General features: G+C 40.5%; 3 protein-coding genes across 5 annotated transcripts in view; all 3 read left to right on the forward strand.

Annotated features, from left to right (window-relative positions):
- Positions 1–730, forward strand: part of LOC132124640 (asc-type amino acid transporter 1-like) — a 13,742-nt gene extending 13,012 nt beyond the window's left edge. The window contains exon 11 of the mRNA XM_059535756.1: positions 465–730. Within this exon, the coding sequence (XP_059391739.1) occupies positions 465–586 (122 nt within the window). The 3' untranslated portion in view covers positions 587–730. The remainder of the gene's footprint in view (positions 1–464) is intronic.
- Positions 731–21,723: 20,993 nt separating this feature from the next.
- On the forward strand, positions 21,724–36,987 carry LOC132124629 (nuclear factor of activated T-cells, cytoplasmic 3-like). The gene is made up of 11 exons (XM_059535736.1): positions 21,724–22,141; positions 24,105–25,245; positions 25,629–25,791; positions 26,722–26,921; positions 28,486–28,658; positions 28,842–28,982; positions 29,138–29,193; positions 29,341–29,467; positions 32,362–33,183; positions 36,412–36,528; positions 36,563–36,987. The coding sequence occupies exons 1-10, from the start codon at positions 22,060–22,062 to the stop codon at positions 36,477–36,479; spliced, it is 2,973 nt and encodes a 990-aa protein (XP_059391719.1). The 5' UTR covers positions 21,724–22,059; the 3' UTR covers positions 36,480–36,528; positions 36,563–36,987.
- Positions 36,988–37,482: 495 nt separating this feature from the next.
- On the forward strand, positions 37,483–47,072 carry LOC132124636 (E3 ubiquitin-protein ligase AMFR-like). Of its 3 annotated transcripts, XM_059535749.1 has the most exons (14): positions 37,483–37,530; positions 38,008–38,332; positions 38,417–38,509; positions 39,046–39,210; positions 40,413–40,565; positions 40,671–40,711; positions 40,800–40,932; positions 41,394–41,527; positions 41,931–42,041; positions 42,122–42,312; positions 43,871–43,974; positions 44,073–44,207; positions 44,314–44,495; positions 45,074–47,072. In XM_059535749.1, exons 2-14 carry the CDS (start codon positions 38,111–38,113, stop codon positions 45,249–45,251), a joined length of 1,842 nt encoding a protein of 613 aa, XP_059391732.1. In that variant the 5' UTR covers positions 37,483–37,530; positions 38,008–38,110; the 3' UTR covers positions 45,252–47,072. The 3 variants fall into 3 exon arrangements, with proteins under 3 accessions (XP_059391732.1, XP_059391730.1, XP_059391733.1); XM_059535747.1 differs by having other exon boundaries at positions 37,501–38,332; XM_059535750.1 differs by having other exon boundaries at positions 37,501–38,332; positions 44,329–44,495.
- Positions 47,073–55,190: the final 8,118 nt, after the last annotated feature.

Raw genomic sequence — 55,190 nt, forward strand, 5'->3', positions numbered from 1 at the left:
AAACAATCATTTAAAATCTATTTTTATTTTGACATTATTACAAAATGAACCTTATGTTTACTTAAGTGTCATGAAAGTGTATCTTTAGGTACAGTTACTAAATGGCTTTTAACTTCAGTAATATAATATCTAAATATGTGTATAATATAATATCTATAAGTAGAGTTAATATATCAAATGTATAATATACACTAGCACTTAATGTACACATTCAATGAAGTGCATTCATTTTTTCACAACTGTGGAAGCAAAGGTTTTAACTGAATTGAAGCTTCATTTTACGTCTGTTTCTCATACAAAGCTATCATATTCAGAATACTTGGAATACACTTTGCATGAGTCGTGTGGTTTGGAAGGGCAATATGGATGAGTAAATGATGACAGGATTTTTTAACATTTTATAACTATGAAATTATATCATTTGTTTGTGAAGTAAACATACGTGTGTGTCCTCTTTGTTACAGAGTGGGCTACGTATCTGGGACAAAGAGTGTTTTTTGTCGTTTTCCCACAAATCGATCCTATTGAAGTGGCAGAATGGACTGACAGATCTTCCTTCACAAGCAAAGCTTCTGGACCTCTCTGAATTTTGTACTACTTTAATTTGGCAGCTCTTCACTTAAAATCCACACTTTCCAGGCTTGTAGTATAGTAGTAAAATACATGAAACAATAACCGCCTCATTTGTTTAAATGGGGACTATATTTGTATGCTTCAGTGGGTTTAAATGGTACTGCTTCAGCTGTCATGGATTGTACGTCGCACTGGGTACTGCTCACTTTTTTGGTTAGGTGTGTTTGTGTTATTCTACTGTTTTCAGACCCTGTAGTTTGCTACTGGGGTTCAGTTGTTGATACATGTACAGAATCTCTTTTGTATGATACTTCCCCTGCGATGTCTTTCCAACCAGATAACAGTTTTTACAGGCACTGCATGCCTTACTGATGTAAATACATTTAAGTTCTTCTAACAATGCTCACGCTTCACAGTTTTGGTCTTTAGTCTCAAATTATATTGTTGTGCAAGCCTAATTTCTTATATGGTGTTAAAATGAATTGCTTAAAATTATTTACAAGGGATTGGAAGGAATTTCCATTATTTATATTTATAGATTATTCGCTGTTATTAACAAAATAAAATCAACGTTCAGTAGCACAGTGATTTGTTATATTTAGGAGATCCCTTCAAGACTTCTAATGATTCATTGGCAGGTAAAAGACTACTGCAAACACACTGAAAGAGAACTTGTCATAACTCTTTTTTTTATTAATTGTAGAAAAAAAATACAAGTATACAACTGCCATTCCGGTGACGTTCTCTTAACCTAAAAGTAACGTTCTATTTACGTTCCGAGAACGATCATCCAGCACTCGCGCATGCGAGAGTCAGCGGCGTGCAGGAAGACGTGCTTCAATAATCAGAACTAAACCTTGTCTTGTTTTAAACTATTGTTAAATCATTAAAGATAATCAGAAAACATTTAACCATCATACGAAACATTAAATGAGATTGCATTATCCGTTTAACTACCGTGTACCATATAATAACACAGATTTTACGCTTCTTAAACACCAAATAACAATTACTTCAAACAAAATATTGAATGTATTTTTTTTCAGACATTTAAAAATGAATGACATTTATTTGACTTTAAGTAGAATAACATTTCATTCGTTTCTTACCACTGAATTAATGATGATGTGCTTCTCTCTTTTGGTCAGAAAAAAAAAAAAAAACCTAAACGTTCTGGTTAACGTTCTCTTCTATAAGATGTATCAAATTGACCTGAAATCACATATGTACTATAGTATATATTAATTATAAGTATTTCTTCAATAAAGAGTTAAATAAACGAATGCTAGTCAGTCAATAAAACGAAATGACCATTAATTATTAAATGATGTGCGCCGTTTTATGTGTAGAGCGCGTCCTTGAGAAGCGCGTGTAGATCAGAGGCGCGCAGTAAAGAAAGACAAACAAACCCAGTTAATGATATGCTTTTCAGACTACGCTTAACCTTGGCTTATTTTCAGCTATAAAGTTCCGGGGAACGTTCCCTTTAGGTTATAAAAATAAAGACTAAAAATAACCTGCACAGAACGTCCAGGGAAGGTTCTCTGGTTATAAAATTAAACCTAAAAATAACCCTTTTAATTATAAAAAAAAAAAAAAACGTTCTTAGAACGTTCTTATTCGCCCCCCCCCCCAAAAAAAAATAAATAAAAAATAAATAAATAAATACCCAAATGGGAACCTAATGGGAACGTTAGAGGAACGTTCTGTGTTTGTTGGGTATTTACTCAGAATACTGAACATAGCTGGTTATATTACCCTTACGAAACTTTTTTATTGTAGTAAAAATGTAATGCCAGTGACGTATTGATTACCATTTGTATAACGTACTCGGTTACTAAATGTAACCTCGGTTCTCTCTAGAAGAGCGAACGAGTACTGCGTCTTAGCTAAGACGCTACGGGAAAAGTCTCTTTTCACGAAATACTGAAGCAAATAATTATCCTTAATTTAGTATTTTTGTAAAGCGCATTTGCAGCAGTACACAGCCATAAACGAGACGGCTCGTTCGCTCATTGGCTTGTTCTGCGGCAACTGCAGAGCCTATCGAGCGCGGGCTGATGCAACATCAGACCAATAAGGGCGCTTCGCGCCCTTCTTGCCACTTCCCGCCGAAACGGTTGTGGTCCAACCAATAAAAGGAGCTCGAAAAGGCTGACTCACCTGATTTATTTCATCGCCGAAGCGAACCAGAGTGAATTGTGCGCACGGCAGAGAACGCAGTACTCGTTCGCTCTTCTAGAGAGAACCGAGGTTACATTAGTAACCCAGTACGTTCTCTTACGAGAGCTCTCTCGTACTGCGTCTTAGCTAAGGTGCTACGGGAACCCAATGCAAAACGCCGTGCGCGCAGGGATCACACACCAATAAACCTGAAGCAACGCCCAGGATTTACAGTGCACAGTCACCTGAGGGACTCACAGAGAGTCCAGGACAGAAAAGGGGGAAAGCCCTCCGTCCCATATCTAGCAGCATCCGTAGATGCGGCAATATGACATCACACAGCTGAGGCAAGGCCTGACCAATGTGGCAATGCGGGTCTTACGCAAAACAGTCGGCAGCGCATAGCGCCCATGAACTCAGAATCCCCCTCAGGGCCCTGATTCGACTATACCGACAGCATCCTTGCTTGCAAGGCGGGAACCTCCAGGTTATAGAACCTGAAAAATGTAGACGGCGAGGCCCAACCTGCCGCCATACATATATCCTGCAAGGAGATCCCAGTAGACCACGCCCACGATGAGGCGACGCCTCTTGTGGAGTGTGCTCTGACGCCCAACGGGCACTGAAGGCCCCTGGAAGCGTAAGCTAACGCTATGGCGTCAACTATCCATCTGGATAGAGTCTGTCTCAAAACAGCCATTCCCTTGGAAAGTCCACCGAACGAGACAAACAGCTGCTCCGTCTGCCGAAAGGCAGCAGAGCGAGACACATAAGCTCTTAAAACCCTGACAGGGCAAAGAAGACTCGAGTCTCTATCCTCTCCTGACACCGGCAGGGCAGACAGGGCAATAACCTGAACCTGAAACGGCGTGTTGAGGGATTTCGGCACATAACCATGCCTAGGTTTGAGTATGACCCTTGAGTCATTAGGCCCAAACTCCAAGCACGACTGGCTCACTGAGAGCAGGTGCAAATCACCCACACGCTTCACCGAAGAGAGAGCCAACAAGAATACTGTCTTGAACGACAGATGCTGAAGGCTAACCGATTGGATAGGCTCAAAAGGGGGACCCTTCATGGCCTCCAAAACCGCCGCGAGGTCCCACATAGGTACTGATGGAGGTCTGGGAGGATTCAGCCTCCTAGCTCCTCTGAGGAACTGGATGACCAAATCATTCCTTCCTATTGACTGACCGAGCGCTGTTTCAGAAAACGCTGCAATGGCCGCCACATAAACTTTGAGCGTGGATGGGGCTCTGCCCTTATCCAACAGCTCCTGTAGGAAGGAGAGAACCTCCGTCACCTCACAACTAAGGGGTGAATAACCTTGAGCTGTGCACCAGCTGGAGAACACCGACCACTTCAAGGCATACAGACGTCGTGTCGACGGAGCTCTAGCCTGAGTGATGGTATTCAGCACTCCCACTGCGAGATCAGCGGGTAACCGTTGAGCGCCCACACATGGAGGGACCACAACTCCGGTTGAGGGTGCCAAATCGAGCCCCTGGCCTGCGAGAGGAGGTCCCTCCTCAACGGTACTGGCCACGGGGCGACATCTGCTAACTGCATCAAATCTGGGAACCATGGTTGGTTCTTCCAAAGAGGTGCTACAAGCGGTATTGAACATCTCATTTCTCTCACCCGTTCTATCACCTGCGGAAGGAGGAAGACGGGAGGGAAAGCATAAAGCGGGCAGCACGGCCATTCCCGTGACAGCGCGCTTTCGTTCTTGGAAAAGAACGCAGGGCAGTGAGTGTTATAGTGGGACGCGAAGAGGTCCACCTCCGCCCTGCCAAATCTCTTCCACAACAGCCGGACTGTTTGCGGATGTAGAGACCATTCGCCCGTAGTAACATTGCCTCTGGACAGCCTGTCTGGACCCAGATTCTGTAGCCCAGGCACATGCACTGCCCTCAGCGAACGCACGTTGCGCTGAGCCCAAACCAGGAGGCGTTCCGCTAGCCTGTACAGGTTTCAGGACCCAAGACCGCCCTGGCGATTTATGTAGGACACCACAGACATGTTGGCCGAACGGACTAAGACGTGGTGATCCTTGATTTGGGGACAAAAGCGCATCAGCGCGTTCTCCACTGCCAGCATTTCCAGACAGTTGATATGATGGATCTTTTCCCGTTCTGACCATAGGCCAAAGGACGGTCTGCACTCGAGCAGCGCTCCCCATCCCGAAGCGGAGGCGTCCGTCGACACCATCTTCACATTCGGGGAAGTCCCCAGGCTTACACCTGATCGGTACCAGCTGTTCGCTGTCCAAGGTGCCAGAGCTGTGACACAGCTCTGATTGACCTTGAGATGAAGCCGGCCAGACGCCCACACTCTGCGCGGCACCCGCGTCTTCAGCCAGAACTGCAGGGGGCGCATGCGGAATGTTTGAGCGACACGGTCGCGCCGCAGCGGAAAGAACTCGCTGCGCGCTGAATGCCCATCATGCGCTGTGGCGACAGCCGCGCCGTCATGGAACTCCCTCAGATCTATTGACATGAACCAGTCCCCTCTGCAAATCTGCGCGAGGAGTTTCCTGGTTGTAAGCATTTGGAAACTGCGTTTCATCAATGCCTTGTTCAGCTGTCTTAGATCCAGTATGGGCCTGAGACCCCCGTCTCTCTTGGGCACCAGAAAGTATCTGCTGTACAGCCCCCCCTCGCTTTGAGCTTGAGACACAGGCTCTACAGCCCCTTTGCTCAACAGTTTTGATATTTCGGCCCGAAGTATGTGTGCTACTTCTGTTTTGACCGTAGTTTCGACGCGCGCTGAAAAGCGCGGAGGGCGTCGAAAAAAAATGTAGCGAGTAGCCTCTCTTTATAATGCCTAGCACCCAATCCGAAACCCCTGGAAGCGCTGACCATGCATCTGCATAAATGGCTAAGGGCTGGATGCGAAGCGCGCTCTGTTGACCGGGCAACGGCGGCGCTCGGGTGTGCTGTGCATTTGAGGCGGGGAGCGCGCTGATCACAGCGGGCAGATCGCTCCTCCTCGACCTGTGGGCACTGAGGAGTGGGCACGTCTACTATGTAGTGCTCGTGATCGACTTGAGTCGCTTTTATGGGCGCGAGCCCTGTGTGAAGGGCTGTGCTTATATGTGGAGATGGGCACTGAGCAGTGGGCATCGTCACTACATTTATAGCACCATCGGCCGTGGCCGGGACACCAGAAATTACACCTTTTTCGGGAAATATCTGGGTAGCCGTGATAACGGTTTTTGTGTTCAGGCAAGCGGGCAACCTTGCAGGCTTGCGCATTGCAAAAGACGCTGAAACAGTCACAATCTCTGGAACTGAAAACAGCGGCGCGCTTAGGTGAGAGCCCGGCCACAGCGGAACTCGTACACCGGCGCTTCGATGAAGCAGCCATCGCGAGTAGTGCAGACGCAGCATCATGCAGCATGCTTTAGATGGCAACACCGCTTTTGCCGCCGTCCAGCAGAGGGCAGACAAAGGTGCGTCGCTATCGCCTGTTCCACCGGCGGAAGTGACTGGTAGTTCCTGTTTTTAGCATCATCAGTGTGGAGAATGCTAGTGAGTCAGACGAACGAGTTCGCGCTGAATATGGAGCGTTCCAAGCCTTCGCCACCTCTTCGTGAAGCTCAGGAAGAAATGAGGCGGGCTTTGAGAAGTACGCTCATCCGAAGGAACATACCATCCAGCCGGGAACGAGAGGGGGGGCGCTGGTGCAGACCACGCGCGGCCGAGACTCGTCGCGGTCAACGCGAGCATTCGCCCCGGCTCCTTCTCGATGTGAGCTCGTCTGCTGGGCTTCTGAGCAGAAGGCGCGAGATCCTCGGAGCTCGCCCAGCCCTCACCGCCCGAAGCTAGCAGAGAGCGCGTGTCCTCTTCCCCCGACGCGGCCCTGAGATCGACTTCCTCGGACGACGCCCCGGCAAACAGCGGGCGCTGCCCACCGGGAAGCAATGCAGGGGGGGCCGGTGTAGCAGGGTGAACCGGTGAGCTCGGTTGAGCTGAAGACGGTTCCGGAATCCGCTGGAATCGATGATTTTACCGCGCCTCAGCGCAGCGGAGAATGCAGGCTCAGAGAAAAAGGCCAGGCGAGTCCTCAGAGTCACCATGGCAACAGCTCGCAGTGGGGGCATCCGCCGTCAGCGAGCGCGAGCGCTGCATGATCTTCACCCAGGCAGGAGACACAGATGACGTACCGGTCTCCCTTGCTGAGTGGGGCTCTGACGAGCCGCAGGAAGGCATCTTAAAAAAGACGCAAGCTCTTTTACGAGTGTGTGTCGCAGGGCGAACTCACACACACATAAAGAACAGCTGGATATAACAGAATTGAAAGGATATAGGCGCCGGATAGCGCAGCAGGAACGGCAGTGGAAGGCGGCGATGCCAGCAGCTTCAGAATGGCTCGTCCTGCTGATATGCTTTCTCAGACGGCGCTTGCTTCCTCCGTGGTCCAGCGATGCGTGAGCTTCGCTGAAGAGATGAAAAATCAGGTGAGTCAGCCTTTTCGAGCTCCTTTTATAGGTTGGGCCACACCCGTTTCGGCGGGAAGTGGCAAGAAGGGCGCGAAGCGCCTTTATTGGTCTGATGTTGCATCAGCCCGCACTCGATAGGCTGTGCAGTTGCCGCAGAACAAGCCAATGAGCAGTGGTGGACGAAGTACACAAATCAAGTACTTGAGTAAAAGTACAGATACATATAATAAAATATTACTCCAGTAAGAGTAAAAGTACTCCTTTTTCAATTTTACTCAAGTGAAAGTACAAAAGTACTCAATTTTTTATGTACTTAAGTAAAAAAGTACTGAAATTTTATATAGGCTACTTAATTAAATTTTATATTCGAACATATTTTTAATAATCCTACTGCTCAAAATACCTGGGATTTTTTCCAAAATAACCACTATATGGAGTCAAGATATATTTGTGTTGTTGATATGGACTACGCTGATGAGAGTGATGTTCACTGTGAAAGCTTACACTGTGATGTACATGAGAGAAAACAGAGATGACCAGAGATGAGAGATGAAGTTTGTTGTTTTACACAGTGCCGATCCTGACCTCCCTGGGGCCCTAAGCAAAATTCTGCTAAGGGGCCCTCTAACTGACCCGTGACGCCGTGAGCTATGTAAACCATTTGCCATTGCCACACAGTGACACCTGACACTTCAGTGATCCCAATACAATCCTCCCTCCTTTAAACAAAACAGTCGACAATATAGAACAACAATATAGAACAGAATGAGGTTCAAACAAACAATATTTATTGAATAGAGTATTTCCTATAGAATATTAAGATAACAAGTGAATATTATTAAGTAAGTGAATATTAACGTAAACATAAATAAGAAAACTAAATTGGAAAAATCATATATCTATATCTATATAACTATATATCTATATATATATATATATATATATATATATATATATATATATATATATATAAATTTATATAATTAATATTACTATTGTGGTTGTTGATGATAATAATAACTATATAATAATAAAATACTCAAAATATATAAAGTCATTTATTATAAATTACATAATCTTACAGAAACAGGAGAGATAAAACTCAGTCCTCATAAAGTCTGTTAAGACGGGGGGCCAATCTGCTGGGTCATTTGGTGGAGCGGCAACTGTTCTATTTGGGTCTGAGCTGCTTGTATCTGCTGCTGGCTGTACACCTCTGGTTGTGCTAGTACTGACTGAGGCTGCCTGTACTTCACCTGGGTCTGTCACTGTGTTCGTACTTTCTGAAGACGGCTGTACTGTATTTGATGAAGCTGGCTGTTCTGAGTCTGTGCTAGTACTGGCTGAGGCTGGATGTGTATCAACTGAGTCTGTGCTTGTACTGGCTGATGGTCCAGTATCTCCTCTACTGACAAATAGCACCTGCAAATTATAGATAACTCGTTTTATAAGCTGCATCAGACCCATTCAAACTGGCTCCCAATTTTCTTTTATACATTTTCAAATATAAAATACTATTTATACTATGGCTTGGCTCTTGTAATATTTAACTAGTGAACTAGTTATGCAGATATCAATAATCCCTGTGAGTGATGACATCATTGATATCAAGAATGAACTTTTGTACAAGTTAACATGTAATTCCTGATATCAAAAATAGACATTGGTAGACTATTAGTAATACTATAAGTAATACTATAAGTATTACTATTAGCTATTAGTATTAATATTATTAGTATTAGCTATTATTGACTAACTATTAGTAAAAATAATCAAGAATTCACATTGCAAATAGTAAAAAAATGTAATGCTTGATATCAAAAATGCATAAGCTGTGAATGAATAAAAGCTAAAATGGCTTGCCATAGCATGTTAAAGGTTTTTTTATTTTTGTAATATATATGGTGAAGCAATTCTTGATTTATGGTTATTATTAACTGAGGGATGTGCATTCACACATTGACCAGTATGTCCAGCTAATCAACATTTTAAATTCAATATAGCCTATAAATCAAGTCAATCACTGTCAAATTATCAATACATTGCTTTCCATCTTGCATAATTAGTGTAGTGCAGTTGTATAGAGTTTTTAACTACACATTGACTGAGACTAGATAATCAGTGTCTTGTTTTAAAAGTATGTATGTATAATGTGCACTTTTGATGAGGAGTGAAATCATTCTCGCCCATATATTGTACAGTCTGTCTGGTCTCCACATATATTTCTGCTTGAAAAATGCGCATTTCATTTCGTGCATGCGCATATGAACGCATGATAACACGCGACGCGGTTATCTTTTCCGAGCTGCAGTAAACAAACACCGTTGCACTTTGTCGTTTATCAAAAACAAACGTAATAAATAATTGTATTTTATTCTCACTTTTGTCAGACACAAAGTGATGCAAGAGATGCACTGCCTGCCTGCCCAGCTAGGTTAGGAAGACCGAAAAAACACAACAGAAATGCACATAAACCCAAGTATAAACTTTACTTTGCTGACCTCAAACTTAGAGAGGAGAGAAGACAAGTTTACCTGATTGTTGTTCCCGCAGTTCACTTTCAAGGTTTTTTTTTCCCTCTTTTCGTGACCAGAGGATAGTTTCGCTTCATTTTGTCATGGATGTTGTAAACATTAATTGACGGTGACGTGACGCGCTATGACACGAGGAGGAGGCGGGGCCTTGAGTAATTTGCGGGGCCCTACGCAGCTTGCGTAGTGAGCGTATAGGGCTGATCGGCTCTGGTTTTACAGAACATCACAGTTAGGACTATATATGACATGATAATAAGGCCTGAAGTTAGGAAGAACATTTTAAAGGAAAATATAATTATATTTTCATAATGATTTTTTCATTTTTTATAATTTTTTGTATCACGGAAATTCGTCCCCCACACTTTTTCGGTCAAGTGTGTTCGCATTGAGGTTTTCAGGAGCTGGTGTGAATAAATATAGATTTAAGCTCAAAGCGAAGGGATAGTCTGCACATGATTTGATATTTTATTCGGACCCAGAATACAGCGAGATGAACATCACAGAGCGCTAAACTCTCCTGCAGTGTGTGTTTCATTCATACTCGAAGCCGGAGGGCGCTCTCGCGCAGAAAGTCATATCAGGAAATTCCTAATATGGGCAAAAGCGTCCAGCTATCCTGTATGAAAGCAGTTTTTACACAGAAAAAAAAGGCCAGAAACTTTTGGAAACACGAAGACATTAAACATACGATTGCAACAATATATGGTTTTTCAAGTCATCTTCAGCAGGTGATAAATAAAGTATGAACAATGCAGTGCTAATTGACAAAAACATTTTGTAGTATATAAACAAATCATTATTATTTGTTATTGTCCAGCAGTTATAGATTTCTAAGCCAATTAAAAGTTAGAAATTTGAGAAAAATTTAAGTTGCCTATTGTATCCACTACCAGTCAACAGTTTTTGAACAGTAAGCTTGTTAATATTTTTTAAAGAAGTCTCTTCTGTTCACCAAGTCTGCATTTATTTGATCCAAAGTACAGCAAAACAGAAAAAATGTGAAATATTTTTACTAACCTATTTATATTAACTGTTTTTTTATTTGGATATATTTCAAAATGTAATTTGTTGAAATTTCAAAGTGGAATTTTAAGCATCAATACTCCAGTCAGACAATCCTTCAGAAATAATAAAAAAATAAGGTTTCTTTGATGAATAGAAAGTTCAGAAGAACAGCATTTATTTTGAAATAGAAATCTGGAATAATCTGAAATAGAAAATTATGTCTTTATCATCACTTTTGATCAATTTAAAGTGACGTGACGTGACATACAGCCAAGTATGGTGACCCATACTCAGAATTCGTGCACTGTATTTAACCCATCCGAAGTGCACACACACAGCAGTGAACACACACACACCGAGAACACACACCCGGAGCAGTGGGCATCATTTATGCTGCGGCGCCTGGGGAGCAGTTGGGGGTTCGGTGTCTTGCTCAAGAGAACCTTAGTCATGGTGTTGCCGGCCTGAGACTCGAACCCACAAAAGAGTCCTTGCTAAGTAGAAGTGTTCATTTCTATAATTTATTTTCCAAAAAACAAAAATTATATTGACTGTAAGCTTTTGAATGATATATAGTGTACAGTGTTGCAAAAGCTTTTTATTTCACATAAATGCTAATTTTTGGATCCTTATATTCATCAAAGAATACTGAAAAAAAAATACTCATGTTTTAAATATTGATAATCAGCAAATCAGCATATTAGAATGATTTCTGAAGGATGTGACACTAAAGACTGGAGTAATGATGCTGAAAATACAGCTTTGATCACAGGAATAAATTACAATTTAAAATACATTCAAATAGGGAAAAAAGTTATTTTAACCCTCTGGGCTTCTTCGTAAATGGGTCACACTTAGCTTCCTCCCGCCCGAAAACGGGCGAAGCCTTAAAATTGTACTTTACTTTTTCCCAGGATAACCAATCAAATATATTTTTGTTCTATAATTTTTTCTGATTATTATTTAGATTTTTTTGATTTTTTTTATGATACTTTGCATTAATTATATAATTTTTATGAGCTATTTTTCCATCAGAATTAATATATCATTTTTTATTTTATATTTATTTTAAAAAAAAATTCAATAAATGCAGCATTTCACATCAAAATAGAGTGCCAGCCTAAAAAAAAATGTTCCAGGAGAAGAACTTCATCTAGTGGCTTTAAAAAATAGCCACTTTTGTGTAATGTCCTGTACCAGCCTGTAGGCTGTCTATAGCTTCCTATATATCCTATATAGAAAGGCTTTTTGATTCCTTTTGTTGTTTTAGACATGATTTCTCTATCTTATTCGTTTTTTTTATTTAGATATACATTTAGATATTCTAAAAGATGATTACTTTATTTTCTTAACAAAAATGTTTAGATAAGTATCAGGTTTTGCATTATGATTACAATCAAACTATAGCATTTGGTTAGAAAGGGAACACAATGTGTGTGTGTGTGTGTGTGTGTGTGTGTGTGTGTATGTGTGAGTGAATGTGTGTGTGTGTGTGTGTGTGTGTGTTGCATTTGAGCGAGAGTCTCTTTTTGTATTTTTTATTTATTTATTTTTGCATATTCTCAAAATTTGCTGTTGCAGTCTTACCAGTCTCTCTCTTTCTCTCTCTCTCTCTCTCTCTCTCTCTCTCTCTCTCTCTCTCTCTCTCTCTGTGTGTGTGTGTGTGTGTGTGTGTGTGTGTGTGTGTGTGTGTGCATTTGAGCAAGTTTTTTTTTTTCATTTATTGATTTTTATGTGGAATATTCTACAAATTTGCTGTTGCAGTCGCCAGTTTATCTGTGTATGTGTGTGTGTGTTTGTGTGCGTGGGTGTGTGTGTGTGGGGGGGGGGGGATCTTATTTGCACTCTTGATGTTCTAGAGTGTCACCCCTTCATTGCTGTACACTTTTTTTCAGCACAGTTGCTGATCTGTAGCTTGTACCACCAAAAGTTTCTCTGAGTTTTCCTATTTTTTCGTATTTCCCATTCATTTCCTATGTCGCCCGTTTTCGGGCGGGAGGAAGCTAAGTGTGACTTTTTTTTTTACGACCCTTTAACATATCAGAATCATCTCCTTGATTTTTTTGTGTGTTCATATAGGTAATACAACAAAAGTCACCAAGTTTCATCCCCATCCGATGAAGCAAAAAAATTAAACATTTCAAAACGTTCAAGTTTTCGCCCGTTTTCGGGCAAAGAAAAATATTTTACAATATTACTGTTTTTTGCTGTACTTTGGATGAAATAAATGCAGGCTTGGTGAGCAGAAGATACTTCTTTAAAAACATAAAAAATATTACTGTTCAAAAATTGTTGATTGGTAAGCTATATAGATTAAAGAAATGTCATATAGCCTATATAATTTCTGTCCCCCTCACTTCTGAAAAGATGGTTACGCCCCTGGATTTTTTCCTTCTCAAACCTTGTCTGTGGTGTAAAAACACCCCTGGCCAAACAGGGTGCATCTCTTCCCACTTTGATAATTACTGTAGTTACCATGTTCTGAACATCACATCCTTTCTTTTCTCCCCAGATGTAATCTATATATATAGCACCAGCAAGCTTGTTAGCTAGACAGTTAGCATCAGCTAACAATATTTACTTATTTTCAGTACGGTTATAAATAAACATTCATGTCTGTCTACTCGTCTAGTAATCCAAACAATATAACGTTACTGTTGATAAACAATATAAAAACAGACGTCACATAGGGATGGTAGCATTTTAATAAAACTGTTAACATTACGGCAGCGGGGAATTTGAACGTGCATGAGTTATTGTATTTAATCTGTGTAATTTTAATGTTTGTTTTTTTATTTTTATTTTTTTTTTACCTAAAATTGATGTGTCTGCATCGTCTGCACTCGAGCATTTCAGTGGACTTAAATAGAACAGTCTTCACAACGGATTTAGTTCCCAAACAACTGACAATTTTGACCTAAATATGATTTTCAGTTACAATAATTAATCCAAAATTTCGACATTAGTAACTTACTTTTAGCAACATCAGACGCACGCGCGCTCACAAGATGTCCCGGTTCTTTTCTGTAGACTCGCACTAAACGGTTCATTTGAATCAGTGAGTGGTCGACTCCAGAACAGCTGCAATCCATAGACAGCAGGCTGCAATCGGATCATTCTAATTCGTAAACGAATCGTTTGGTGCGATTTGCGATCCGATTTAAGTTTACTTTGAAAAGACTCAGTTCGTTCATGATGAATCAAACACCTCTTCTGCGTGTCGGAGCACGTGATATATTATAGGCACATTGGGCAGTAACGATATGTTTTATGGAATGTAGTGAAGTAAAAAGTACGATTTTATGCTTTGGAATGTAGTGAAGTAAAAGTAAAAGTTACTCAAAATAAAACTACTCCAGTAAAGTACAGATACTTGAAAAATGTACTTAAGTACAGTAGTAAAGCTACTTCGTTACTGTCCACCACTGCCAATGAGCGAACGAGCCGTCTCGCCTATGGCTGTGTACTGCTGCAAATGCGCTTTACAAAAATACAAAATTAAGGATAATATTTTGCTTCAGTAATTCGTGAAAAGAGACTTTTCCCGTAGCGTCTTAGCTAAGACGCAGTGCGAGAGAGCTCTCGTAAGAGAACCACAGTTTTACTTCATAAACCCTGGTTAAACTATGGTTAGGGTAGCAAAACCATGGTTAATTTGTGGTTACCATTATTTAATTACAGAAGCCATGTTTATTGGTTTTATTTGTAGTAGAACCAAGGTTAATTTCCGTAAAGGTATTGTTAGTAATATATTTCTGAAAATAAGTGTGAAGGTGTCATTTAAATGCTTGCTGTGTATGATAGTAATGATTATAAGATCCTGAGAGTTGCTGTTGATGTGTGATCTCAGGCTTGGCATTGGCCCTCATAAATAGCTGTTGGTGGATGGGTGGTGAAGATGATGATGGTGGGCAGGTTGTGTTTTGCTCAACACTGTTCTGGTTGGGCTCTCTGCCTCTGGACTACAGAGTAGATATTGTGTACTGTGAGGTGAGGATCAACATTTACACCTTTCACTCCATCCGGAGCTAATGCACTTGCTTTAAAATCTGCTAAATGTGCACGACTCATGGCCCTTGTGTATTTCAGGAGCTGATTGACATCAAATGGCTCAGTGTGAGAGAGCTGAGAATGGTATATTATTAGTGACGTGACATTCAGCCAAGTATGGTGGCCCATACTCAGAATTCGTGCTCTGCATTTAACTCATCCGAAGTGCACACACACAGAGCAGTGAACACACACACACACACACACACACACTGTGAGCACACACCCGGAGCAGTGGGCAGCCATTTATGCTGTGGCCCCCGGGGAGCAGTTGGGGGTTCAGTGCCTTGCTCAAGGGCACCTAAGTCGTGGTATTGAAGTTGAGAGAGAACTGTACATGCACTCCCCCCAAATATATTTTATATTATACAGTGTGTGACTCGGGCACATTTAACATGTTACAGCTGGTCTAACTGATGAGAAATCAGACCAACTTATGGATTAACCCTATAAAGCTTACTGTCTCATTTTTATGATGGGCACTTTTCTAAATGATCAACATGATGAAATATTGGTGAAAAACCCCTTGTGCATAATCTACTGTCTGCCTTCTGTCATCTGGTTGATAAAGTTTGTACTCTTTAAGCGTGAATGTATGAATGTCCACCTTTTCTTTACAGTCTTTTTTTTTCTGTAAACATAAGAATAAATGTTTAATTGTTAATAATATCTCCAAATAAACGCTTATTGCACTGAAGCAGCTCAGCTTTCCTTGATTATCCTTTCATTTATTTCCCGTTTAAAGACGAGTATCAAATGTGATCACCAGGCTTGTGATAAGTGTTTATTTATTTCGTCTCTCAATCATCATTGTATAGTATCTGCTGTATCTGCTCTCACTAATCACAAGCCACCAGAATTTCATCTTACCATATGAATGACAGCAAAACAACAAACAAACAAACAAACAAAATACTCTCAGGCTTAGTGACACTAAATATGCTGCTCTGACACTGATAGTGAACTGAATTGAAACAACACTGAACTGAATTATGTTGTCAGGATGAAAGAAGAGCGATACTGTGATTATATTAATGCAGGCCGTGGCTCGAGTGTGTCATTGTCAAACATTACATTCACACCACAGTTACTCAATATATTTGTGAAATAGAAACTGAATCGGCAACCTTTTGAATCTGTCAATCCATTTGTCATTTACATTGGTTTATAATATCTTTGTATTTGTATTATTTAAGCCTTTTTCTTCTCTGTTTGTTTTTAGTGGATGCTCTGTGAGGGTCATCCTCGGCCAGAAGGGGGCGCTGTCTGTGGAGGACTACATCAGATATGTGAGGGACACACTATGTGCATGTCTCACAAGGGCAGGCATTAGTACTTAATTTTTTATTCATGTATTTTTATTTTATTTATAATTTGTATTTATTTATTTAATCCATATCCAGGAAATCTTGATCAACTGGAAAAGTTTCATGGCAGGCTATTTAAACAGTTTGCTCACTTCTCAGGGACAATAAGAAGTATGCTGTGGTGGGTCTGGTCTGTGATTCAGTAACACACAGACTGTATGACTCCTCTGTCTCTGCTTTGCTCTCTTCAGGAAGAAATCAAAGACGTTTGCAGAGCAGGCCACCCTCGGGCTTCCAGAGACAACAGCGGACTAGTAAATACACATAAGAGAGATGACAAAAACTCTGCAGCGCTAGATGACAGTGAGTCAGCAGCATGAAAGAGACATAAATGAAGTCCCACAGGAAGAGGAAGAGGAAATGATATGCAGGACGAAAGTTGTGAATGGTGTCTGTGGTCAGACCAGACATTAACATTGGCCAAACACCATCTGAACTCACTATTAAAGACATTCATTACATTTTATTAAAGTGCAGAGTGCAGTTTTATCTGACAAACAATAATCTGACAAATAACGGTGCACTTTGTATTTGTTTTTAAGTTTGTTAAATTCAGTGCTTCAAGTGTCATCTCTGTCTTACTGCACACTAGTGCGCGTTAGTTATTTGCTTTATGCCACTATTTTTGCCTGGAAGAATAATACGATTTTTATTATAACACACTTTTAAAATTATTTTGACTGATTTCCACCCTTCGCCAGAAGGGTGCAGTGTATCTCAAAGTACTTTCAGTACAAGGAAGTACCAGAGGTACGTACATGGCATAAAACTTTTTTTATTTCACGTTTTTTTTTTTCACCATTATTGTTAAATAAACCATTTTAACCATGCATTTTATGTATATTTGTCCCCTATGTACTCTACAGTGACTCACAAATATCAAACCTTGTAAACTGCATAACTAGACAGCCTTTGAGGTATTATAATACACATATGACGTCAAATAAATACATACATTTTCCCAAATCATCCTATCCTTTGTTTAAAAAACAAATGATAAAAGTTTCAGTTCTTTAGTAACTGTATTGTAACTACAGTGATGATAATAATAATGGTTATACTTGATTTTAAGGTGTCCTTGTTACAGTGTAATTATACATGTAAGTACAGAGTAATATTAATTAACTACTGGACTTACTATATGGTTAGGATTAGGGTTACTTGCATGCAATTCTGCATAATTTATTGTTATTATAATAGTAAGTACATGTAATGTGTAACAAGTACACCTCAAAATAACGTGTTACCGAATACATTCTAGCCGTTTTCGTCTTTAATTAACTATACAGCTAGACATAGCCTGCGCACATTCATATCGAGTGTTACCGTTTGTGCGCGCGCTGCCTGTGTTTGTCGTGTGTCAGATGTCGTGACGTCACGCCTGAGTCGCAGTGTAACATGTAACTTTACATCTCGGTTACATATGTAACCACGGTTCCCTGAATAGGGAACGAGATGCTGCGGTAACGTCACCGTATGGGAACACCTCTCGGTGTGACGAATGTCTGAAGCCCTATACCATCCCGCCAATCCTATTGGCCAAAGAACGCTTGGGACCGCCCCACGCATGCGTACGCATCGTATACCTGGGTGCCGCGCGCTATTTCGCTCAGATTTCATGAACTGAAGAAGAATGCTATCAAAGTATGGAACGGCCGGGACCGCAGCATCTCGTTCCCTATTCAGGGAACCGTGGTTACATACATAACCGAGATGTTCCCTTTCATAGGTCATTTTGATGCTGCGGTGACGTCACCGTATGGGAACCCTATACCATAACGCCTGACGTACCTGTTAGCTGGGATCCAAGGAAGCATCTGCTCAAGCGGAGAGAACCCAGGAGCCGTCCTCACATCCAGACTGTAAAACTTAATATAAGTGCTCGGTGAGGACCATCCTGCCGCAGCACAGATATCATCCATAGAAGATCCACTGAGAAAAGCTCGAGAAGAAGCCACTGCTCTCGTGGAATGAGCTCTAACTCCTAAGGGCGAAGCGAGTCCGCGCGCCTCATAGGCTAAAGATATTGCCTCCACCAGCCAATGGGACATGCGTTGCTTTGTGACAGCATGGCCTTTATTCTTGTGTCCGAAACAGACAAACAGCTGGTCAGACTCACGCCATGGGGCTGTTCGATCAACATAAGTCTTTAGCACTCTGACAGGGCAAAGACTCAGATCTCCTGACCCCGCCTCTGCAGGGGGTAAAGCCTCCAAGACCACTTGTTGAAAGCAAAAAGGGTTAGAAGCGACCTTAGGGACATAATAAGGGCCTCGGTCACAGCAATACTTTCACAGAGCCTGGTGCAAATTCCATGCATGAGGGTGAAACAGAAAGAGCCTGTAAATCCCCAACTCTCTTGAGGGAGGATAAAGCCACAAGAACAACTGTCTTTAGAGTCAGGATTTTATCCGGTATAAGTTCCAAGGGCTCAAACGGATGCCCTGATAAACCTTGCAACACAATGGATAAATCCCATGAAGGAACTCGCACAGGGCGGAAAGGCCTCAGCCGTCATGCACCCTGTATAAAACGAGAAACCAGCGGATGACGGCCCACTGAAGCACCATCTATATATATGTGGTTAGCTGAAATGGCTGCCACGTAAACTTTCAGAGTGGCTGGCATTACTCCATCAGAGAAACGGTCCTGAAGGAACTTCAGCTTCCATAGATCTGGCCTTGGGTGCCAAATCATACCCTGTGCTTGCGATAGTAAATCCTGTCTGAGGGGAATCTCCCATGGAGAGCCCGCTAACAGACTGACCAGGTCTGCAAACCACGGCTGTGTGGGCCACCATGGAGCCACCAGCAGCAGCTGCTTCACTCTGTCCAGCCGTATCCTGGATAACACCGCTGGAATTAGACGAATCGAGGGAAAAACATACAAGCTGGTTCTGGGCCAATTGTGAGCTAATGCATCCAAGCCCAGGGGCGATGGAGGGCATAGGGAGAACCACAGCGGGCAATGCATAGTCATGTTCGACGCGAATAAGTCAACTCTTGCTTCTCCAAATATCTACCATAAGAGGCTCACCGTTTGGGGGTGCAACCTTCATTCCCCCTGCTCCAGAGTCTGTCTGGATAGCAAATCCGCTTCGAAGTTCAAACGTCCGGGGACATGAACCGCTCGGATCGATAGAAATCTGTTCTGAGACCAAAGAAGAATATTTCTCGCCAGCCTGCACAGGGGAGCATAATCCTCCTTGATGATTCAGATACGACACAACCGCTATGTTGTCTGACCTGAGCAGTACATGACGGCTGATCAGCAGATTCGAGAAGTACTGGAGAGCTAGAAAAACCGCCAGTAATTCCAACCTGTTTATATGCCAACTGCGTTGTGTCGCCGTCCATACTCCGTGAGCTGGGCGCCCTTGACAAACAGCTCCCCAACTAGTCAAATACGCAGGAATTCGGTTGACATCCACTGTCTTATTGACATAACACACCTCCGTCACCGAAATCGTCCGATGCGGAAGACAACGAGGTGAAATGTTCCGACTTGTCGCCCACCACTGAAAGGGTGCATATGAAGTTAGCCCAAACGGATTACAGGGGATGCCGCTGCCATTAGACCTAAAAGTCTGAGGCACAAGCTCACCGTCACTGTGCGACCCGCTTTGAAGCGACGCACGCATGACGCGAGAGACTGAGCACGCAGGAGAGACAGTCTTGCTGTCATCGCGCGAGAGTCCAAGTCTATTCCCGAAAAAAGGTTATCCGTTGAGAGGGAATTAAAACACTCTTCTGGAAATTCGTGAATAAGCCCAGGCTGTTTAGATGATTCAGCACAAGATCCCGGTGAGAGTGTGCTTGAGTCTGCGATTGTGCTAACACCAGCCAATCGTCTAAGTAATTCAACACGCGAACGCCCTGGAGCCGCAACGGAGCTAGAGCTGCGTCCATGCATTTTGAAAAAGTTCGGGGAACCAGAGCTAAGCCAAAGGTAAGAACGCGGTATTGATACGCTTTGCCCTCTAAAGCGAATCTGAGGAACTTCCTGTTTCTCTTGATGATCTGAAATATGAAAATATGCATCCTTCAGATCGATCGTGACAAATCAGTTGTTTGCTTGAATCTGAGACAAAATAGACTTTACCGTTAACATCTTGAATATGCTCGTCCTGAGTGCAAGATTCAAACGGCGTAAATCCAAAATGGGTCGCAACCCGCCATCTTTTTTTGGTACAACAAAATAGCGGCTGTAAAAACCTGACTCCATCTGAGAGGGGTGTACTTCCTCTATAGCCCCTTTGCTCAGCAGAGCTGACATCTCCTGTCGCAGCACCGCTATTTCCTTTGGCTTCACAACCGTGGGAAGAATTCCGCGGAAAGGAGGCGGGCCTTTTCGAAACTGAATGGTGTATCCGTGACGAATTGTGCGTAACACCCATTGTGAAATGCCGGGCAAGCGTTCCCACGCGGCCCGAAACAACATTAGCGGTTTCAAGATTTCCACCTTCTGCAACGTTTTCATACGCGTTAAAATGTCCGGGCACGAGAGGCTCGTGGTGTTCGTAAGCAGGGGAAGCACGCGTCAAAGTCATTGCGTCTCGTTGTGTATAATCCTGAAGCGTGTCCACGGCAGGAATTAATCCAACAAGATGAACATCGGGCTCTGCTGCTAGCGAAAAAGCGGCGGCTGTGTGAGCCGTCATAAACGGGCCGTCTTTGCCAGACCCTTGAACCGTCCCTCGGATTCTGAAGGCTGAATTGCGCAGAGTGTCTGAGGGAACGCTCGACATGATAACTCGATCCAATGCTGCTCGAAGCGCCCTTTGCGGCGAGACAGTCCTTAGAAACAGGGGTGTCCATAAGAAAAGATTTGACATTTTCCTTGATATCGGTGAGATTAAGCCAGAGGTGGCGCTCAACCGTAATCAATCCAGCCATAGAACGGCCCACTGCTCGAGCAGTATGTTTGGTAGCGCGTAGTGCCAAATCCGTTGCTCGCCGCAGCTCTTTCACAGCCTCGGGTGTGATACCCTCCCCCTCATCGAGTTCCTTTAAGAGCTCCGCTTGGTAGGCCTGAAGGACCGCCATAGAGTGGAGCGATGCGGCCGCCTGGCCAGCGGCCATGTAGGATTTCCCGACGAGGCTGGACGTGACTCGACAGGATGAAGGGGACGAGACTTCCATGCCGTGGCCGAATTAGGCGCGAGATGTTCAGCGAGAGTCTCTTCCACCGGAGGCATCGCTGCATAGCCATGGTTCAGAAGAAAGGCCGCTAAGTGCTGCCTGTGCGTGATGTAAGCCCAAGCACACTTACTCACCTTTCATGAGAGTCTCCCTTCGTGATGAACCTGGTACACGGTTCCTTACACTTCCGAAAATTCATCGCGTCCGCGAAGAGAAGTTAACACTGCTCCGAGAAAACCGCTGAGAACGCGAGATGATTCCTAGGGCACAGATGATTCGCTTCCCTGAAGGAAATGAAATCTGAGCTAAATAGCGCGCGGCACCCAGGTATACGATGCGTAAGCATGCGTGGGGCGGTGCCAAGCGCTATTTGGCCAATAGGATTGGCGGGATGGTATAGGGCTTCAGACATTCGTCACACCGAGAGGTGTTCCCATACGGTGACGTCACCGCAGCATCGAAGTGACCTATGAAAGGGAACTATAGCCATCTACATGTGCGGGAGACTCCAGATCAACACCAAACCCAGCATGGGATTATTAAACACGGCGGGAAGTCAACAAAGTCCGAGAAGAAACGACATCAAAGGCTCGGTCTGACCAACTTCTGAGGAAAAAGGGACATTTTGGACCGTGTGTTCCGGGTTTTGACACCATCTCTGTTTTGTCAACCAAAGTGACGCTCGCAGAAAGTTGTAGTGTTATAGTTGCGTTTGCGCACGCATGGACTTGTTTGTTTTTGTCATTTAATAGAAGAAAGTAGAGCTCCAGGTCGCTAATGCAATGACCACTAACTACAGAGAGGAGCTGGACTTCAGACTGATGTTTGGGGAGAGCATTTATCCGTCTCTGCTGGGCCACGCAGGTTTGTATGATACTTTCACCGAACGCGACGCGCGCGACGGTTATAATCAATGAAGCGCGTGCAGGCGTGCGAGGTTAACATGGGAGCGATAGTTGCGTGTTTCTTTACGTCAAGAATGTTTCACAGAAGTGGCCATGTTTGGATCTGTTTGTTATGAATAAATGAAACCGTGTGTTTCTAAATACTAAAAGTCACTTCCTTATCTTTCCGCATCAAATGTAGAAGTTCGTGTAGTTGACGCGCATAAAGAGGAAGGTCGAAGTCTAATCATGCGAAACATCTTTCAAAAACATGCATGTGTGCACGTATTTACTGTGTATTTGCGAATAATTTCGCTGTTTTCGTGTCAGTTTTCGTGTATACAGTACGTAGAACTACAACTGCTATTGTTGGCTTTGTACAGGCCTATATTTGTTATTGTTATTGGCACTGTAATCATATGATATTGTACTTCCCTACTGTATGCTGTTGTTATAATTAATGCAAGTTACTCTGTCCATTGTAATCCATCTTCTTCCATCTGTAGGTAAACTCAATTGATATGGTTGAACAGTAAATCACCTTTTTTATTGCTGGACTGTTGAAGCTTGAGTGCAATGAGGGTCTATAACATTATGTTAGACAGATAGCCTTATCAGTGTGACAGCATCCCTAGCTCGTGGATCTGTGTGAGTGTGTGATATTTATGGTTAGCTGCTGTTGCACTTCTGGCAGCTGTCAGTTTGCTCATGTGTCTGAATGAGCCATAAGAGCATCTCTCGAAATGCATGTGCTCAAGTGCCTACACTACAGTATGCCAAGTACGTAACCTATATGACCTTGCTTTGTTGGAGTACGTTGAAGATTTCTTCATGCTCTTGGGGACATCATTTCTTTGATTTTTGTTTGTCAGGGATTATAAAAAAAAAAAAAATGAAAATCAACAACTAAAAATATATAAGTACATTTTGCAGCAGGATATCGATAACTTTACAGCTTAATAAAGTTACTATATTGTTTTTGTCCTTCCTACTGAAATCAATCAACAGCACTGACCCTAAAAATTGTACACACTCCATCAGTGCACATTGTAATAAAGTTTGTTTCATAATCTTTCAATAAAAAGATAATAATTTTATCCACCACTTCATCTCTTAAGTAGTCATGTCATCAGAGTAGGCTTCAAAAAAATTTCATTGAGTAGGGGAGTCTGGATTTGGATAAATCAGTCTTCTCTCCTCTACATTAACTATGGCTCGTGTCCTAGTATAATAAGACATTTTAGAAATACAACCCAGCCCTCCTTTGTTAACTGTTGCTATGTCCGACAAGCAATGTGGCTCTCACACTACACATCATGTTCTAATGCAGTAAAAATACATCACAGAGCAAAGAGGAAACTGACAACACTCCAAGAGACAAGACAGAGAAGTTGCTTCTGGTATAAAGAATGGCCTCAGCTTCCAAATTTCGCCATTTACTAAGAAATTGAAATAATAAATACAGTTTTGTGGCTTTTTAATGTTTTGTGACAGGTCGCTGTATTACCTCAGTTCAAGCAGTGCACGTGAACCAACCTTTTCGTATTTACTTAAAGCGCAAAATTAACATGTATGTATTTTAAACTGCGGAAAGACGTCAATATGCATAATGTTTTCACGTTTAAGTATGTTTGTGTTTGCGTTATGAATGGCCAGATCACCTCTCAGTTAAGCTCTTTGTGAAGAATCTGTTCCCAATGGATAAAACAAGTCCTACTTCATTACAAAAAAATTAGGGGATATAAATCACTTTATGTAATCATAGTCTATGCCCATCATAGGCTACATTAAAAAAAAAAAAATCTGCAGACTGGCTCTGACTTTCGTCAGCTGTAAACAAGGCAAAATTCTGTGCAAAAGTCTGAAGTGTATTCCCACCTTAAACCAGGTGAGGCATATCAGGTTGTCTTGTGATAAAAATAACTTTTTCCCTGTTACTCTAGAATCCAGACCGGATGATGATCCCAACTGCTACCCTCTCTTTCCTCCTGGGCCTCACCATCCCCCAGAACAGCAGGACAGCTATGCAAACCAGTCTTATGGCACCCCTCACCCAGGTTCCCTCCAACCCATGGAGTCTCCCAGCAGGGTATTTGACTGTCCTAGCATCCAAATCACCTCTATACCAGCAAACTACCACCAGGACCTGGGCGCGCACCAGTTAGATGAGTTGGCAGGTGCTTGTGGGGAAGCCGGTGCTGGGTCTCTATCGAGGGACCAGCTCTTCCTGCCATTGGATGCTTCCTACAGGGACACATCTTCACTGTGTCCCAGCCCCTGCAGTAGTTTGTCCTCCCGCAGCTGGTTGTCTGACGCCTCGTCCTGCGAATCCTTCTCGCACATCTACGATGATGTGGAGGCAGAGCTGAATGAGGCAGCCGCTCAAGTTCGGCTGGCTTCTCCTCTAGTATCGCCGCTGCCGTCTCCTCTGCCGTCCCCACTTACTTCTCCCCAGGCGTCTCCTCAAGTGTCTCCGCTTGTCTCTCCCTTTGGTTCTCCTCTGGCTGCATATGGAGATGACCCTTGGTGCCGTTACCAACAACATCATCAGCAACCTCTACAATATCATTACGCCCAGTCGCTGTCGCCGTATCAGTCACCCCGCACCAGCATCAGTGAGGAAACGTGGCTCAGTCCCCGTCCACAATCCTCATCCTCGCGGCCTTCTTCTCGGCCAACATCTCCATGTGGAAAAAGGCGACATTCCAGTGCAGAGGTCATTCCCGGTTTGGCATCTCCGCACCTTTCCCCCAATGTAACACCATCTCACTCTCCTCGGGGGAGTGTCACTGAGGAGACATGGTTGGGAGGTGCCACATTTGCCCCCTACCAGTCCCCTCCACTGGAGGTAGACATCCCATCCAAAACAAGAAGAACGTATCAGACCGACCACAACCAGCATCAAGTGGCTCTGTTGCCAGAGGACTCAAGTCTTCAAGACTCAGGTCTTGCAAATCCATCGCTAAACTCAGGCATAGCTGTGTCCCTCCCCAGTTTAAAGAAAGAGGACATAGTGGAACATTTCTTAGCCGTCCCAACACACTCTTGGGTTAGACCCAAACAAGTCAGCACTCCTTTATACAGGTAAACTGCATGCACATATTGGACTCAGCTGTTCATCTGTTGGTTTTGAACAAGAGTCAGGGTTACTTCAGGGGTCTTCAAACTCTTTCCTGGAGGGCCAATGTCTTGGACAGTTTAGATCCAACCCTAATTACAAACAACTGAATCAGCTGAATAAGGCCTTACTAGGCATGCTAGATACTTCCAGGCAGGTGTGTTAAAGAAAGTTGGGGCTAAACTGTGCAGGAGTTTGAAGACCCCTGGATTACACGTTTTTGGCCTTGTTGTGTCATCATTTATGAACCTGTTGAGGCTATAGCAATGGGTGTTCTGTTTCATTGGCCAGTGCTCAAAAACAACAGCCACACTTGTTACAGCTGCTGCTGTTTCTTTTTCTTACCCAGGTCCACATCTTTACCTCCACTGGACTCTCCTCTGCCCAGTCAGTGTGGCCAGTGTGAGTTAAAAATGGAGATCCAACCTAAACCTCACCACAGAGCCCATTATGAGACGGAGGGCAGTCGAGGGGCCATTAAATCAGACTGCGGAAGACACCCTGTAGTTAAGGTCAGACTTTACACCAGTACTTACCCCCACAGTACTTACTAGTACTTACAATGGTTTATGTTTGGGCCCTGGCCACAGGTTTTTTTGTTATGTTTTGTTTTTGTTTTTTAAATGGGAGTGAAAACCTGTTTGGAAACAGTCATTTTTACTATTCCATTAGGCGTCACTTGTGAATTATTCATGGGATTTCATGTGATTTATTGATTATGGTTAATTATTGATGGAGTATTTCATCCATCATTGCCGACTTTTCTGTGTTGTTTTTGTTAGTCACACAGCATGCAGGCTGTATTGTGTGCATTTTGAACTTGCACAGCGGTTTTCATTGTTCTGATAAATTGAGAATGAGTTCCATACCTAAAGGTTTGTTGCTCATCTGACATCTGCTCTAGTACAAGAAAAAGTAACAGATTATTGTTTGGGTGTATTTAATTATTTATATTAATATTATAATATTAATTTGCATTGTTATACATTATATTTTTAAAGCTGTATTAGATAGTTTAGGTATTACTGGTTAATGATACTAGAATTTACCAATGAGAGAAGGAGAGATTCATGTGAGAAAAAGCAGCCAGTCTTATGGACAGTACTTTTGATCCAGTCAGCTTGTGGTATTTTTAACAGGGTGCAAGCTAATGTTACATGTGTTTGACTGTTTGTTTACCCTAGCTACCAATGATACGACCATTCCTGACATTAAAGGAACAGATGTTGCAAGCTTTTCAGGGATAATCACATGATCGCCAAGATCGTAAACAAACTTTGAATGTTGGTTTGAAATGTCAATCTTATATGGGTAACTCTGAATACTTTAAGAGCTATAAAGCATTAAAGTTTTGATGGATAATGGCTAGATGTATCTAGGAACGATTTATTTGGAATAACCGGTTACATGTTTACTCATATAGTTTCTTCTTGCGTCTGCAGCTAATAGGGTATAATGAAAAACCCGTCAGCCTGCAGATGTTCATCGGGACAGCGGATGAGCGTTACATCAGGCCACACCTATTCTATCAAGTGCACAGGATTACTGGGAAAACCGTCGCAACGCCGAGTCAAGAGACAGTGATATCCTGCACCAAAGTTCTCGAAATTCCTCTCCTGCCTGAAAACAATATGTGTGCCAGGTACCTGCCGAACAAACCTCTGATTTACATGCACCCTGCTCTGCATGCACTGTAGACAGTGCTTTTTTGCATAAATGATGTATTGACATGGCTGACAGTTCTGTCTTTATATCAAGAAAATGTTAGCATGGAATGGAAAGTATGTGAAATTCAGAACACTTTTTCCATTTGACTTTTCAAGAAACGAATAATACTTTTAATAAACATGTTTTTATTGATTTACACTCAATGTTATAAATGTAGTTATATCAGTACCCCAATTAATGTTGATTTATTTTTCATATTTACTTCATGGAAGCCGACATATTGAGATCACATAAAATAAATCTTTTTTTTTTTATCCTGGTACCCAACTTATTATCTGGCATTTTAGTTAAAGGGATCATCGGATGCCCATTTTCCACAAGTTGATATGATTCTTTAGGATCTTAATGAAAAGTCTGTATCATAATTTGGTTAAAAATTCTAAATGATAGTAAAAAACCAACAACACCCTTTTTACCCTGTCAAAAACAGCTCTGTTCACAGCCAGCCATTTCGACGCATCTCCCTTTAAATGCTAATGAGCTCTGCTGACCCCGCCCCTCTCTTCCGAGCAGCTCTCTATGGCTACGTCTACATTAATCCGAATACATTTGAAAACAGCATTTTCATTTTGAAACGCTCTCTCTTTCGTCTTTGCAGGACTGTGATATGAAGAGAGTACAAAATAACACATCTATAGCAATAGTGTAAAAGTGCATAGCACATTACGTGCACAATACCAGTATAAACACGGATATCTATTGATATAATATGCGTCACATGACTGAACTTGCGTCATTGTTTTCAAAATTCTCAGTTTTCACAGTCCACACTACAACACGAAAAATGTTTACAACACGTTTTCAAATTTATCCAATTTGGAGAGCGTTTTCAAAAGCTTAGTTTTCCTTGATAAAATGGCATCTCAGTGTGGACGGAAGGCCAAAATGGAGAGAAAAAGATGCATTTTTAAACTAAAACATATTAGTGTGGACATGGCCTATGAGACTGTAAACCTTAGGTGAGGTTTTGACCGTGAATTTTGACGTCACACAGCCAATAACCTGAGAATGGCTTGATTTTAAAAAGGGGATATTATTTATCTAGTTTTATCTAGATTTTTACCATTATGGGGTGGATGTGCACACACACTGCCAACACACATTTCAGTTCAAACATGTTTATTTAGTGAATTTTGCATCCGATGACCTATTTAAAAAACTAAAAACCGCTGATAACAGACTTTTCTTCAATTTCTTCAAAACTTCTGTTTTTGCATGATGATGGATTCACCCACATCCATACTGGCCAGGCTTTTAATAGAAACTTTTCTAAATTTCGATGATATTCAGTAAATGCATGTCTCATGAATATACAAAGTGAAATTCATTTGAAATGGGATTTATATCTTATAGTTAAAAGTTGCTCTAGGCCACTGGAAGCAAACAGCACCAATTATGTCACTCTGGCTTCATTTCCATAGATAACTGCAATTTTATGATATAAACACAATTGAACTGACTTTTACCATCCTTGAAAGCATTGACTGTGCTGGGATCCTGAAGCTACGGAATTCAGACATCGAGCTGCGGAAAGGCGAGACTGATATCGGGCGTAAAAACACCCGTGTGCGTGCTGTGTTCCGTGTCCATATCCCTCAACACAATGGGAAAGTGCTGTCACTGCAGGTGGCGTCCATACCTATAGAATGCTGTGAGTTCTCTCTGTGATTATATATCTTCTATGTAAACAATTTTGGTGGAGCATTTTTCTTTTGGATACAATGTTCATATGCACTTTGAACATGATGTCGCCATGATTTTGAAAATGTTGCCAAGCCATAATGATGAACATTTCATCTGCAATTTACAGCTATTTTCTTTCTCTGTTGACTAGCTCAACGATTAGCACAGGAACTTCCCCAAATCGAGAGCTTTAGTCCCGCCTGTGGATCTGTGAATGGAGGAGAAGAGATGCTTATAACAGGACAAAACATTAATCCAGAGTCAACAGTTGTCTTCCTAGAAAAGGGCTCTGGTACGTGAAATCATCTTTTACATTAACTACTTTCACAGCTAGTTCTGCTGTAATTAGGAACAGTTCTTAGATCAGTAGTCTCGCAATACATTTTGGATGACAGTTTATGTTATGTAAAAACAAAACAGCCTTTGTTGTCTTTTTTTCCATTCCAGATGGTAAAACACAATGGGAGGTCGATGTGAGGGCTTTACAAGAAAAGAGTCAAAATGTAAGCACAGAGTGTTTTTGATTTTGAAATAAAACCCTGAAATTCCTCAATTTATTGAACATCATATTATATGTTAAATACAATTTCCATTGAGATCTGTAATTACAGGTGTCTCTGAAGTTTTCTCGTGTTCCCATTCCTGTTTAGACAAGCATAGTAGTAAAGATTCCTCCGTACTACAAGAAAACCACGGCTTCCTCCACCCAGGTGCAGTTCTATGTTAGCAATGGCAAGAGGAAGAGAAGTGCCTCACAGTTCTTCACCTATCTTTCAGGTAATTGCCACACTATCAGCATGTCTGGTCCACTTTGGTGGCAAGAACTGCCAGTTAGACAGCAAGAGAAAGTCCAAGTAATATATCACAGACCAACTACAATTAAAAACATGTATTCTGAAGATGCAATAATATCCAACTTGTTCATCAAGGCAGTAGCTCATTCAGACTCTATGAAGGTTTGTACAGTTTGCCCAGAAGCAGTTAATATAAATCTGGTCCCACTATATATTTAAGTGGCGTTAACTACCATGTACTTACATCCAGAAATAAGTACAATGCACTTATTGTGTTCATACTGTATTGTAAAACACTTCTGCTGCTATTGAGATGGGATATGGGTAAGGTTAGGGACAGGTTTGGTGCTATGGGTAGGTTTAAGGGTGGGCTAAGCTGTAAGGGACTGGTCAACAGTGTAAATATAAATGTAATTACATAAATTAAAGCTGTAATTACATGCATTTGCAATATAAAAACATGCATGTACACAATATGTGCATTGTACCAAAATTTAAATGTAAGTAAAGAGCAGTTAAAATCACTTAATATACAGTGGGACCAAAAAATATATGTAGAAAATATATCTTAAAGGGGTCATATGACGTTGCTTAAAAAGAACATTATACGGTTTATAGGTTCAGGAAACCGTCCTGTTTAAATGTGCTGCACACACTCAAATATTTGGGTTGAACTGTTCTGGGACAGTGTTGTAAATACAACGTAACCACTGATTTCTAGTTGTGTCCTAGTTTGAAAGCCCAAACAAAGTATTTTCACTTTCACAATGAAGCACAGCGTCTCCACGACATGACGGTGGTGGTAACAATACTGCAGCAAAAAATAAAAGTTACACCTTCTTTCTTTACGTGAATATTTGGGCAATGTTATGCAAATCTTCCCACATCGTGACGTAGACATAGAGGTGGACTCGGCACTTTTCATTTGTTTCATCTGCATTTTGTAAAGCAGAATACAGTAATGTTTGAAGAACGACAGACGCTGTCTTCACTTTTAATCAGAGCACAGAACAGCTTTATCACAGGCGCATCTCAGCTCATTAACACTCGCTCATCTCTCCCACATTAACCATATAACAGTTTCACAATGATTATAAAGTCTGTGTGCTACACTACATTCTTTATTATTAAACAATGTAATTAGAGCAACTACAGTCTACATTAATTGACACATTCTTAGGAAATAGTGGGTTCATATCGAATTATCAGAACTACTTCAGTAAGACAGTAATATGCTTTAACTGGAAACCTAAACTCAAAACCTTGATATTTTGAGCACTCATTTGAAAATGTACACATAACGTGTCAATCATACTTACAGGTTGTGGTTCAGAGAGCTTGCTAGCCCAAATTAAGAAGATTAGAAGCCAACGAAGATAAAAGCCAAAATTTGAGAAGTAGTTGTTGATGAAATGACATGCACAAAACAAAAGGTTTGAATTGTATTTCTGTGGTATCCTTGAACACAGCGTTATCACAACATGATGTAAGTGTTTGTGGGCAGGTCAGACTCTGTTCGTATTTCGTGAGCAGGTGGGGATTATGCAAATGTGTTACCCAGAGACGTACACCGGTAACAGGCAAAAGATTAGAAATTATAATGACTCAAGGCAACTCGAAAAAAAGTTGAAATATCTTTATCATGCACTTTTTTTGATTAACAACTTTGCAGATTGTTTTCATTTAAGGATAGCTATACGTTATAAACTGCAAAACAGATATTTTTCAAAAACCCATATGACCTGCTTTTTCAAGTGTGTGTTCACTCTCTTTGAGAATTTGTGTTAAGCAGAACTAGCCAACTCTGCTTCTGGAAGGCTGCAACCCTGGAGAGTGTAGCTCTAATCAAACACACCTGAAGCAACTAATCAAGGTGTTCAGTATTTATAAATAACAGGCAGATGTGTTGAGACTGAAGATCTGCAGTAAGTTAGTGGCTACCAGTGTAGAGGCAAACCCAGGGCTGCCCAGACTTGTTCCTGGGGACCCAGTGTCCTGCAGAGTTTAGCTCCAACCCTAATTTAAATGGATAGTTCACCCAAAAATTACAATTCTGTCAGTGATACCCGCCACATGTCGTTCCAAACCCATAACACTTTTGTTCATCTTAAGAACTCAAATTAAGATATGTTTGATGAAATTCGAGAGCTCTCTGATCCTCCACAGTGTGCAAAGAAAACATTAATATTTTTTTTTTAACAATTCTCCTCCTCATCCCGTCTGCTGTGGTTCACAGCCATTTTGGAGAGAGTATCACGACGTATGCGCTTGCTTCTTCTTTGTATGTAAATGACACATGTCAAGTGTTGGCATGCACATCCATTGTTGACATGAAGAGGAAGCAAGCACATGCGTTGTGATACTCATAGTCATTATTTTTGTTTTCTATGTGAAAAAAAAAAAGTATTCTCATAGCTTCGTAAAATTACGATTGAACCCCTGGACTATTTTACTTATGTCATTGCTAGGTTTATGGGCCTGGGACGACATAAGGGTAAGTAATTAATGACAGTTAATTTTCATTTGTGGGTGAACTATCCCTTTACCACACCTTAAGCAGCTAAACAAGGTCTTTAGACTCACTGGAAACTTTCAGTCAAGTGTGTTTAAGCTGGTTGTAGCTAAACACTGCCGGACGTTGGCTCTCCAGGAGCAGGATTGGACACTCCTGGGCTAACCAATCTTTCATCTAGTAGTTTGGATGTGTGTGTGTGTGTGTAATACACCATGGCCATGTTGTCTGAGATTATTGTAGAGCTGGACTAATTTATTTCTCAGATGGTCAAGATAGTATATCTATTTTAAAATTATTTCAAAAAATGAAGAAATGTTCATAAAGCTAATCTGTAATGTGCTAAACGACCTTCTTCCAAGCAGCGCAGGTCAAGCAGGAGTTTGGCATAAGGATGGACCTTAACACCAATGACCTTGCAGGGCTGCATCCTACCTCCTCCCCAGCAGGTCTCACCACTATTGGAGAACCAGTTGCTTTGGACGAAGTCCAGCCTCTTGAGCAGTGGCTGCTGTCTGAAGGGACAGTCTGTGCTCCCTCTTCAAGCCATCTCAGTTACTCAGCTCAGGATCCTCTGTATCTGAGCCGCTCACTTCCACCAGACAGAAGCCTCAATGCTGGAGCAGATCTCCACCCTATGTTTCACCCCTCATTGGTGAATTTCAACAACTCTTTGTACCAAAAACCTCAACAAGATCTGTCTTACAAAGGACAGCCTAGTCTTCCGGTGCCTGGTGGTTCACTGCAAGGCTGCAAGTCACTCCAAATCTTAGCAGAGCAACCAAGGTCTCAACTACGCAAAGGATACCAAGGCATTCCTTCAGAACACAATCATAATCTCCACAACCTTGGGCCTGCCTCAGTGTCCAATACACCCATGATAACTAGCCCAAATGTGAATACATCTGGTCTGCATCCAGTGGATCCAGTGCAATTCCCACAGTCCTCGTCTTCCCAGGGGCTTCCTCTTTCCCATCAGCCTACTCTTCCCAAAGTGCCTTCTAACTCACCGTCTGTCAGAGAGAGTTTGATGGACCCTCAACCTTTAGGTGCATCTCTTCAGGAGTCCAGCAAAAGTTACAGTATGTCACAAGATGGAGAACGCCTCAACGTTAAACAGGAACCAAAGGAAGAGAAAGAGCTAGCCTTTCCGTCCATAGGCCTACAGGATATCACTCTTGATGATGGTAAGACTCCAAGGATAACCATTTTAAAGCAATGAAGATAACTGGACAATGTTGATTACCACATAAATTTGTTTTGATAAGCAAAACTAGTCTACAGAACAGGGGTCCTCAACTCTGGACCTCAAGATCCACTGTCCTGCAGAGTTTAGCTCCAACCCTAATCAAACACACCAACACAAACCAATCAAGATCTTCAGTATTTTGCAGGCAGGTTGGAGCTAATCTCTGCAGGAAAGTGGATCTTGAGGCAAGGGAGTCCCCAAAATAAATAAAGGTCTAGCCATAAGAACTAACATTAGGTCTTCTTCTAAACTTGAAACAGTAATCCCAATTAGGGCTGAAACGATTCCTTGAGTAACTCGAGTAACTCGATTACAAAAAATGATCGAGGCAAATTCCTCTGCCTCGAAGCCTCTTTTAATTTATTTTAAATCTCACGTCAGGTTCTTTCGCAATAATTTTTTTCAATGTGACACAACACGTTTACGTCACCCACAAAGCGGAAGGAGACACAAGCGCTGCGTCCGAAATTTCATACTGCAATGAGTCAGCAGTGTTTTGATTTGAGGGCGCGTGTAAACGTAAAGAGAACGTCGTGGCGTGTGTCCATTGCAAGAGAGCTGGCATACCACAACTAGGGCCTTATGATTTCCGCAATGCAGAAAACACGGAGGGAATCGCGGAATCCAGTCATAAAAACGGAATTTACAGTTTAACGCGGAATGGCACGGAATTTGCCCAATTTTGAATGAATTAATCAAAAGTAGGTCATTGCACTTACATCAAATCACGATATGGACTAATATCTGTAAATATTAAGCTGGAACAGTCTGTTTAAATATGAATCCTGCATGTTCTGTGTGACTCTGTTAATGAATGGAGCAGAAGCGCTTCTTCCTTTATTTACACACACTGAAGCGCGCGCGACGCTCCGGTGATTTCAGCGTCTGCTGTCTCACTAAATAAGGACGTGAACACATGAACAACATCTCCAGAACTGCTCTGACAGTCACTTCATGAGCATTTGACCGTTTGATTTGAGTAAAACTAGCGTCACATCACATACACAGAACTGTAAAGGTACGTCAACCTGTCAAAATAAAAGTCTGGTTAAAGACTATTGTTCAACGTTGTACAGGCTACTACTAAAAAAAATAAAAAATCACACAACATGTCTTCCATTTTTCAATTTTTTATAGTAAATCCCATTTGTTTACCAAAAAGTTAAGTTAATTTTCAATAATTAAAAGATAAATTAATGTTTTATGTGTTTAATGTTTAATGTGCATCTCAGAAAATGCTTTATTTAAAACCCCATCTGAATGGCACTTAAATGCACTTAATTCATCTGTCAACTTTATTGTCATTGTTCACAGTACAAGTACAGACAGAGAAACAATGGGTAATAATTAAATGTTTATTTTTGATGTATGCATTGCATTCTATGCATTTCAAAAAACAAAAATACTTTTTTTTCTAAAAAAGGAAACTTAGTAGTCATTTTAAGAGACCCAGGAGTCTTATTTTCTCTTGCATAACTAATATTGCACTTTAATTAATCAAAAACACATTTTAGCCGATTACTCGATTAATCGATGGAATTTTTGATAGAATACTCGATTACTAAAATATTCGATAGCTACAGCCCTAATCCCAATACTAACAAACAAGATTTAGACAATTTTGCTACCGAAGCAAGCAACACATACAAGCTTCACATTTCTGCTTTTAAACTTGGTAATCAAGATTATGCCAAAAATGTGGGTGACCTCCTTAAGTGATCCAGAAATAAAGGAAACCATTAACAGTTTCACTTTAAAACCAGATATTACAGTGATTGCATGTTTATTCTAGACAATGTTACCTGTTTACATGTAATACACACTTACTGTGTCTCATGCTGGATCAATAACTCACCCCAGGATGCAATACCAAAATATGCGCTAGCTTTGTGGCATATGATAACCAAGCTTTTTGTTTACTCTCAAGAAAATCTGGCCGCTGCCACCCCTAGTGTCTGGAAGCCTGTTTAGTTTGGGCCTAATTATAGTCCACTGTCCCACAGTGTGGCGGGAGAGAGGATACTGGCATTGTATGGAGTCACTGAAAGTGCTAAATATACATTGAAGGCTAATCCACCGCTAGTTTTACGCAGCTGTATTGTTACAGTCTTACACTTCACATAAGATGATGCTGCCATTAGCCTGGAAGAAGCACATGGCCTTGACTGAACTTGGTCTTTGTTAAAAAAGCTGTCCATTCCTTGTGTTTATTTTTTCTTTGGATAGAATAGCATTGAATACATTTATAATAAAGTTATTTTTACCAGAACGAGATGTTGCAAATAAAACAACATAAAATATTAAATAATGAGAATAAAGTAATGTTTTTATTTTATTAAATATAGAAACATAGGGTTTAGATTAAATATGAAATTATATATTGCACATTTAAATCATAAATATTTACATTCATAATTAGCCAAATTAGAGTGTTTGCGGCACTCTTTTTTCTTTTTATTATCTGGCCCACTGTTACTATGTCTCAGCACTTCTCCGTGTTAGAGAGGACAGGTGCAGTGGACTGGAATACCCCTGTTGAGTGAGTGCTGTTGTCCGGCATCATGCTCCCTTCACTGCCAGGGTGTGTGTGTGTGTGTGTGTGTGTGTGTTGTCTTTCATCTTCGCTCAAACAGATTCTTATCCAAATGCACAGCTACCCTTTCTGGCTTAGATATATTTATAGCCCACACTGTATACTCTGTTTCCCATTTCATATGCTTAATGGATGTCATGCCGTAAATAACTTATTGTGTGTTTAAAGTGTATTAATAGATTTGCTTGGTTATTGGAAAGTCAAAAAACGAGTGTTATTTCAGGAACTAGTTGAAGCTAGGTTTGAGCTATTGAGTAAAAACCCTAAATATAGCTCAACAGGCTACTGTATTAATTCAAACTCCGCTTCAGCCTCTGTGGTTTAACACCTCTGTGCGAATGCTTAAGTGTGTTTTGAATTAAATAAGACCTGCAGGAAAACCCCTAAGAACAACACTGCCCTCAGATGGATTTAATACACTGTAGATGGGCAAAATTGAATTATGCATTATTAAAATTAATTTGATGTTATGTGTTTTATATAAGTTTGTGTTGTGTGTGTGTGTGAGAGAGAGAGATAGAGATGTGCCACTAAGTATCTCATATTGAATTGTTTGCTTTATTTCCTTTGCAGTAAGTGAAATCATTGTAAGAGACTGGTTTGAGACTCCAGATTCAGGGAATGCCAACAGTGTGCCGTAGCTTCACTCCTGGACAAAATGTCCCAGCGATTAGAAGATCAATGGAAAAGGTGCATCCCGCATCGGACGTCAGCACTGCTACAGAACTGATCATCAGAGAACTGGACATCTCAATGTGACCGTTTCAATCTCAGCATCTTGCATTACTGCACATTTAGAAAAGATTTTCTATGAGCAATGCCATGCACATAAAACATTCTGCCTTATAGAGGATGCATTCAATCATTATTATTTGTAATTGTATATAGTTTAGTTTAGTTTTTTTTTTTTCTTTTGACTGAACATATCAAATGTGAATGTAAAATATTTACCAGTTAGTTTTTGATTCAATACGTGCCTTAACCAGACAGGCCTTTTATTATCCTTTTGAAATGATTTGATGGTAAATGTAAAATCTATTATCGAAATGTATGATAATCATAAGAAGCATAAAATGAATTATTAAGATGCAAATATGCAGCATATGCGCATATAAAGCACAATCCCATGTTCGAATATGCTAAGTGTTACCTGTTTAGCATTTAAGAAGAAATGTTACTCATACTTTTACTGTTGACATGTCTTTGTATTTATGATTTTTTTTCTGAACATAAAATACATTTTGTGACCATCTTCATTCTTCAAGGACTCCTAAAAAAAGAAAAAAAAAGATGTTTATTTTTGTAAAAAGTGGGTTCATCCCATAGGCGTAATGGTTTTTATACTGTACAAAATGTATTTAAAAAAAAATACTTTTCACATTTATATATAGAAACACACACACATTAATTTTAATTCAAGCCTATAATGAGTTTACAGTTAGCTTCTAGTAAAAATATTGTCCATTATTTGTGTCAGAAGTACCATAGTGCTATTTTAGTCCCAGTATCTATGATATAAACAACAACAAATAATACGTAACGCCTAGGCTATTCTGACTGACCTTGACTGTGGTTACTGAGGTTATGTTTCTGCTATTTAAATGTTTCGTATTCGTTTACACGAGAAGGACCGCCTTCTGTCATATAATCACCGGAAGTTCAACAGAATGACGTCAGAGGCAGCGGAAACAGGTATGAGGGACAGAAAGTGCCAGAAACAGCCAGAGAAACAGATCTAAACACGAGATTTCACCCTTTTCTCTAAACCAAGCAGATATCAGACAGATCGTCGAGCGACACTGGGCGGATTTAAAGACCGTCTGATGACTTTAAGACACTGTCGTGTTTTAACCTTTGCGTAGCTACAGCAGATTAGCCTCCATGCTAATGATAAATAATTATATGCTCTTAAAAAAATAAACATCGGTTTTACGATTCAAAAGAAGTGAATTTTACTCGCCGTAATGGGGTTTAAACGTAATACATAACGGTATATTGTAATTAGGAGTTTGTTTATAGAGTCTCCTGCATGCAAACAGAAAAGGACAGGTAACGTTACCGTAGAGTTGACACACAAGCGCCTGTATTTATATAAACACCGCTTTCAGTTTGGGCTCTTAGGTCTTAGCCTTTATCTGCATTAAGAGGAGTTTAAATGTGATTGTGTAGGACTTGCTGTCGTCTGTAAAAGGACACTGGGACTAGTGATCAGATCCAGGGTCCAGAAGAGACAGTAAACACCAGATACAGTCGAAGCTAAGCAGCAGTCAGGATGCCTCTGCTGTTTCTGGAGCGCTTCCCCTGGCCCAGCTTACAGACATACACCGTCCTGAGCACACTTCTGCTGGCCGGGAGCATGCTAAGTGCCCACAGCTCAGTCAGAGACTCAGAGGACCCCCACAGCCCCCCTGAGGAGGAGCTGGAGCTGGACCGCCCCGGGAGCGTGCTCTCTCGTGTGCTGCTGATCCTCATCACAGACAGCCTCTTCGTCTGGGTGTGTGACACTCCTGTGGTGTAGATTTAACCCCACACGGCTTGATCTGTGACTGTCTTTACAGGAGTTGTCCTGTTCCCGCAGGTGATGGTGAACACGGCGTGCTGCATCCTCATGTTAATCGCTAAAGTGATCCAGTGCATCGTGTTTGGGCCGCTGAGAGTCAGCGAGAAGCAGGTAGGAGTCCTGTATGAGGAGAACACCGCTGCAAGTGACCGTAAAGCATCCAACTGTGTTAGGAAATAACATGCAGTCTGTCTTTACTGCATGCTCAAATAATAAATAGACTAGATTCAGCACTGACAAAAATACATGTTTCTTGAGCTGTAAATCACCATATTATTATGATTTCTGAAGATCATGAAGACTGGAGGAATGATGCTGGAAATACAGCAGAGCATCACAGAAATAAATTACGCTTTAACAGAGATTCACATAGGAAACAGGCGCAAGGTTGTGAGTTCGATTCCCCGGGAACACATGAGGGGTAAAAATTGATAGCCTGAATGCACTGTAAGTCGCTTTGGATAAAAGCATCTGCTAAATGCATACATGTAATTTTTTTATTTAATTTAAAAGCAGCCTTGGTGAGCAGAGGACACTTCTTTCAGAAACCGTTCCTGTAAGCGTGAAGCGTTGCACATGTGAAGGTGTGCTGCAGATTTCCACTGCGCTGATAGACTGATGTGCGTCTGCTCTTCTCCGTCTGACAGCACCTGAAGGATAAGTTCTGGAACTTCGTCTTCTACAAGTTCATCTTCATCTTCGGCGTGCTGAACGTGCAGCGGGTGGAGGAGGTGGTGCTGTGGTGTCTGTGGTTCTCCGTGCTCATCTTCCTGCATCTGATGGTGCAGCTCTGCAAAGACCGCTTCGAATATGTGAGTCTTCACCACATCAGTAAACACTAGTGCTCATGAAGACTGGAAGCTGTTATTTATAGTAGGACTAATAGATGAATTGATTCAGGAAACCATTAAGCCCACTCTACATGGCGAACTGTCAGAATATCCTGTTTTGACAAACATCACTATTTGCTTTTACTGCCAAAAAAAAAAAGCAATTATCTTTTGGAGGATCTGAGTACGGTTAAGACGTTTATGACTGTTTTTCCTGGCTCAAAATATGAATTGAATTACCTACCTTCCTCCTTTCCTTGGCGGCTTCCTTTCTTACTTCCTTCCTGTTTCCGTCATTCATTCTGATCCTTATCTGCTCTCTCTCATCCTGATTTCCTTCTTTCTCTCCTCCACTCACGCTAGTCTTCTACCTTCCTTCTGTTTTCCTCTTTATTTACTGTAGCTGTGTCTCATCTTGATTACGTCATCGGGGAAGTCTCATTTAAGAAAAGTCACCGTTAACTTCCAAAGTAAAAAAGAAATGATAATATTTGAAACGTCACAAAGAATAGGTCCGTTGTCTTAGGGTTACTTTTCTTAAATAAGAGGTCTTTAATGACATATGCAGCCTTCAAATGTGACACAGTCCGTCTCTTTCCTTTTCGATCTTTCCTTCTTCCTCACCTTTTCCTTCTTACCTATCTTTCCCTTCCTTCTTCCTTTCTCTCATGTTTCCTTCTTTACTTCCTGCCCTCCATTATTTTACTTTATTTACTGCCTTTCTTACTAGATTTCTTCTTTCTCTTTTGTTCATGCTTCCTATCTTTGTGTTTCCCCCTAACTTCCTTCCCTCTTTCCTTGCCTTTTTATTGACTTCCTTCTTTACTTCCTTTCCTTTTCACTCTTATTTACTCCCAGCATTTTCTAGTTTTCTTCCCTACACTCTTATTTCCTTTCTTCAGTCCTTTCTTTCCTTTGTTCACTTTTATTTACTTCCTTCCTGACTTGCTTCCTGTTATGTTTCATTCCTTCCTTCCTTTCTTTCCTCCTTTGTTGCGTTTGCATTAACTCTTACCTTCTCTACCTACTTGCTCATTTCTCTTCTTCTTTTCTTTTTCTCCATCCTCTACTCTTCCCTTTCCTTCTCGTTCACTTCCTTGCATCCCTGTTGTTCTGTATCTACCCTCCCTCCGTCCCTGTGTCTTTATTCATGTGTCTCTGTGTTGTGTTGTTCTCCGGGGCAGCTCTCGTTTTCTCCCACCACTCCGACGGTCAGTCATGTGCGAGTGTTGGCTCTGCTGGGGTCTGTTTTGGCGTGCTGTGGCGGTCTGGCAGTGCTCTGCGCTCTGGTCGGGCATTTTCACGGCATGCACACTGTCGCTTTCATGGCAGCTGAGGTAAGAACACTTCACAAACCTTTCTAAGTGACCGTAAAGAGAAAAGTGCTTGCATGTTGGTACGTACATCCTGAATGAACCCAAACCTTGTCTCCTGTCCTGCAGTGTTTGCTGGTGACGGTGCGCGCAGGACACGTCATCATACGGTGTGTGCTCGGTCCAGAATACGTTCAGATTCGCTCATCGTGAGGGAGGAGAGGCGTGAATCTGAAGGTTTCGATCTGTTGTCTACAGGTACTCCATTCACTTGTGGGACCTGAACCATGAGGGGACCTGGGAGAACAAGAGCTCCTATATCTACTACACAGACTTCACCCTGGAGTTAACCCTCCTCTGCCTGGACCTGATGCATCACATCCACATGCTGGTGAGAGAGAGAGAGACTCGTGTGACTGGTCCAGAGCCAGTCCTGAGTCTGGGCAGGTGTTTTCAGTTATGAGCTGGATTTGGCTTCAGTCTCAATCATCTCGCTCGCTCATGCAGTTTAAAAACCCTCGCGTATAATCAGTGAAGATGCTTACATTGTACGATGAATAAAGCTTGCACACACATCAGCCCTGTGTTGTTTATGATGAGAGTCAAACAAAACTCATCCGAACGCCTCTGATTGGACACTGCATTCATAAACTCGTGTATGATTGGTTATAATGCACAACACTTTAAAAACACGGAAAAGGAAATATAATGGAACAAATAAGCCCTAATATTAATACAATATTATTACTAGGCTGATAATAATAGTAATGGTCAGAGGCATCAGCTGCAGGTGACATCTCTGATCCTTCGGTCTCATGTGATCATGTGTTGTTGTTTCTCTCTCCCTTGCAGCTCTTCGGGAACATCTGGTTGTCCATGGCTAGTCTTGTGATCTTTATGCAGCTGCGCTATCTCTTTCACGAGGTGCAGAGACGAATTCGCCGCCATAAAAACTACTTGCGTGTTATTGACAATATGGAGGCCAGGTGAGGAGCCTCACCGCTGAAACAGGCACTGGGTTATATTGCTCAACTGGAGAGTGAAGCTGCTGAAGTAGATAAGATGTGGCGTAATGGGTTCAGCTTGTGGCTGGAAACCAGAAGTTTGCACAGGACATCACCTCTGACCTTTGAAAAGCTGCTTTGTGTGTGTACTTATATTAATAGAGTTAATCAGATTCATTCTCCAGGTTGTATTTCTTTGTATTGTTTCTTTCAAACATGCTAAGAATTATTAATGTTAATGTGAAATGAATGAAAAAATACTGAATTTCCACAGTTCTTAGCATAGTCTTCATGTGCATCTCATGTTTGAGTGTGTGTTATGAATCAGACGTGGCTGATGATAAGCAGACGGTGTGTGCTGACATGAACTCCTCTCCTTGTGCAGGTTTGCTGTAGCAACGCCTGATGAGCTGCTGGCTAATAACGATGATTGTGCCATCTGCTGGGATTCAATGACTACAGCACGCAAGCTGCCCTGTGGACATCTTTTCCATAAGTGAGCTATAACCCCTTATTGTCAGCACTCTAGTCTTCTAATACTTCAAACGTTAGTCTGACCATATCGTTTATGTCCAGTTCCTGTCTGCGCTCTTGGCTGGAGCAGGACACTTCCTGTCCCACGTGCCGTATGTCACTGAACATTAATGAAGGCGTGAGAGAGAGAGACGAGGGTCAGAGGGCACCGCTGGATGATAACATGGCCGCTGGACCGGGAACAGAGCCCCGGCCGCACCTCAACCAGCACAACCACTTCTTCCACTTCGATGGTGAGCCGTCTCTTTACACATTCACACCAAATCCAGACCAGTGACTGAAAGACAGCTATAGCAGTGGCTTCATTAGAGCTCTTCATGTTTAAGACGTTTAAGTTTCATTTGTACTAAAGTGCAGTGTGTTCCAAATTGAAGTAGTGTATATCAGAAGAGAAGCCCAAAAGAAGGAAGATGTAAGCAGACAATATTAGGCCGGTATATAACTGTTTGAAAATCTGTAATCTGAGGGTGCAAAAAAATCTAAAATACTGAGAAAATGTCCTTTAAAGTTGTCCAAATGAGTTCTTAGCAATGCATTTTACTAATTAAAAATTATGTTTTGATATATTTATGTTAGGAAATTTACAAAATGTCTTAATGGAACATGATCTTAATATCCTAATGATTTTTGGATAATTTTCGATAATTTTTACTCTGAAGTATATTCCCAGTCGTACTCACAATTCTGAGTACTCCAGGGTGATTATGAACATGAAATCATCCAGCCATGGCTACCCGTTTCACAGAAATATAAAGAGGAGGGAAAACCAAGCCCAAATTCCCTTAATCATCCATCACAATGAGTAATTCAGTACAATAACACAAACCTCAGAAACAACACAGAAATGGGTCACTGAGCTCAAAACCAAGCTTCATCTAAGGCCATTCCAGTCCTCTGACCTGAACCCTGTAGAAAATGAGAGGAGTGAACTGAAGAGGAGAAGCTGGGAATCTAAAGGGTCTGGAGTGATTCTGGATGAAGGAATGGTCTCTGATCTCGTCAGGTGTTCTCGAACCACATCAGGCATTATCGGAGAAAATGTAGACCTGTTAAACTGGCAAATGGAGGTTTCAAAAAGTATTGAATAAAAGGGAGTCCATAATTGTGGCTAATGTGTATTAGAGAAAAACATTATTTCATAATGATATTTCCCCCCATTTTAAATTCTTATTATCCAATGAAAGGTTCGAGGAACTTTTTAAATAAAAGATCAAAAGGATTAACAATGCAGATATAATTTCACAGCCGCCTTTGATCATATTTACCAAGGGGGCTGATATTTTTGGGCATGACTGTATGTGTGGCAAGACAAGGATTTCACACCTTTAGACCAAATACAGCAAAACTAGCACTATAATATAACATCTGGCATATTACAAAAACACTGTTTCTGGAAAAGAACATCTAGTACTGTTAATGACTAATTCTGAGAAACATTATTACTCAGGCAGTAGTTGGATGATGTCCAATATCGAACAAACACCGGTGAAGAAGATATATATGCATAATATATATTTTTGTAGAATACTACAAATATTAAATTTGAACTGAAATGCATAAAAAAAGGTATCAGTAATGAGTAAATAACTTATTTTTGATGAGGATTCATAGAAGCATAAATCAATAAACAAGTCATAAATGAACACATGGATATGAAAACCAAAAAAACATTACATCGACTGTTGGATACACCAAATATATTATTCTTATTTTTAATAACCTGTGAAACTATTAGGCTTATGGTAATTAAAGCATCATATGGTATATTAATCTCCACTCGTTCACCCTCAGGGTCACGCATTGCCAGTTGGCTGCCGAGCTTCTCTGTGGAGGTCATGCACACCACCAACATCCTTAGTATCGCACAGGCCAACAACTCGCAGCTCAATGCCATGGTGAGTCCTCCTGCTGGCCTCCAGCGTGTTTACAAACAGCCTCATCTGTTCTCCACATGTTTCCATGTTATAAACCTGACTTTCCTTGAATTTCACAGGCCCATCAGATCCAGGAAATGTTTCCACAGGTCCCTTACCATCTGATCCTGCAGGATTTACAGCTCACTCGCTCCGTTGAGGTCACCACTGACAACATCCTGGAGGGCAGGATCCAGGTGCCTTTCCCAACACAGGTGAGGTTAACACCTCTACCAAAAGGTGTTTATTAGCTGCTAAAATAATGTATTGCTTGCATAGAAACTAATTTAAAAGCATGTTTCTCTCCTCTCGCCTGTGGAGCGCACACCCATACAGATAAACACTTCTCCTGAAGATTCAGCGGGTGCCAGCAGCAGTTCAGAGGTCGCTGCCCCTGAGGTGGAAGACTTTGAGGTGCGGGGGAGCCGCTTTTCCAAGTCCGCAGATGAGAGGCAGAGGATGCTAATGCAGAGGAAGGAGGAGCTACTCCAAAGAGCTCGCAGGTGAGTCTCCCTATAACTTCTTAAAAAGTGTGAGCTGAACAGCTTGGACTGCATTGCTCTATTTTGCATGAAAGCCATCTTCTCACTACCACCATCTCATTCGTTTTGTTTGCTGAGTTTCACCCCCTAGTGGCCTTTGCACAGAAATTTGAACTCCATTCTCTTTATTCACTGTGATTGAATGAATTATCAGTATATCCACACAAAATAAATGTTCACCGATACGTTTGAAGTAGCAGGTTTTCTATGGCTAATAAAGGTCACAAATTATTTAATTCAGAGAAGGTTATTTATAACCACCCATTTTTAAAGAAATGGTGTTTTGAAGAACAACATTTCAGTGGGAAAACGCCAAAAATCTTTCAAATCTTTTGAATATTTTAACACAAACAAAGCTCACATCGGGTCAGAAAATTCTGATCCACGCAGCACTGGTACTAAAATCAATGACTTCCGGTCTGTCATATATCAGAGATAGTGAAAAGCTTTGCAGTATCTTCAGTGATCAGTGGGAGTGCCCCAAGGCTGTGTTTTAGGTCCGGTTAAGTTTTAATATAACATTGTTCTCTCTTTGTTAGACGTTATCTACATAGAAAGTCTGATGAAGAAGATGTGTTTTCCGCCCCTGCCAATGATACTGATGATGTCATGCCCTCCATGGAGGATGAAGACTCAGATTCTGTGACTTTGAGGCGCAGACGACTGGCGGCTGCAGCCGAGAGACGTATACAGAGGCAGGAGCCTCCCCCATTCTGAATCAAGCAAAAACAAGCATGATGCGCCTATGGTACAGCCATGCCATCATTCAATTTTGGGCAGATCAATGCAGATTTGTGCTAGATGCAACTATGTATGCACCCATCAAACATTTCAGTTCACTGTCCATTGAAATAATATATGGTCGTTGCCGCACCAGTGAATTAAAGTACAGTTTTGACAAGCCTCAAATAAAAGAAAGACACATGCATCTTTTATTCATGTGTTTTCCATAAACAACATTTTTAAAATGTCAGTACGTAAACAAGAGCATGGTTTGGACAGCTGTTCAAATATGTAAAAAAAAAAATTTGGTTCAGGAGTTTGATTTCTTAAACGTGTTTGTACGAATCTGAAAGTTTTAATAATATTACGTTGCCTACTAACAGTTTGACTCTAGAGCTTAAGCAACAAACAACATGCTGGGCTTGATCTGTGTGGTGAACTTTGTTTCTTTTGTCAGCGAATATCCACATGATTTTTTGCTGTTTAGCATTTGAATCTGCCTTTAAGACGGTCGGCTCATGCTCTGGAAAAGAGACTCTTCTGAGTGGCAGCCATCTCTTATGCTTACAATGCCATCCCAGAATTGTAGAGTGTCCGATGACCGTTTAAAAGGAAAGTGGCATGGATCCTAGTGTCTGTTCTCACAGTGTTTGCTCTGTGAATCATAAAAGGTGTTCATTTAGTCACATGATCTTGTTTCTCTAGTGTTGTCATTCAGAACAGACATATTTAATTCATCTCTTATTTTGAACTTCTAGTGAGGAAATGTTCATGTTTTGTGCTGCAGTAAGGGAGAGGCTAACAGTCAGGGTAGATGTTGTTTAATTTAGTGAAATGAAACTGTTCAGTGTTGTTCTATTGTAATTTTCACAAAACTCTTTCATTAGGTTCAAATTAAATGGCGCATCTGCCCTGACCAAAGTCCTTTTGATTTGTTCACACATAACACACTTATGGTCATTAGGTCAGCTTTGTAGCTTTTTTCGTGTTTTATTCTGTTTGTATTTGAATGGTTTTCAGCGTACTAATGCTTATAAATGCTTGTTTTTGACCGGCCCATAGCATTCATAATGCGTTTCACAGGATAATTCAGAATCGTGCATGTTGAGTTTGAAGTGAACAAGCTATTCATCTAATAGCATGTGACTTTTAATTAGCATTTGCCTTCTGTTAAATAACCGTAATCTTAAGTTCAACCATCAAAACTGTGACCACTTACACACAATCTTATTGGCTTGATGGCCTGTTTGTCGACCTTGAAAAAGAAGTACATCTTCAGAATTGTCTGTTTTACACTGTGAATCTATTCTATCACATGTTTTTTGTGTCACACATGGATGTTTTGATCTTTTTTATTTTTTTTATAACTTTCATGTGGACGTCTTTTTCTGTGCATGGAATCACTGACTCTTTGTTCATATTTGTTTGCTGGTCTATTTCCCAAAGACTCTCCTCGTGATTATGATTTAGCTGGTTGTTGTGATTGTAATGACCGCAGGCCAATGTAGAATATGTTTGTTTTGGTTGCACAGATGCACCTTTCAGCAGTATTTCTTAAAAAATGTATTAATTAAATGTCCACTGTGATTCAGATAATAATAGATGATTCGATGGGCGGTCAAGCTGTTTGCTGGAAACCTGAGGGAAGCATTGGATTGCTTTATGTACACAATTCATTCATTTGTGCCTCAAATCACAGTGGATCAATAATACTTTGATTTGTGTAAATAATTTTGTAATAAAGACTGTAAAATACATGTGAAATTACCCTGTACAAAATAAAAGTCACAGCTGCTTTAGAAGCTTTTACCCACATTTCCCAGTGGACCAGTGTGTTTTCTTTTGAATATATACAAAAACACAAGGAGCATATAAAAACATTACAGGTGGCTCCCCTGAGAGACAATATTCCAGTTTTTCACCAGTCAAGTCTAGAAAAAAGAAACACAACTTTAATTCAGATTGACTGTTCTTAATTCATAACACTACAAAATAGATCTACTTCATGATAAAATACATTTTGAGGTGAAATTATATACTGCCATTAAAAAAAAGTATATATATATTTGAAATGTTTTTCTATTGTATACAGTACAGACCAAAAGTTTGGAAACATTACTATTTTTTTTAAAGAGTTTTGAAAGAAGTTTCTTCTGCTCATCAAGCCTGCATTTATTTGATGTAATGTAATATTGTGATATATTATTATAATTTAAAATAATTGTTTTTAAATGTATTATACTTTAAATGATCATTTATTTCTGTGATGCAAAGCTGAATTTTTAGGATCATTATCACATGATCCTTTAGAAATCATTCTAATATGATGATTCATTATCAAAGTTAGAAACAGTTCTGCTGCTTAATATTTTTTTCAGAACGTGATACTTTTTAGGATACTTTGATGAATAAAAAGTAAAATAAAAAGAAGCTATGTTTTTAAAATATAAATATTTTATAATAACAATATACACTACTGGTCAGTAATTTGGGGTCAGTAATTTTTTTTTTCTTTCTTTTTTTTTAAATAAAATCAATACTTTTATTCAGCAAGGATGTGTTAAATTGATAAAAAGTGATAGTAAAGAAAATATATTATTAGAATATATATTATTAGAATTTCTTTTTTTTTTTAATAAATGCAGTTCTTTTTAACCTTTTATTGATCAAATATATGAGACAGCAGAACTGTTTCCAACACTCATAATAAATCAGAATATTAGAATGATTTCTAAATGATCATGTGATAGACTGATGTTACATGTGACACTGAAGGCTGGAGTAATGATGCTGAAAATTCAGCTTTGCATCACAGGAATAAATTATTTTTTTAAAGTATATTCAAATAGAAAACTATTATTTTAAGTTGTAATAATATTTCACAATATTACAGTTTTTTTCTGTATTTTTGATCAAATAAATGCAGGCTTGATGAGCAGAAGAAACTTCTTTCAAAAACAAAAAATAGTAATGTTTCCAAACTTTTGGTCTGTACTGTGTGTGTGTGTGTGTATATATATATATATATATATATATATATATATATATATATATATATATATATATATATATATATATATATATATATTATAAAATAGAAAACATTTCAATTTAATATATTTCAATAACTTTGCAATGCATTAACGTTTCAAAACATTAGCTTTATACTTCATACTTGTATAGCTTTAAACTTGGTAACCATAAAATACTCAACATCTAATGTTTTCATTGCAAAATTGAAATGTTTGGTTACCGAAGATAGAATAAACTCATACAGGTTTAGAACAACGAGAGCTAAAGAAATTATGTTATTATTATTATTATTATTATTATTATTATTAATTCAAATCGCATTCAAAAAGTGTTTAAGTTTGGGGCATGTTCAGTGTAAAACTAGCATGTGTGTTGATTGGCACTAGAGGACGCCACAGAACAATTTACGAACAAGAACTGACATTTAATCTGAACCGAACGTTTGCTGGAAACTACAGATGGGCACCAAATCACCAGAATATAGGCCTACACTTAAGATAAAAGACACTTAATTAGGCTTAATTGCGTTATTTTATATTCTGAAAGTAAATAAGATGAAATGCAATTAACAAATCTAAAGCTAAGAGCACACCTAATTGCAATGATCAATTGATTTGATGAAGTGTTCAGCTGTATTGATGGATCGACTGAGCTCAGTCTCGAATGAAGAGTTTATTGATTAACGCTTTAGCGGCCATCAGCTCTGCTCATAAAAGAAGAGCTTTAGCTTGAGGTCACTGATATTTGTTACTGATATCAGTTAGGCCCTGAAAATAAATACAGTGATGCATTTGAAATAGACAGTCATATATACAGAACAACACCAGAGTGAGTAAATCACGATGGCTTTCATGAGGAATAGTTCACTTTGGGATCACCTTAAATGGTTATTACACAAGTTAAGAGGTTTAAGGCAGCAACATCTTTCATACACGTGCATACTTTTCATTTCCTTATAAACAAACTAGCATTACTCAATCACAGATAAAATACAATGTATAGGCCCAATGAGCTAAACAGTCCCTTAAGTGCTATTTCATAATTATAGCTACACTTTCTAGGACCAGTCAAGGTCGAAAAAAAAAAAAAAAATTGCATTATTATTTTTTATTTTTTTTTACATTTATGGGTTAAGTGCTTTTGCTCTTGTCTGTGGTGGTAATTAATGGGTTTGTTCATTTCCAGGGTGATCTCAAGAGGATTTTAATTTAGTTAAACACCAGTCAATAGTCAGTTCAATTATTTGTTTATGCTTAATGCACTCTTATAAAGTTGCAGGTTTATCTATATATATATATATATTGAAATGCACATTTTCATATTAAGGTTATTAAAATCAACTGTATCTGACTAGCTAATTAAAACATCTAGGTGAGAGTTGTCATATTGGGAGTTATAGATCTGATTCAAAATCAGACATAATAGAGAAGCCAGTTTGCCCAGGCCAAAAAAGTGGGTTTCATTTTTTGTTTTTGTACTTTTGTTTGTACTGTTTACATTTTGCTGAAAATACTGTTTAATGTCAGGCTCCTTCTAACAACTTTGTGGCATGCTGTCAGAAAAGAAAAAAGAAAAAAAGAAAACAAATTTTTTCCCCCTTTACATAGATTAACTCAAATACGCCTACCCTTGAAAGTACTCACTGAAGTAGAACGTGACACCTTGCTCTGCTCTCCAAATGCCTATTTTTAATTGGTGTGTTCATATTTAAAACACAGTAAATATTAAAAAAGAAAAGAAAAGAAAAGAAAAGAAAAGAAAAGAAAAGAAAAGAAAAAAAAACTGCATTTAACTCCATTTAATACTGTCCTGATTTTTGGATCAGACAACTCTACTGAAAAATTCATGTTTGTGTGACGTCAGACGCATCTGTCATAACGCTTGGAGATGTTTGAGCTCGTTGGCGGGTCGAAATGTTTCCCCTGAGTGCTTTTACACCGGCAGAAATCAATAGCGGCTCTGCTGTCACCCTCTCAGCTCGGCGGCTGCTCTTCAAGCAGGTTTGATGTGTCTCTTCAGCGCTTCTCACGGGGACTAGCGAGAGCCGTCACTAAATCACGTCAGGTTTTTCTCTCTGATTTTCGCTGCTGTTCTGTCGCTTTTCCCGCGCAGCGCGGATGGGACGGGAATCAAGAGCAACTTTGATTTCGCGCCATCTGAAGTTCCAGCGCGCAACTTTGAATGCTTCCATTACCTCAATTTAACCTTTTTTGAGCTGAAATCATAACTTTGAGAAGCAGCTTTTTTCTCTGTGGGTTTTTAAGAAGTCAGTTAACATCATTTTGTAGAGCAAGCCACACATCAGAGTTCAGAAATGATTGACGTTACAAGGCTTCGTTTTGTAAAACGAAAAAAAAAAAAAAAACTTGGCTTGTTCACCCTAAAATGAAATGTCATCATTTATTCATGTCGTTCAAACCTAGTATTATTTTCTTTCTAATGTAAAACATGATGTCCAAGCATCTCTTTCATAAAACAAAAGTGGATGGAAGGCCTATAAGGTCATGATGGCTCATATCATTCCTGTTTATATTAATCATGTTCATAAAGGGGTCTGAGTTTGAAAGACAACAAGGACTTCTCTGTTCTTGCCCTCACCACCTTGCTGATGTGTCCTTTATTTTTGCAATGTTTGATCAACTATTGGGACACATGCTGGAGAATGGAAAAGTAAACAAATTATACTACCGCTTGGGGTAGTTATGAGTTTACCAAACCTACTGTACATATAGCACACAAAATTTATTGACTCCTGTTAAGATAGTGTACTTTTAAAGTGCTAATTTTGTGTTTCCTCATAAGAAAGAAAATAAGACTGGAACAACACATGGGTGAGTAAATTAGAAATATTAATTCCAAAGTGATGTAGCTGCTTTCTTTTTTAGAATAACAGAAGTGAAATATTGTCACTAACTGACAAATATCACTGACAACAGTGTTCTTAAGAAATCACTTCAAGCTCTTTCAAACAGCTATATGCTTAAGAGTAAAAGAATAAGTTTAAGCCAATCAGAGGACTATCCAGTTACACATGCTTCTGGTTGTCATTTATTTTGTGCATCTGGGTTTGCCGTCTTTTTAGGACAAAGTTTTGGATAGAGGACTTGTTGCTGAAATAGTGGAAGTAAGCAAAATGGCGTACTTGTTCAATAAAATTCAATTTGGGTTAACTTGGTCGATTATCTTTTTAAATTTATTTTATTATACTGACTAGAGGTGAGCATCTTCGCTATGGGTCAAAGGTTAATAAAATCCTTCTTTTCCCATCCCTGCTCTCACTGATAAACCGCCAGTCTAAACTAAGCCTCTAATCACAATATTATTAGATAAACCCCATCTGATCAGTATATAAATCTCTCCATCCAATTACAAGATGTAATATTTCTGCTCTCAAGCTGGTAATGAGCTCTAATGCCTGTGCTGGAGTTAATCCCCCTCGGATGCAGCACAGATCAGATGTTGCCTCTGTAATTAGACTGGCAGAAAATCATTATTTCATGTTTGAGGAAAGAATGAAGTCAAAGGAGAGGTAGTCTTTCTGCCGCTCCTTTCTGAACTGTAAATTGTGGTTTAATGTTTTAATTTAAAATGTTGAGTAACTGTAGAATGATAGGCATATACTAACAGTGGAATTCATTAAATCACAGTAATGTGAAAGAGAGGGTTCTTTTAAGCCAGAAATGGAAATATCTGCTTAATATTGTAACTAAAATGTACAGTTTAGGCCCAGATAAAGTCCTTTGGATGAAACAATATGAGCAAATGTGAACTATCAAAATGCAGTAGTTAGACTGTACTTAAAAAAAGAAAAAAGAAAAATTGCAACCCACATCAGGATATTTAGCTAGAAAGTAAAAGTTAATTGAGAATTTATTGCAAAACATTGTGTTGCATAACACAGTAAGAGCCAGCAGAGAAGGCTGTGACACACCAAGCCAATGGTTGATCGTCGCTAGTGTCAAGCCATTGTTGAGCTTCCGTGGGATGAGTTTTTGTGATTTGTTCCACAGGCAGATGCAGAAAATATTTGCTAGTTGGCTATTGGTGGAAGTCTTTGTGCTGTATTCAGGCACAAATTTTGGCCCATACACTAGCAACTTGAGGCAACACCACAGAGTGTGACTTTTGTCACAGCTTGTTCTGTGATGTTGGTTAGGTTTGTCTGGACCTTATTAAATGAGAGAGCTTTGTGACATCAGTTGAAATGGAAAGTTCTTTGAGATGCGGAGAAATTTTCACCTCAGTGTCCCATATGTTTACATGTCATTAATGGCGCTTTTCCACTGCGTGGTATGACTCGGCTCGGCACAGTTTGCATTTCCACTGCAGTTTAGTATCGCTTTAGAGTGGGTGGGATTATTCACATGTCGTTATTGTTGTTCCGCCTCTAATGAAAAGTTTTCCAATCCGCGTCACCCTTTCAACCTCTCGCTGGATCTGCTCCTCAGCTATCAACAAAAGGAATGTCTGTACTTCCTCAACAGACCGTCTGTTGTGTCTTATGTAGCAAGTTTAATGATGCAGGTAGTGAAGATTCTCTCCAGCTAATCAGTGATCAGTAGAGTTTACACACCACGTTTTGGTAAAAGTACGGTTTGCTTAGAACCTTAACCGAGGTGGTACTGAAAAAAGTACCAGGTACTGTACCCAGTGGAAAACCCCCCAAAAGTGAACTGTACCAAACCCTAACGTGCCGTACCATGCAGTGGAGAAGCAGCATAAAATGAAACCTTACTGGTTCCCATGCTAATAAAGAACCAGTGAAGAGTGGTGTTATTGATGTGTCATCATACAGGATTTTAGCATAATTATACATTAGATTGCCAGTGTTCTGACTAGATTAAGCCACTGGATTAAACAGTACAGGAAACTTGTATGCTACCGTCATATCCTTTCTGGAGCTTGGAACGTTTGGACTCCATTGACAAAAACAGCACAAGGGTTCTTAAAATACCTTATTTTGCATTCCACAGAAGAAATATAATCATATGTTTTTGTGTTGACGAGGGTGAATAAATGATAACAGAGATTTATTTATTTATTTAGTTTTGGAGTGAACCATCCCTTTAAGCATGTCCATGTACACAAGGCAATCTTAGCTAGAGAACAGAGAATAGAATATGTTACCCATCAGACGCTCTGTAATGTGTACTGTCTTAAGAGACAGGTGCAGCATGCACTCTTGTGTTTCCATCTAAACTGAGGTCATGGTCTCCACTCGCTGTATGGAAGAGGGTGGGGAGACCAGGTTCAATGAGCATTCCAGCGGCTTTCTCTCCCTGCAGAGGACATAACAGATGTGGATTTACATACACCCCCAGCATCCCACTCTGATGAGATTATCCAAGAGTGCCGAGAAAGACTCATACTTAATACATGCCTCGAGGAGGGCCAGGGGAGCCAGGCCCTCCGAGAGTGCAGGGGACAAAAGCAGAAGGGGAAAATGTCAAGCTTGCCAGACGGGAACAGGACAACAAACTGCTTTCGCCACTCCTCAAGCTCTGTTCCTGACAAGAGGGTGGCTGGATTAGCATCTCATAAAGGCTGTGTCAATGCTGTTGGCAATTACTACAAGATGAAGGCTCTTGATGCGTGTATTTGAGAATTCGGTCTCTGTGTGTACACTTCTTGCTCATGGGGTAAAATGTGGAAAACTATTGTATAGTTTAATGGCAAATAAACACAAGAGGGCCACCACACAGCAATCCCATACTACACCTGATGCCCTGAATCCATGTATGTGAGGCTCTCCCCATCTATCGTTGGGTCTTAAATTATGCAGTAGGCATTGTGTTGGGCGCCTGAACCTGTCATGGTCCTGTATGGCTCAAGCTTGTGATTCATAATTAAACTGTTTGTGAGGCCTGTGTTCGAATATGAAAGCAGCGACAGAGTGGCCTTGTCCAGAAAGCACATGCTATATTGATTTCTCTTCCTCTGAGATACTTGGCCTTGACATTTTCCAACCGTTTCCCACAGTGTTTTGTAAGTTTTATTTGTTCCTCTACCGTGGGCTCTCTCTCCCACTGAGAGCATGCCCTTGCAACCCTAAATTAATCCCTGTTCTTCTTCAAACTCTGGATCGATATGTATCCATGAGTAATGTCTATCTGCAGAGAGTCCAAACTCATCATCTCGAGAGGAGGTAAACGTTGCTTATAATTATGGGCTGTGTTCATTTACATGTGTTAATCACTCAGGTGATGGGCTGCTCATCGTGATACCGGCAGGTCAGGCCCCTGCAGACACAAGAGTCAAAACCCAATTATATGCATGATTAACTTTATCCTAAGCTGTTTCCCCACATTCAAGACTCTCACTGGATAAAAGGACAGGGTAGTGATGTGTGTACGTGCCTGTGTACTTCTAGAAGGGTTGAGTGGCATATGAATCACAAGTAGTTTAAAGCTTGTTTAATTGCTCTTGAATGTTAATTTGGTTTTGCCGGATCTGAGAAAGTTGATGATGGTAGTATATCAGAATTTCCACAAGTATCCATAAACACTACTCCGTTCCAGTTTGACTTGGTGTGTCTGGTGTATGTGAACATGTTTAGAGATGCAGAGTGTAGTTTAAAACAGTGTAGTTTACCTTAAATGTTATTATAGCCTAGAACCAGTCACTTATGACAGAGTATGGTAGTTGCCATACTCTAGACAAGTCAGATGTGCCATGAAAAATCCAAACTCTCTATTATATTTCTTTATTATTGTTTTAAATCACTGCTATTGGACTTGCTTATGTCTGTTTGAGGGTTTTACAAATATTTAACCAATGATAAGCATTCAAAAGAGTTTGTCACTAAACGTTATGCAATGGATCCTCAAACTGTCAGTGAAACCTCGTAACTTCAACCACCTCCATTCAGAGCGAAGCGCCACTCAGTGCACACAGTCAGGA

This window comes from Carassius carassius, chromosome 43 (assembly GCF_963082965.1).
Source record: "Carassius carassius chromosome 43, fCarCar2.1, whole genome shotgun sequence".
NCBI lineage: Eukaryota > Metazoa > Chordata > Actinopteri > Cypriniformes > Cyprinidae > Carassius > Carassius carassius.

Bases quoted from the DNA above. Each gene is read 5' to 3' on its own strand.
- LOC132124636 (XM_059535749.1), top strand. From the start codon at position 38,111: ATGCCTCTGCTGTTTCTGGAGCGCTTCCCCTGGCCCAGCTTACAGACA. The intron at 40,933-41,393 runs GTGAGAGAGAGA...TCTCCCTTGCAG, and splicing joins TGCATCACATCCACATGCTG to CTCTTCGGGAACATCTGGTT. The intron at 42,313-43,870 runs GTGAGCCGTCTC...GTTCACCCTCAG, and splicing joins CCACTTCTTCCACTTCGATG to GGTCACGCATTGCCAGTTGG.
- LOC132124629 (XM_059535736.1), top strand. From the start codon at position 22,060: ATGACCACTAACTACAGAGAGGAGCTGGACTTCAGACTGATGTTTGGG. The intron at 28,983-29,137 runs GTACGTGAAATC...TTTCCATTCCAG, and splicing joins CTTCCTAGAAAAGGGCTCTG to ATGGTAAAACACAATGGGAG. The intron at 29,468-32,361 runs GTAATTGCCACA...TCTTCCAAGCAG, and splicing joins GTTCTTCACCTATCTTTCAG to CGCAGGTCAAGCAGGAGTTT.